At 32.1% G+C, this 67,518-nt stretch overlaps 6 protein-coding genes across 15 annotated transcripts in view; 2 read left to right on the forward strand and 4 right to left on the reverse strand.

Moving 5' to 3' along the window:
- LOC112707810 (uncharacterized) overlaps nucleotides 1-5,696 on the reverse strand; it is a 6,005-nt gene extending 309 nt beyond the window's left edge. Inside the window, exons 1-10 of one of the 6 annotated variants that reach the window (XM_025759781.3) lie at nucleotides 5,360-5,696; nucleotides 4,562-4,833; nucleotides 3,705-4,365; nucleotides 3,287-3,486; nucleotides 2,943-3,187; nucleotides 1,789-2,660; nucleotides 1,530-1,587; nucleotides 1,064-1,303; nucleotides 881-952; nucleotides 1-215 (exon numbers count right to left, since the gene is read on the reverse strand). The exon at nucleotides 1-215 is cut by the window's left edge and continues 309 nt beyond it. In XM_025759781.3, coding sequence (XP_025615566.1) covers nucleotides 1,966-2,660; nucleotides 2,943-3,187; nucleotides 3,287-3,486; nucleotides 3,705-4,365; nucleotides 4,562-4,833 — 2,073 coding nt within the window. In that variant the 5' untranslated portion in view covers nucleotides 5,360-5,696 and the 3' untranslated portion in view covers nucleotides 1-215; nucleotides 881-952; nucleotides 1,064-1,303; nucleotides 1,530-1,587; nucleotides 1,789-1,965. Of the gene's footprint in view, nucleotides 216-880; nucleotides 953-1,063; nucleotides 1,304-1,529; nucleotides 2,661-2,942; nucleotides 3,188-3,286; nucleotides 3,487-3,704; nucleotides 4,366-4,561; nucleotides 4,834-5,359 lie in introns of all 6 variants that reach the window. The other 5 variants (XM_072201500.1, XM_072201501.1, XM_025759782.3 and 2 more) reach the window with 5 other exon arrangements.
- A 6,239-nt stretch (nucleotides 5,697-11,935) lies between these two features.
- On the forward strand, nucleotides 11,936-14,443 carry LOC112707811 (molybdate transporter 1). The gene is made up of 2 exons (XM_025759785.3): nucleotides 11,936-13,018; nucleotides 13,439-14,443. Exons 1-2 carry the CDS (start codon nucleotides 12,043-12,045, stop codon nucleotides 13,981-13,983), a joined length of 1,521 nt encoding a protein of 506 aa, XP_025615570.1. The 5' UTR covers nucleotides 11,936-12,042; the 3' UTR covers nucleotides 13,984-14,443.
- A 9,695-nt stretch (nucleotides 14,444-24,138) lies between these two features.
- On the reverse strand, nucleotides 24,139-29,725 carry LOC112707813 (uncharacterized). 4 transcript variants are annotated; one of them, XR_003156142.3, is made up of 14 exons: nucleotides 29,606-29,725; nucleotides 29,292-29,416; nucleotides 29,105-29,166; nucleotides 28,443-28,530; nucleotides 28,304-28,365; nucleotides 28,033-28,126; nucleotides 27,292-27,693; nucleotides 26,541-27,119; nucleotides 26,052-26,207; nucleotides 25,847-25,914; nucleotides 25,584-25,670; nucleotides 25,051-25,198; nucleotides 24,924-24,963; nucleotides 24,139-24,485 (listed from the first exon to the last, which is right to left on the reverse strand). XR_003156142.3 is itself a non-coding variant. In XM_025759788.3 (14 exons), exons 2-14 carry the CDS (start codon nucleotides 29,388-29,390, stop codon nucleotides 24,341-24,343), a joined length of 2,079 nt encoding a protein of 692 aa, XP_025615573.1. In that variant the 5' UTR covers nucleotides 29,391-29,416; nucleotides 29,606-29,725; the 3' UTR covers nucleotides 24,139-24,340. The 4 variants fall into 4 exon arrangements, 3 of the variants coding, with proteins under 3 accessions (XP_025615573.1, XP_072057603.1, XP_025615574.1); XM_025759788.3 differs by having other exon boundaries at nucleotides 25,847-25,963; XM_072201502.1 differs by having other exon boundaries at nucleotides 25,847-25,963; nucleotides 26,541-26,839; nucleotides 27,669-27,693; nucleotides 29,606-29,720.
- Nucleotides 29,726-31,056: 1,331 nt separating this feature from the next.
- On the reverse strand, nucleotides 31,057-37,730 carry LOC112707812 (uncharacterized). Its single transcript, XM_025759786.3, has 5 exons — nucleotides 37,451-37,730; nucleotides 34,862-37,294; nucleotides 32,906-34,666; nucleotides 32,153-32,408; nucleotides 31,057-32,068 (listed from the first exon to the last, which is right to left on the reverse strand). Exons 2-5 carry the CDS (start codon nucleotides 37,217-37,219, stop codon nucleotides 31,503-31,505), a joined length of 4,941 nt encoding a protein of 1,646 aa, XP_025615571.1. The 5' UTR covers nucleotides 37,220-37,294; nucleotides 37,451-37,730; the 3' UTR covers nucleotides 31,057-31,502.
- A 14,164-nt stretch (nucleotides 37,731-51,894) lies between these two features.
- LOC112707814 (syntaxin-32) lies at nucleotides 51,895-56,543 on the forward strand. The gene is made up of 5 exons (XM_025759790.3): nucleotides 51,895-52,476; nucleotides 52,624-52,874; nucleotides 53,231-53,406; nucleotides 54,601-54,798; nucleotides 56,082-56,543. The coding sequence occupies exons 1-5, from the start codon at nucleotides 52,233-52,235 to the stop codon at nucleotides 56,239-56,241; spliced, it is 1,029 nt and encodes a 342-aa protein (XP_025615575.1). The 5' UTR covers nucleotides 51,895-52,232; the 3' UTR covers nucleotides 56,242-56,543.
- Nucleotides 56,544-56,711: 168 nt separating this feature from the next.
- LOC112707815 (psbP domain-containing protein 5, chloroplastic) lies at nucleotides 56,712-60,661 on the reverse strand. Of its 2 annotated transcripts, XM_025759791.3 has the most exons (10): nucleotides 60,318-60,661; nucleotides 60,124-60,232; nucleotides 59,601-59,650; nucleotides 59,091-59,158; nucleotides 58,911-59,009; nucleotides 58,547-58,606; nucleotides 57,990-58,049; nucleotides 57,847-57,901; nucleotides 57,615-57,664; nucleotides 56,712-56,947 (listed from the first exon to the last, which is right to left on the reverse strand). In XM_025759791.3, the coding sequence occupies exons 1-10, from the start codon at nucleotides 60,544-60,546 to the stop codon at nucleotides 56,849-56,851; spliced, it is 879 nt and encodes a 292-aa protein (XP_025615576.1). In that variant the 5' UTR covers nucleotides 60,547-60,661; the 3' UTR covers nucleotides 56,712-56,848. The 2 variants fall into 2 exon arrangements, with proteins under 2 accessions (XP_025615576.1, XP_072057604.1); XM_072201503.1 differs by lacking the exon at nucleotides 57,615-57,664 and having other exon boundaries at nucleotides 56,712-56,981; nucleotides 57,822-57,901; nucleotides 60,318-60,655.
- Between the last annotated feature and the right edge of the window lie 6,857 nt (nucleotides 60,662-67,518).

Genomic DNA, 67,518 nt, shown 5'->3' on the forward strand with positions numbered 1-67,518 from the left:
AATTACATGATATGATTGTATGAATGTCCTTATTGTTGAAAAGGTTAGATCAAAGTAGTGACCAATGAAAAAATGGAGCAGTGCTCTTAACATATTATTTTACTAGTATCCTGGCCAGTGATCACTGAGTCTTGACATTGTTGATATTATTTTCCATGCTATTTCTTGTTTCTGGAAGACCACTCCCCATGCCAAACATTCCCCATCTAAATTTCCTAAAATTAATCAATGTGGTAAGTATTTTGGTCATTTCGTGAGAATAGGAAAATCATTTGTGAAACATTCAACTATATATACATATAAAGACAAAAAAAAATTTCGTGAGAATAGGAAAATCATTTGTGAAACATTCAACTATCTATACATATATAGACAAAAAAAAAAAAAATATCTATATATATTATGAAAGGAAGCCATAAGCCATGCGTACAAGCATCTTGGTTCACGGCTTAAAGTAGGATCTGGAGAAGGGTCACATTCAAAGGATGTAATGTAGGTAGCCTAATCTGATAATTGTTGCTCTAAAGTTCCTTTTTTATATATTCTAAGAACAATTATTGTTTTGGATAACTTTTGTACCTGTAAAGGCGTTAGTATATATAAACATGTGATAAAACCAGAAATAGTTTGCAGGGGGATTCAAATGAAAATGCCACAACAGTTAGTTCGCATCAGCTTAGTGCATTCGCCCCATGCACGCTAGAATAATAGACAAGAAAACCTAGTAGATTTTCATGCAAAAATTCAAGCTTTCCAACAAAAATTGTAGTAAAAAAAAGAAAGCATGTAATGAAAGATTATCTAGGAAGCCATGTAATCAGCTATGAATTTGAGAAGAAGAAACGAAAAGAAAAGAGTAAACAACAGAAAATCTTGTTACCTGATGCAATATGGTGATATAGAAAATAATGGATCAAAATCCCAATCACTACCGCCAGAGCCCAAGGGAACACTGGGAAGGAAAGATTCACCAAATAATTGTAAATACTGTGAATATAAAGCAAACTAACAAAGCTTTGAGATGAATATAAAGCAAATTAACTGCATGGAGGGTTGATCTTACCAAAGACAAAATGAAAGTCTCAATGCATTTCGTGCCTCTGGACCCTTTTGTTCCTTCCCCTCTCATTTATCTTGGCAACCTAGAGTTCTTTCGCTTAAGGATGTGTTCGTGTGTGCGACGGGAAGGAAATGAAGGGTTTGACGAGTGAAAAGGACTCCTAGTTACTCTTGAAACCCCTTGTTTTCCTCCAAAATCACAACTCACAAACACAACCTTAACCATAGGTTATCTCCACATACCCTGTATTTGAAAAGTCATGAACGTTTCAGGTTTCTTGAAATAGTTCATGCAGAGATAGCTTCTGAAATGAATTTAATCTTCAAGACCCCCCCCCCCCCCTCTTCTCTCTTTTCAAATAATAATAACAGCCCACCTAACCCCCTCCATAGAACAAAATTGGGTAAAATAAAAGAAACAAAATCAGCATATAAGTATAACAGTAGAAGTTGCACTTCAAGAAAATTACTTCTGCAGTTGTTGAACCTCAGCAGGGAATATATATTCTTTTCTGCTCTAGCAAATGACTGCTCAAGGATCATGAAGTAAGATTGATTAAAGAGAATTTCTTTGGTGAAGAGTAGAATTGGATGAAGGGTAAAGATTTTTACTAAATTTATAAAGAACATGTGCATTGCGCATGATAATTTTTTTGTGTGGTCTTTTTCTTTATTAAAAAAAGTTATCTTCACTCTTCATCAAAACTTCACTCCTCACCATAGTATTACCCTTGATTAAAGAAGCATGAGAATGAGCTTTAACCCAAACACAATCAATCTTCTTTCAAAACATGCCAATCAGTGCAGCTACTGCAAAGTGGGAGGACTTGTAGCCATTTGATAAATTAAATCAACAGCTTTGGCTGGAGTAAATCCAGTTATCATTCCATTCAAAAACACCGGCAATCAATGTTGATGCTGAAAAAGGAGAGGATTTACGGCCATTTGAGAACTTAAATCGGAGGCTAAAGGCTGGAGCAATCCACTATTTGACAATTCTTCCAAGGCTTTAATGTCTTGTTGCAAACGAGCCACATGTAGAACGGTATGATCAAGGACTAAAGGATCATCTGGTGGATTATGGAGAAGGGTGAGCAAAGCCTGTTTATAAACTTGAGCAGACAACAACGGCCTTGTAACCTGCCGACTTCTACAGAAAGTTGCCACCTTGATTACATGTTTACAAAGGTTTCCCAGCCTAGACCAAGAACAATCACAAAGTGAAAATTCTGAGCCAGGATTCCAAACTGTATACACCAAGTTTCTGTCAGTCTGAGAAAGAACTTTTGCATGACGGAGATTTTGCTCATCCAGTATCACATCAACATCTGGAATATTGAGAGCGTGATACCAAGCATTGGCAGATAAAGATTTGTCTTGTAGATTCGCAAAATAGCCAGTATCTAAACTGTATTGGTCTAGCCAATACAAGGAGAGAAATCCAGTAGTTAAAGTGTGGATTAACCAGTCAAGTCTTGGCCAGAAATTAGCATTATTCTCTTTCAAAAGTGTGGATTTCAATTTTATGTGATATGATTCTATTGCAGCAAGTGACTCGGGCATTGTCAACGGTAGTGACTTTATGCCATTAATCCACATATCTGCATGAGAAAGCACGGAAATACTATTATATCAAGAAGTGCTATTCATTTTAAAGATGTTCGAATGAATGGATACGCTGGTAGTTATAATGACAAAAGTTAGCCAATTGAAGATATGGTTGTGAATGTTGCTCAGCAAAAACGGAACTGAAATGAATGAATTTGATCAAAATCTGGACCACGTAAAGGCCAGATTGGGAATGATTACGATGCAGGCTACAATGCAAGTGTTGATATTTCCTCAATGAATACGAAAGAAACCATCCATCACTTGCAAATTACCTATACTTGGTAGCCACTTGCTCTTGAAATACTCCATGAAAGAACATTGATCAACAAAAATTTGCATAAACTCTTCAAGTGCATCCATAGCATTTGGTCCACATCTTGTACAGTAAAGAATCCATCCAAGGTGCCGTAACATCTCCCTTTGCACCTCAAAGTTGCAACATGTCTTAAAAAGCTTTTTGATCCAAGAACGGCGAACATGCCAGGCACATAACAAGATGCGACACTGGAATGCCTCTCTACAACAAGCAAGATCTCATAACATTTGATATTAAGTGGTTATTGCACCAAAACAAGATTTCCAAATGAAATTAAAAGAAATGCAATAATGTTTTTACCTTATGCTATTATAGTCAAAAGATGGATCATCCAGTATAACAGCACTAGGCCTCCATCTAGGATCCTTGGCTCGTATCTTTTCAGATAGCAATGCAATCCATTTATGTATGTCTTTTCCGACAAAGGATGAGGTGATTATCCAAGCAACGGGAATTGCATTTTGAGATGAACCAAAAACAAGTAACGAACACACTGGATACTGTCAGGGACGAGAAAGGAAATAAGACATTATACAATCCTGCAGCATGAAATAATTAAATTTCAAGTTTCTAAACTCACTACATCTGTTTCTTGTAAGCATGAATTTTATTCTCGACCGAAATTAGGGGTAATTAAGCTAAACATATAATTAAACAACAGATTGTAAACAACTAGCTTCCTTCTTGAAAAGGTACATACAAAAACAACATGCAATACCTTAAGCTTCTTCAAGCCAAATGTTGAATGAAAAGAAATGAAACTCTTATTTCCATAACGAATCATCTGTTGCAGCTGCCAATCTGTCTGTATGCCCAAAACAAATGATTGTGAACCTGAGTTATCTTGGTAATAGAAAACATGCTTCTGATGGCGTTGGACCCATATCTTTACACTGCATTCATCGTTTTCCTGCAATTCATGTGAAGAATTACGGATACTCCGTTCCATGTTGCGCACATCATTTCGAGTGAGAAAATCATCACGGTTTTGGGGTCCACCTTGCTTCTGCATAACCTCTACATGGTGCTGTATTATGTTATCAAGAGATATCCCAACATAAAGCATAGACATCACTTTCTGGCGTAACTCATCGGAAATGCGTGGAGCATACATAGCTCTTGTTCCTATTGCATCCCTATCAAGTATTCCATGACACGGTGCCCCTGTTTTGTCTACATGCCTTCTTTGGTTGTATATTATTAGAGCAAGAAGAGGGCGTGTATATAATCTTTTAACAGTGAAATGGCAAAGGCAACCTCTCATCATATGACGCCTCCCTGGTCTGCTTCCCTTCCCTGAAGCAGGCTTGGTACTTTTGCTATCTCCTATGCACGAGTCACCTTCTCGATAGTCCTCAGGACCATAAGAACACCAGTACCTGAATCAATATATGATTTTGTATTGTTAATTAAAGGAATCTTTTCATACTTAAAGACAATTTTTTATAACTTGAGAATAACAATATATATCACTTTGATACACATATTTTTTCTCTCTTAATGTGAACTGCAAACCATATAACTTTAATATTATAAGTGTATAACAGTATAAAAATCAATTAAAAGATAACATACAAGGTATATTCAAGATAGCCGTCAACCCTTGGTTTAGTGACACTCCCCTCAGGTCTCTTCCTCCTTGATTCTACACGGAAGCTAGCAGGACATTCTGGATTTGAAGACTCCCCTTTCACAAAACCATCCACTCTGACAAAAGGAATCAGAGCAATATCATCACCCCCTTGGCGACCACCCTCTAATTTCACCCAATTTATGTGAGCAGCAGAGAACTCAGCACATGGGGGATCTTGAACTGGAAGGTTTAGAATGTCTTCCATTCTCGGCATCTACAATTCCAAACAGAAAGTGTCAGCTATATTAAAAACTATATGTGCATTGTATGGACTTCTGAAAGAAGCTATGATCAGTATGAATTTTCATCTCAGCTCTCACCAAAGAAAAGAAAAGATGCAAATGCAACCTCTTTGCCTTCCGAACAAGGCATGAGAAAGTGTATGCTAGAAACTAACTACTACCATTCATATCTCAGTTCTTTCAGCATATACTTTCTTCAAAAGATTATAGGGACATCTCTCCCATATATTCCAACATAGATAAATTTTAGAGTATTGTCAAATTTTCCTAAAAATCCTCCTAATCTAAAATCCTAATCACAATGGCATGAGTTCTAACTTCAAATTGAAGTCAAATTCTGAATCAGAAGGAATATCAGGCACACCACCTAGAAAGATTTAGCATTTTCAAATAAATTATCAAGAGTCAAAAGCACAATAATCATAAAAACGAAAGAATTTTTTTTTAATTTGTCTTCAGATATCTCTCCAAAACCTTTGAACATGATATGAAACTAACCTTATCTCAAGATATTGGAGCTATTCCTCCGACAAGCTTATATCACAATTCGAGTTTGGCGCTTAGAAATTTTTAGGTATCAGAATAGAATAGAAATTAAGCATGAAGCACTGAGTAAATTGGAAGTGTGATAGTGGTTATTAGCCAATTAACCAGTGTAAATGCAAAGTTGTAAACTCAATTCATTATTCGTCTACACTGAGAAATTCATCATTGGTAACACTAACAGTCATCGCAGAGAGAGAGAGAGAGAGAGAGATATATGATCAGATGAATATTTTTTTGTTTTTTGTTTTTTGTTTTTATCTTTTGTTTTGTTTATTCGGAATATCGTCGTGGATAATAAACCAAAAACTGAATGCTAAAAAACAAAAACTACTGCTTTAATTTTGGGTTGGGCTTTGTACCCATTTATGTGGCCAATTACAGAGCTTGGGTTTCTAAATTCATATTTTGTTATTTCTGAAGTATATGTATGTCTGATTTCGCCAAAATTAAATCACTGTTTGACCCAACAAAAAACAAATTTGTTTGGTGGCTGACTGGGTATCAAAAGAAATAGTTTATTAATCCTGGAAAAAAAAAAAGAAATGGTTTATTGAATACAGAAAGAAATTGTTCCATAATACCAAAAAACAGAAAGAAATTGTTTCGATCGAAGTCTTAAAAAGTTAAAAGTGTTCTTGAGAGTTTATTTAGAAGGTTTGGAATTAAAATTTATTCAAAACTGATTTTTTTTCTTGCTTTAAAACAACTTATTTCTTTGAGAATTTTAATTTTAATTTTTTATTTGTAAATTAGACTAAAATAGATCTAATTTTCAAATCAATTCTTATACTCCTCAAATTTAATATCACAAATGTCAAAAATATCTTTATTTATAAATTATAATTAATAAAATAATTTTATTAAAGATAAAATAGTAAAAAAATTAATTTATATAAAAATTATTTTAAATTAAAGAATTAAATTACATTCTATTAATATATTAAAATGATTTCAAATCATAAAATTAAATTTTAAATAAAAATATTTTTTTAAAAATAATAGAATTTTTTTATATTAAATAATAGTAATGTTAGAAAGCCAACATATTTTATGATTTATAGTCATTAATTAATTATTATTAGTATTTTTAATAGTATAAAATTATATCTAATAATGTAAAATTATGCATATTTTTTTATGATTAAATACTGACTAAATTATAATAAAAATATTGATCCTAAAATTTTCTCATTAAATAATTTTTAAACAAGTTATGAGAATTAAGATTGGTTTTATAGACTAAAATCGTCTCTCAATTTACTAAAGTGACATTCTTAAAATTTTTTGGTATTTTTCATTAATAACGTGCTAATAGGACAAAATGATGAGAGTGGATTTTTTTTTCAGTTATTTAGTAAAATATAATTTTTTATTATTTAATATCTTTTCTTATATATTTTTTTGTCTCATTTAAAGAATATAAAATAAAAAATTATACTTTATTAAAGAATTAAAAAAAATTGAGAGATAGATCCTCCAAAATAACATGGATAATTAGCATTGCATATTATTATTATATGATAAGATTTGCCTATTTGCCTATTATCTAAAAATTTTTAATTATTATTTTTATATAAAAATAATTATACGTAAATTTTTTTTAATTTGTTAATTAACTAACAACAATTTAATTAATAATAAATCAATTTGTATTTTTAAATTTTATTTTATATTAATTAATTGTTGTTAATTAATAATTATTTAAATTTTATTTTTAAAAAATATAAAATTCATTCTTCTTAATTATAATTGTTTAAAATTGACTAATTAAAAATTGTTTATTTATATATTTTTTTTCTCTATTATTGTCAACAAATTTTGGGTATGCTAAGAACTTATCACGTACTATATATGTATGAGGTCTTTGATATCCAAACTAAAAGTCTAAAACTTAAGTATAAAAATAAATTTAATTTAAATACAATATTAGTATAAAATAGTGTTATACATTTAATTAATTTCGTAATATTATTTTAATAAAAATAACTATTTTTTATATTGTTTGTATGAATAATTATTTAAAAAATAGATATAATTACATGACTGTATAAAATATGTTACACTCTCAATACATTAAAATTAAGCAGTATGAAAATTTGTATAGATACGTCAGTTATCATTAAGGTTTTGCTGCAAACTATAGCGTGTATGAACCCGAGTAGTTTAAGATACTCCAATTACTAATAGATAAATTATATGATGATGATATAAGTTTATAAATTTTTTTTTATAGGATGAAAGAGATATTGAATTAGAATCTATATTTTGAACATTAATAAAATAATAAAGAATAACGGTAAAAAAAATTTATATTTTCTCTATACAACTTCAATCTATATAGTACCTTACTAATATTATGCTTAAGACTGACACTATAGTAGATAATAGTTTTACCAAGAAGATAAAAATTAATGGTATAAATATAAGAAATTTGAATTGTAATACTCGTTCTGAAATTTATTGAATGTCTTTAGATTCTCTTCTCTAACTCTATTTGTATTTTTCTCTTTTAGTTAGTTCATCCTTTTCTATCTTAAGTATATTCCAATATAAATACTATACTTCACAACTCGAGCCACATCTCTCAACATTCAAGTCCATTATCCATGTAGTAACAATATGTCTATATACAGTTATACACTCTGCTTTAGAAAGATTTTTTTTTTTAATAAAATAAAAGATCAGAAAACATTACCATCATTATATATCATTGTGAAGCTTAAGTAGTATTTTATATGGTGGGGGCAACGAGGAAGATGAGAATATATTCAAGTTAATATTGGATGTAGAGCATTATTCGGACAATAGCACATTAATGGTGACAAAGAAACTAAGGTGCTTTGATGGGACATTAATGGTATTTGTGTGCAGAAAACAGAGGAGGGTGACATTATATTTTTACATGTAATGCTGATCCTCAACATTATATTAGACAATCGTGAGTGGTAGGGTTAGTTGGTGACGTCAATTTTTCAACATTGCCTTTTAGGATCAGTCCATAATGGTTTAGGTATTTCAAGTACTTTAACATCATTATTTTAGGATAATTATTTTAAGAGTAAAGTATATTTTTTATTCTTAAAATTTAACAAAAATTTTAAAAATATCTTAAGTTTTATTTTGTTTTAATTTTGTCCTAAAAATTTTTTATTTGGATCAAATATATCCCTGACGGCTAATTTTTCAAAAAATTTAAGACCAATTTAACAATAATTTCATAAAAACAATTCTCAATACAAGTAAATCAAGCATAATTTTCATGCATTATTGTTAGTTTGGTCTTAAATTTTTTGAAAATTTAGCCGTCGAGGATATATTTGATGCAAATCGAAAACTTTTGGGACAAAATTGAAACAAAATAAAAAAAACTTAGAAGTATTTTTAAAACTTTTAAGATCTTATTTAATAGACATATATTTATGTAAAAAAAATTTTATTTTGTGTTTTATGTGGAATCAGAAGAAGTATTTATATACACACATGCATGTTATATTCGAGTTAAAATATTTACAATTTTGTTGTCTAAAATTAAAATTGTAATGCCCCACATGTCCTAATACTTAATTTTTCTCCCTTTGGTTATTGATGATATGCGACTTTACTTACAAGATAGTTCAGTTACTTTGTATTCAAACATTTGTAAAATTATTTTTCGTCTTTTCTCGCTACAGTCATGAAAAAAAAGTGTTATTACTGATTTTAAAATGTACTGCATTACTTATTGCATTAGTCGGATATAATGGAGGATGAAAAATTAGTGCTGGAACATTAACATTGCATTTGGAGTTGGTTGGAATCTATTGCATCCCTACTGTAGTGTTCATCTTTGTGATTTTGGTCATCAAGAATTATATTTGGAGTCTCAATATTGGATATAATGCACAATCATGTACTTATGAAGATGGTTATAATAATTTGTCTTAAGAGTATGAAAACTGCAGGAATAAGTACTGTACTTCCATGTAATATGGTTTATCATTATATCAAGGCCATTAATCCATTATGGCTCTATAAATGTACATAAATAATTAAATGTACACAAATAAAATAAGATGTATGTCCCTTAGATTATTAATTTCTGATGGATGGTAGTTTCAAATATTTAGATTTGTTACTTAAAAATAAAATGACCGAATAAAAATTAGGCAGAGTATTAAAAAGTATTGTGGAGATGCAAGACATTAGAGCTAATCAATTTCAGCTATTGAATATATAGTTATTAAAAGTATACTATATATCGTGTACTATATTGTTTGAAATTTGATTTATACATTTGATATAATTATTATGCAACATGAGAAGTTTATAAAAAAGTTAGCAGAAGTTCAGATCTAACATACCGAAACTCAAGCATATAGAATGGAGCTATCACCAATTGATGAATACTTGATTTGGGAGGAAGTGTGTGGTGGGTAAAAGAAGAATCGAGTTTACCGAAAAAGGGTCATTCTTTTCTAGCTCTATCAAGTTTGGAACCACTTCTATCAATTCTGTATTTGGAAGAACACCTAGAAATCAAAATTCTGTTCCTGATTTGCAAGAACAGATTCATAATATCAATGAAGAGCTTTTTCAGCGTGTTACTCAACAAATAGATGAGCGTATTAATAAGTTGTTAGATACACGCTTGGCTCCCTTGAAAAAGACTCAAAAGAAGTTAGAAAAGTTGGAACGGGCAATTGGAAAGGCCAAGAACGAAAAGCTGAAACAGAAGAGATGGAATGAGGTTTATGTTAGCTATTATGAGAAGGTTAGAGCGTCAAGTAGTTCTAGTGCAATTCCACTACCATCGCCACCGCTGCCACCCTCAATGTCTTCGGATGAGGACTATGATGATGATGAGGATGAAGATGACACTGAAGATTATAACTGATAGTTTTAGCATGGTTGAACAATATACTAGGAATTATAGTTGATGATCAATACACTTTGTTTATGTTTTGAATTATATTGACTTGCTTGTTTATAGTACTTTTCTTTTAATTTGATAATACGATAAATTTGTTTATTTTTTAAAATATTATAAATATTTGAATACAAATTAGATAAAAATTTGTATTAAATTTATATTTATTTTGTATGAAAACAAGTTTATTTTGTAATTGAAAAAATTAAAAAAATTCTATTTTACCTTACTGACGGATTTACAGACGGATTTTCTGCTTGTAATCAAAGTGGGAGATAATTTTTCAAGGTTCAAATTACAGACGAAAAATCTGTCAAAAAATTTGTCTGTAATTACAGACAAAAAATCTGTTAGAAAATCTTCTGTAATTACAGACGGAAAATTCGTCTGAAAATTCATCTGTAATTACAGACGAAAAATTCGTCAGAAAATTCGTCTGTAATTACAGACGAAAAATTCGTCGACTTCAGGAAATGGATGGAGAATTTACAGAGGAAAAATCCGTCGGTAACTGGTAAAAATCCGTCGATAATTTTCCGACGAAAAAAATCTGTCGGTAAATAATTTCCGACGAAACTTTTACAGAGGGACAAAATCCGTCGGTAACCAAAAATCCGTCTGTAATAAAGACTAAATCTGTCTATATTAATCCATTTTCTAATTGTGGATAATAATAACGACGATAACGATAACGACAATACGTGTAAGAAGAAAAAGACTATGATTATAACGATAATGATCATGATGATGAAGATGGTAGAGGAGAAGGAGAAAAAGAAAAGAGGAGAATAAATTTCAATGATGATGATGATGATGATGATGATGATGATGATGATGATGATGAGGAGGAGGAGGAGGAGGAGGAGTTAGTAACGAACTAACGATGATAACAAAAGAGAAAAATAACAAAGAAGAAGAATGTGTATAGCAGGAGCACAAAGAAACGTATGCGCGTGAGTATAAATGATTTGTTAAACTTATTTGATTAATTAACTTGTATGTAAAAATTTATTCTTTTGGTGTTACCTCATTAATAATATATATAAGATTATATACTCATATGAGACTTTTTATTTAAAAATATACAAACTAAAAATATAAATATATAATTTTTTTATTTACAAAATTAAGATGTTTAAATATTTATATTTTTAAAAAATATAAGCACCCCTCTAATAAACTTTATCAAATTAAACCTACCCTAAATGACTAAATCTATCTAAGTTTTGATGCTATAAAAAGAATGACTAAACTATCAAATATTTTTAATGATTGAGTTTCGAACAAAAATAACTTAAAAGATTAAATAACAAAAAAATATAATAAAAAACTTAAAAACATGACAAAAACGTCTCGATATGAAGTAAATAGTTTTGTCATTTTTTTTTTTTTTTACTTTTGTAAGCGTATTTTTGTTCTTTCTAGTTTTTTAATTATTTTTATGAAAGATTAAAATTTTTAGTGACATTCTTTTCTTCCCTAATTTGTAGAATCTAACCCAACAAAATTTAACGGGATTCACGAAATTCCAAAATTCCTTTTGTAGTTATTAAAAAAAAAAAAAAAACACGTCCTACTCAATATTGACTTAGAGAATCTATATAAAGAAAAGATTACCATTTCCCATTCTACACTTACAAGTTACAAACCCTACTACTTCTTCAACTAACTACTATCACTCCCACCAGATTCTCATAATTCCCTTATTCCCAAAATAATTTCTTCTTCCATGGCATTACCAATCCCTCCTAATCCAATCTCAACTATAGACCCTGAAGCACCCCGGATCGCAAATGCAACCCCAATCTCAAACACTAACAACCCTTCATCTTCAGGGCCAGCTTTCATCGCCATGCAAAAAGTCAAAACTAACCTTGTCCTACGTTCTAAATGGGCTGAGCTTAACGGCGCCATGGGCGACCTTGGCACCTACATCCCCATCGTCCTCGCCCTCACCTTGTCTCGAAACCTTAACCTCGGCACCACCCTCATCTTCACCGGAATCTACAACATCGTCACCGGTGCAATCTACGGTGTCCCTATGCCCGTCCAGCCCATGAAGTCCATTGCCGCCGTTGCCCTCGCGGATCCCACCTTCTCCGTCCCGGAGATCATGGCCTCCGGGATCCTAACCGGAGCCGTGTTGCTTGTACTAGGCCTGACCGGCCTCATGCAGCTGGCCTACACCCTCATTCCGCTCAGCGTCGTGAGGGGTATCCAGCTGGCACAAGGACTTTCCTTCGCTTTGACAGCTGTCAAATACGTGAGGAAAGTTCAAGATTTGCCAAAATCGAAATCTTTAGAGGAAAGAAACTGGCTTGGTTTTGATGGATTGGTTTTGGCCATTGCTTGTGTTTGTTTCATTGTTGTTGTCAACGGCGCCGGTGACAAAGATCGTAGTTGCGGTGGCGGTGTTGGTGGTGGTGATGTTGAAAGTGAACGTAATAGTAATAGTAATTTTGATAGCAATGCTAGCGTAATTGTTGTTGTTGGTGATGATAGTGACGAAGGAAGAACGAGCAGAATTGGGAGAAGAGTGAAGAACGTTGTGTTTTCTTTGCCTTCTGCGTTTATTGTGTTTGTTTTGGGTGTGATTTTAGCCTTTGTGAGAAGACCCCAAGTTGTTCGCGAGATTAAGTTAGGACCTTCTTCAATTGAAGTTGTCAAGTTCACTAAGCATGTTTGGAAGGAAGGTTTTGTAAAAGGTACAACTAATTTATATTCATGTTTAATTTGCATCAAATATTGTTATCGTTTGTTAACTAATTTGAGTTAATTGAGTGATCAATTTAATAGTTCACTTAAATATTGAGAATTGGAATCTCATATTGTATGCATAACAATTTATTAACAAACAATAGATTTCTTAAATAAAGTTTAAATCTATAACAGATTAGTCTATTGAACTGAGACACAATTCTATCATGTCTATGAGTTTGTTATTTAAATTTTGTTTAACTTATTTTTTTAATAATTTTTAATTTTTTAAAAATTATTTATTTTTATATCTTTTAAATTAAATATTAATTTTTAACCAAATAGACATCACATCATAGACATTCACCATTATTTTAATTACTATCTTAAATTTCTCAAATATCCGTACTTTGTGCAATAATTTACAGGTACGATTCCTCAGCTTCCCTTGTCAATTCTAAACTCAGTGATCGCGGTTTGCAAGCTGACTTCGGACTTGTTCCCGGGAAAAGACTTCTCGGCGACGTCGCTGTCGGTGACGGTGGGGCTCATGAACCTAGCCGGAGGGTGGTTTGGTGCCATGCCATGTTGCCACGGCGCTGGTGGCTTAGCAGGGCAATACAAATTTGGAGGGAGGAGTGGAGGGTGTGTGGCAATTCTTGGAGCAGCAAAATTGGTTTTGGGTTTTGTTTTGGGAAGTTCATTGGCCCATATATTCAATCAATTCCCAGTGGGAATCTTGGGAGTTTTGCTTTTATTTGCAGGGATTGAACTTGCTATGGCTTCAAGGGATATGAAGAACAAACAAGATTCCTTTGTGATGCTTATTTGCACAGCTGTTTCACTTGTTGGATCAAGTGCTGCTCTTGGATTCCTTTCTGGAATGCTTGTTTTTCTTATTCTTAGGCTTAGAGATTGGACAAAGGGTAAACCACTTTCTAGTTTTTGGTTGCGTGGAAGCCCTCGCCTTTGAACATTAATTTAACTAATTAAGCCACAGATTATGATCTAGTGCTTAATTAATTAACCATATGTTCAAAGGACAAAACGTCTCTTTACAATTCAAAAATTTTAAATTAATCCCAACTATTTAAATGATTGGTCTAAACGGTGTCCTACTGATATTTCAGGAACCGCTTTAGCGTTATAGTTGGATACGGTTTAAAAATTTTTAAATTGTTAAAAAATACTTTATCTTTTCGAAAATAGTATTTACTACTAATTATAAGTGTAATTACTTATTTATAGTTTTTTCTTTATGTTTTTTAGTTTTGTATTTGTACGATGTATCTGTAAAAGGTGATTTGTATGAACTTCAATTGTTGTTGGCTTTTGTTTCCGTACTGTGGCTTGAGTACATGATTCCATGTTAAAGTGATATGTACAATGTAGTGTTTGTTACTATATTATTTAATAAAAAAAAGTTTGGGTTATTTACGCATCAAAATTAAGAGATTTTAGAGATACATAAATCACATCAGAATTGAAAGGTGATAAAGTAAAAAGAATGTTTATCTAATAAAAGCTTTATTAAAAAAATTGATGGGGTTTAATTATTTCACAAAGCCTTAATAAATATTGACTTAATTGGGTGTATTGTTCATGATGTCTGTGGTTGGAATATTGCTTTTATACATGACATTAAAGAAGCAAAAATTATAAAAGAAAATGCTAGTTTCTCATTCTGATGAGTGAATCATGAGATCAGAACAAATTCTACTTTTGGAGGAATTGATGCTTGAACGAATGATAGTTTGAGTTTGACAAGGGTTAGCTAGTCCACAAACTAATGGCTACAGAGATCTGAATGCTACAGAAAGGACAAAGGAGAATGTAAAAGAATTTTATTGCTTATAAGGCAGGACAATACATTAAGATAGCTAATCCTCAAGAATCTGCATTTTCTAAGTATACTTGATGTCATATAAGCAATTCATTGATTGGAGGGTTTTTTGTGTGTGTATTCTTCTCTGTTTTTCCTTGTGTGAAAGCACTACTATCTATTAGGAGTTGGTGTAATGAAATAGAAGATCGAATCAGTTTTTTTTTTCTTTCTTTTCCTTTTTTATTGACAACCATGAAGTAGAATTTATTGCTTTCGATCAGTATTTTTAGTCACCAGTTTAATTTGTTTACTCTAATAACTCAATAATATACTTTTAATCTATATTTTTAAATTGATAATTAATTACTGACAAAAAAATAATAAATTTTATTGATCCTTTAATATTTATCTTTCAGTAATTATATATGTATTACTTTTATATATCTTCAATTTTTAATATTAAAATTGATTGATAACAAGTAATAGAGGATAATAAATTTGTTTTTATATAATAAAAAATGTATAAAAGAAAATAGTTAAAAAATTATTTCTCTAAATCTTTTTATATATTGGCAGACTAATTAACTACCCAAATATATATTTCAAGAAAGTAATGTTGCCGCTCTAAAAAATTTCTTAATAAAATTCTAAAAAAATAATTTCTTAAAAAATTCTAAAAAACAACAAAAATTTAATAAATATAGCACAATATAATCTAACTTAAAAGATAATTATTTAACACAACATAAACTTAAAATACAATATAAAAATCCATCCATATTATTTCAGGATCAAACTATTTTAACATATAAAATTATTCCTGCTGTATTGTCTATGACTATCACACTTCTATAACATTGCCTAGATCTCATTAATAAAACCAATAATAATTAAAATTTTAATTTTAAGTTCTTATATAAATTGAATAGATTATTATATTATAATTTTGAAAAAAAATTTCTCTCTTCTCAGAAATGTTAAAATAACACTCTTATCTCTTTTATTTATAAAATATACACTCCACTCCCTTATAACTTTTAAAAAACTTTATTTTTAATTTATTTTAAATTTTTTATGTTAACTAACGTTAATTTATCTAGTTTTTTAAAAAAATAAATTATTTTTTACAAAAATACCCTTTAACAAAAATTTTATTTTTTTGAGATTAAATTTTATTTTTGGAATACCCTTTAACAAATTATTTTTCTATTAATTAAATTGTATTTATACCAAAATATTTTAAAAAAATTAAGAAAATCTAAAAAGAAAACTATAAGGAGAAGCATGAATCCTCCAAGAACAACCTCACTGTTATTTGTGTTTTTGAAAAAAATAATTTGATCATTAAAAAAATGATTTGTTATCTTATGAAAAAATAATTTAATTATTAAAAAATATTTTAGTAAAAATACAATTTAATTAATAAAAAAATAATTTATTAAAAAATATTTTGATAAACAAAATTTAATCACAAAAGAAAATAAAATTTTGCTAAAAGATATTTTTATAATTTTTTTTGAAAAATAGATAAAGTTAACGTTAATCAACACAAAAAGTTTAAAATAGATTAAAAAGAAATTTTTTTAAAAATTATAAAAAAAAATGTATATTTTATAAATAGAAGAGAGAGAAATATTATTTTAAAGTTTAGGATGGAGACCTCTTTCCTAACCTCTGTCTCCATTTATTCATGGCTGCAAGTCTCCATTTTTGTGGGAGATTGGCAGATCTCATTTTGATCTATGCGGTGAATAATTTTCACTGATACCTATTTTAAATATATTGTATTAAAAAAAATTAGATGAACAAATATTTTTGTAATAAATTCACATAAAGTTGTCTTTTTAATATTAACCCAATAAAAAAGTTCTTAAAGCTAACACAAAACAACACAGAAATTATAAGGAAAATAACATAAAAAATTTCTTAAAACTAACACAAGTTTGTTTGAAAAATTCATAATAATTATATAAAGCAATACAAAGTTTTGTATAAATATCGCAAAGAATATGAATAAGGGAAGAAAAAAAAATTAAAACGTATATATTGAGATAAGAGAAAAAGGAGAGCAAGAAAAAGAAAAAGGCAAAAAAAAAAAAAGCAAAAAAAAAAGAGAAGAGGCTAGAAAAAAGAAGACAAAGCAAACATACAAAAGGAAATAAAAGAAAAAAGAACATAAGAAATTTAAATTGAATCGATAAATATATAGAATTCAGATGCAATCGGTAAAACTAAAGTATACACAATTTAGTGATAAGTTTTAATTATTTTGTGACGGTTTCAAAATGCCACTAAACAATTCTGCAATATTTGATGAATCGTTGATTTGTGGCGATTTTTAGTAGTTACTGGTATAACCACCGTTAAAATCAAATATTGTGGTAACCGCTAGTATAATAGCTGTTAAAATTTTCCATGTGATTATATTATTATTATTATTATTATTATTATTATTTCTTAAGATTGGTAATCTTTTGTGACCCTTGAGTATTCTCTTATCGTAGACAATATATCATCCAAAATCATTCATAATTTATATAATATTTGAATGATTTTGTGGTAAATGAAATATATTTTTGAAGGGCAACTTAGCATTTCGATCTTTAGTATTAAATCTACACCCTTCTAGGCCATTCTTACCTCTAAAAGAAATAAAATGGATGTGTCATGGTGACATGGATGTTCATGAGAATCCCAATTTCAGGACACTATAGTAGTGTAGTGGAACAAACTTAGGAAGTAAGTGGTGACTTAAAAACTAAAGTTACATAGGTAAGTAGTTTAGGAGATTGTGGTAAAGAGAATATGCCCTTGTTAGGACTATAGGAGATAGCTAGCTAGTAGCACCTTTTTTTTTTTTAATTTTAATGGAAATTAAATGATTATATTATTGATAATTTGACTAATCTGATGATCCAACACAAAAGTTTGAGGATACAAATTTTGCAATAATTTTTTTTTTATTTTCGAAATTTGAATTTAAAACTTCTAATTAAAAGAGTAGCCCAGTTTGGATTGGCTTTTGAAAAAAGTATTTATTTTTTTCATCTTTTAAAAAAATATTTTTTTAACAGACAAAAATTATTTTATATTTAAATAGACTTTTTAAAAAAAATTAAGTATTAAAAACGTCTTTTGTTTTTATTTTTTTAAAGTAAGATATTGTTAGTTTTTTTAAAAAATGAATAATTTATTTTCTAATAAAAATATTTTTTTAAAAGACATATCCAAATAGTTTTAAATTAAATAAAAATACTTTATTTAAAAAAAAATATTTTTTAACTAAAAAAACCAATCCAAACTAGCACTAAAACTTTAAAATAGTAACACATTTGAAATTTGATGGTATAGCTTTCACTTTATGCTTAATACTTTCCAAGTGCTTTTAACCCCTTTCAACCCTTTTTGCCTCTTGGGTAAGAGAAAGAGTGAGGGCCCTTGAATTTAAAAAAATAAAATAAACATAAAAAGGAAAAACAATTCTAGCATTGGGCAGTAGAAATTAAATGAATCTAGCATGAAGAACGATCCATGTTTTACTTGTTGGTAGTGTAGGTAGGTCATACTCTTACAAGCATTTCTCTAAATCAATTGAATATTTTGTTTCTTGTTGATCAATTATATTGCACAAACTTTATAGGAACTGTTTTCTTCTTCTTTTTCTCTTTCCTTTTTGATATTGTGTTCTATCTTGTTATTATTTTTATGTTTTTTTAATCTTCCCAACATTGCAAATAAAGTGGGATAAACAGAGACTCTAAGATGTGGTAGCTAATTAAGTGGGAGATAAATAGAATTTTTTTAAAGATGGGTATGAGCATGTTATGTGGTTAATCTTCATTTAGTCCATATCTAATATTAGAGCATATGATAAGGTTTTAATCCTTATTATTATTCTTATTCTTTACCATCATCACAAGTTAACCTTGCTAGAGGTAGAGGCCATTATTTGGTGAGAGAATGGTGAAAGCAAAAAAGGGTTATTCTTTGCCATTGACATCCAATAATTATCTTTGCCAAGTAATTACGATATTATATTTAATTTCCATGCGCAAAAATATTAAAATACTCTTACTTTGCCATTCAATAAAAAATACAAAAATATTGTCAAATTGTTATAAATAAATAATGCCACTATATATCACAACCATTTATCATAATCTTTTTTATCTTCTAATTTTTTATTGGATAATATTATAAAATTATTTTTTTATTGTAAGTACACAAAAAAAAACAGCTTAATTATTGGTCTTATATTAATTCTACTAAATATTCAATTAGATACTTATAATTTTAAAGTCTGTTATTGAATTTGTATTATAAATAAAAATTTTCAATTATGTTATTGCTAAGCTTTCTATTAAAAAGAATACAAATTTTTTTTTGAAATATTCATCATTGTATTTGATATATATATATATATATATATATATATATATATATATATATATATATATATATATATATATATAGAGGAAGAGTTCTAAAAAATATTCTGTAAATAAGTATTTTAGAATTATTTATTTTATAACTAATAAATTTAAGTAAAGACCTAATTAAAATTTTTATTTAATATAAAAATTCAATTAAAAAAATTAAAAATATAAAAATCTAATTAAAATTTAGTAAAACTATAAGATAATTAAAAAATATTCTCATGAAACAAACAATATTTGAAAAATTAGAGGAAAAGGAATTATTAGCACTCTTGGTGGCAAAATTTGTTAATTTTTTGTTGGGGAATCCCCAATGTTGGAAATTGGAATGGCGTCATGTCATCATTTCTTTGGATAAAAACTTGTGTAGGCATGTTAAGGACTGGCCCTTGTTGTCAAAAACTATAATCATTCAAGCATCATATCTTTGTCAAAACCAAAATATAAAGCATCATATCTTCAAATTTTATTCAAAAAGCTAATGTTACATATATTAATCAGGTCAAAATGGTTCATTATTTTCTTTTGCAATTGTTCTTTAATTTACTTCCGTCTAATAATTTACTCTTCAGAAATTAATCATGTCAATGATATAAATGAACATATACACAAAAAGTCAAATCAGTGAACAGCCTAAACATTTTTTTAGTTTATCCAAAATAATTAGCTGAATTTAATATAGATATGTTTATCAAAGTTGGCACATATCTTTAAACTCAATAAATGCTAATAAAAATACTTATAATTTGATTATTATCTAACTATTTAATTTCCAGCAATATTAAATTTGTAAAATAATAATAAATTGAGATAAAATAAAAACAATTATTGCTAAATAAAATAAAGTAGGAGAGAACGTTTAAGAAATTATAATTTCTTAATCTATTTACGAGCAATATATATAATTGATCATAATCATATTAACAATTTCATATTATATAATTTATATGACTGATGTCATTTACTGTTATAAATGTTTAGAGGAAGCAAAGCGGGTCAACTTGTCCTACCCCGTCAAAGCCCGTCATAAAATAGGATGGGACGTCCCGTTTCGCTAAAGTGATGTGGGCCAAATTTGCTACCCCGCTCCACCAGATGGCGGAGTAATGGGTTGGCGGGCTGGTCCACATTCTCTCTCTTTTTTTAATTTTTTAAAATAATCTATATTAAATATAACAAGTACAGCATTCAAAATCAAAACAGTAATTTAGAGGACAAACAAAATGAAAAAACAATGAACTAAAATGGAATCATAAGAATTAGGGAATAGGGATAAGCAAAAAATTAGGGACAAATTAGCACCTATAATAGAATCAAACGTTCCACAATAGAACTAATTTGGTAACATTTTAACAATAAGATAAAAAAAAATTCAACCAGATGAATATGAAAAAACTGCTTAAGTGGAGGGTTGGCTGGCTGGGGGAGTGGTGCCGCGGTTAGGCCGTGATTGATGGCTGAGTTGAGACACAAAGGTTGCTGGTGCACGTTGACAGCGGAGGAGAGAGACAATTGGATGGAGGGGGATCGCCGCCGCTGGTATTTGCTAGACTGAGAGAGAGAGAGAGCCTTTGGCTTCGCGCCGGTGACTTGTGAGGGAGAGAGAGAGGCGAGGTCGCGACGGAGAGAGACGCAAAGACGCTGGTGAGCTTCGAGACAAAGAACTAAGTCGTCATTGCCGCGGTGACTCTGGTGCATTCTGGGTCCGGATAACTTTAATCCGAGAGAGAGAGAGGGGGGAAGGTCGTCGGTGTTCTGAGCTGTTGCGGCTCTGTAGAGAGAGAGAGAGAGAGAGAGAGAGAGAGAGAGAGAGAGGTCGTCGACTCGCTAGTGTGAGACTGAAAAGGGCAAGAGGAGGGAGGCTCTACCTCTGCCTCTGCATGTGTTGTCCGTGTGAAAGTGGTGTAAAGAGAAACCTTAATCCTATAATGTGATATTTATATGAATGAACAAAAGTTCAAAATATCCTAAAAAAAAAAGTTGGCAGCCCGCCGGCCAGTCCGCCTTACCCCGCCAAAGCCCGCCAGTTTGGCGATGCGGGTTTGGTGGATTCAAAATTTCGTTCCGACCTGCTTTTTTGGGTGGTTTTGGCGGTTTGACTCGGCGAATTCGGCTCGTTTTGCTACCGTTACAAATGCTAATGGAATAAGTCATTATTACTTTTGATTTAGGATTAAATGAGAATAAAATCAGATATTATTTTTATTTAGGATTTAGATACTATTTTTATTTGGATTTTAAGGTTTAATGGGTGCCATGCTCAAATAAAAAAGAGTGATTTCAGAGTTTTGGTCCCTAACACATCAAAGCCGCCTCCGTAGCTCTCTTTCCATCAAAGAATTGCGATTTAGCCCTATTATAAATACAGAAAATTTTGATTAAAAAAAAATCAAAGAATCAAATTCTTTTTATCATACTCATAAGTATAGATACGCTTCTACACTATAATATATATTTTTGATGATTTAATATAGATTATCTGAATTAATAAAAACTATTTATTCTAACAGGGACACGATACAAAAGTCTTCTTAAAAATTAGAAGTATAATCCTTCAAATAAAATTTATTTATTATATGAAAAATAGATATAATAAGAATAAAAATTAATTAAAAGTGTAAGGCAAAGTATTTATAAAGGTAGAATTGGATATATTTTTCTTTGAGTTAACTATTAAAATAGCACTCGAAAATTTACATAGCTGACAAAAATAATTTCAAAAGATATGAACAATAAATAAATTCTCAAAAAGATTTAAAAATACGACAAAAAAACTTAGATATTAAATATATATTTTAAATTAGATTTTAGAGATCAGATTTGATGTAAATTTTTGCAATTATTATTAAAAATGAGATTTTTTATTCTTAAAATTTGATAATTTTATATCAAGTGAGATTTTAAAAAAAAATTAGTGTGAATGATCATATTTTTTTTGAAAAATAAAAAGCAAAATCTAGAGATCAAATTTGCTTCGAAATTTTTTTAAAATCTTTTAAATATTTATTCAAATATTATCACAAAAATTTAGATTTAATGAATAATATGTTTGTTAATTATAAATTTTTTTGTCACTTATATAAAATATAATATTTATTAATTATTTTTATCGCAATTTTAAATAATTTAAATATTATTTTATTAATAACATCTTTCAAAAACCTTTTTATCAACAACTAAATTTTTTGAGTATCGAATTGGTACTTAACCTTTTTTTCTATGCTGTCTATCCATTTAATAGATTCTTTTGTAAAATAATGTCAACCGACCTAAGATTTATTCCCATTAATAAGTGGCTAAGTGCAATATATTGATCTAAGTCAAATTAACTAGTTCAGTTATTATAGCATTGCTTCTTGATATGTATATGATTTTATACACATTCAAGAGATGGTAAAGACAAAGTAGTTAGAGGTTGAAAGAGCCAAACAATGCACCTCTTGTTAGCCTTATTTCATGAAATTATTTTATGCTTTTGATCGAACATCTATCTTTCATTCAATTAATCCACTCAATATCTTAGTTTCAATATATGATTTCTATATAATTTCTAACATTTACAAATTTTAAAGTGTAAAAACCAAATTGTAATTTTATTGAAAATGTAGGGATTAATTATGTAATTTAACTTATAGTTTATAATATATAATTACTATTATATTATAACTATAATTCAAGGAGTATTATAATTTATTGTTGCTATTCGACATAGAAATTTAAGATATTGTCATACTCATAACGTTTACATTTAAACAAATAAAAATCATTAAAAGATCACTAATATTCCCAATTACAAATGGTGATTTGCAAGGATGACAATATCTTTCGGAGTAAGTTACCTATGGATTCTAATTTCTATATGAAATTCAAGTCCATTGATTGCTTTTAGTAGAATTATATATATGTACAGGGGTATTGTTTCAAAAATCTATTAAGATTTATAAAATAAATTTTGCTACTTTTTCTATCACTTAAAAGTTTGAACCTTAACAAAATTCAAAAATCCATACTAATATTTACTTAATCAATTAATTTTATATATCAATAAAACTTTTTCAACTAATAATCCACACGTTAGAAAGCGCAAATTAACAGATAAACTATAAGAGAATCCAAATTTTCCCACACGTATAAGCTACATGCCCATACACCTTCTTTATACCATGCTTGCATGTGGTCTTTCCGCCCGTATGCTACGTAGCCCTAGGTAAAAAATTTGAGGTGTCACAATAAAAAAAATATCATGTGTCTAAAATTAATTGTCACCTTGGTTTTCTTTTTAATATAAAACTATTCTACCTATACATTAAAATCAGTTATTAATATAATATATATATATATTAAAATATAAAATATATACAAAAATAAATGAAATAATTTATATATTTATACATAAATATATAATAATTAATTTTAATGACTAATTTTAGTGTATATTGTTTTTTTTTTTGGTTTAATATATGATATGATTCATGATAAATAGAAGATTATATTGAAGGAGATAATTTCCATAGCATATTAAATGAATTAGAGCTCATTTCCATGTAGGAAGAAGTGTGCAGTTACAGCAAATACAGGTCCTTCTTTAAAAATAAATAAATAAATAAAGTGTACCAAACTGGGGGCGTTAGTTCGTTTTGCAATTCCGTCATGATTTTTGTTTTCTAGTGTAAGATTTTCTTCGTGTACTAGAAAAGATGCCACTGGTTTTTGCATTTGTGAAGAGACTAACCCAACCCAACCCATATTTAGTTCAATGACCTTGAACCAGGATCATAGTCATCCCTCCAACAGGACACAAAAGAAGGTGACAGTTTGCCAAATCTATTTAACCTTATTTGATAGCTGTCTTGAGACATAAATAATATAAAAAACACTCAGAAATATAAATTTATTTATAAATGATACAAATTCATATACAAAAACAAAGAAAATGTCTTTGTTGTACAACAAAATTTGCCCAATTTTTGTTTATTAGAAAACTTACTATAATTGGGGTAAGGATAGTTTGTTTTGTCTCTGTCTTTATCTCTGTATTTTCTATTCTAAAACACTTACTAAACGTAGCATTATATATCTCCAAATGGATTTCTTCCCTTCTTTGAAAATGGATTTGGAGTGGTTTGTGTCATGTACTCACCACTTGAAAGCTTCATGGTGCTTAGGGATCCAAAAACACTTTCATCATCACTTGTACTAGCAGCTCTTTCAAATCTACAAGAACCATTTCAAAATTTAGCCTTAGAGCAAGAACCATGTCAAAATCTAAGTTATTAGATGAGTTTCTACACGATGTACAAAAGAAGATAGATAGTAAAAAAATATTTCATTTTTAGAACAACATTAGGTGTATATATGAGGCGTTAGATCTCATGTCGACTGACATCCCTTTGTAGATCCCTCTTAGATTGAGTTTAAACTCCATTCAATGATGAATCGGCTGTAAGTTGGCATGAAAATCATACAATAAATAACACAACTCAAGGTTTCATGCTGCCTATTTTCATCACATTATCCACATTTCCACTTCTCTAGTACCTCTTCAAGTACATGGAAGATGATTAGTACAATGTTTTAAGAATAATAAGAAACCAGCCTGTTACATTGTATCATAGTTGTATTCAACATAATATCTAAAGGAATAAGATTTACCTAGGAGGTTGCATGTTATTAACTTGGCCAAAGTATGCACCTGAAAGGATAGAGTTAGAAATAACTGTAACTAAATTAAACTAAGAAAACATTTCATTAGAAAATGAAAGATGAAAAAGGGCAATACTATTGGGAAATCCAGATGCAGATTGTGGATGAACAAGAGGAGATCCAAAACTTGTGGACTGAGGAACCATTCCCAAAGACCCATAACTTGAAGCATGCATTAATCCTGCTCCGGGAGATATAGGTAGGGTACATGACATATTGGGAAGCTGCAGACAAACAATGTTTATTGTCTTAATACAAATATGTGAATTCAAAATTCAGAGAAAAGCGTTATCATGTGCCAACTTGATAATTATTTCTTTACTACTTAGTTTCAAAATAACGGTCAATTTGAACTAAGTGATGCATTGTCTAACTAATAAATATATTGATTTTATGTTCAATATACCACCACAATGTCCCAATTGACAGTTATTTTGATATGAATGGAATAACTATTTACTATTGCCACAGAAGTTTCATGTCTAGTTGAAGAAAAGGTAAAATAAGTAAATCTATCTAAGAAAGCAGACAAATTTTGAAGCAGAAATATACAGAAAGGCTATCAGATTCACTGTAATAAGTCAAAACAGTTCTAATGTTTGCACATACGGATAAGGTGTGGGCTAAAGGTTTGTCCTCAGTTACTGCAAATGGATTTGATGAGGATCTTGCTGCAATAGGGAATGCTGAGGGGGACTGCAAATGAAAAAAATCAACAAAATCATAATACACACAGAAACCAAAAGAAAAAAGAATATTGTTGGATTAAGCATTTACCGCTAGGCCAGAAATCTATTGGTAGCTTTTGGCATAGTGATAATTGCTCGTTCCAACAAAAAGATAAATGAAATGATGATCTGCATAGGATATACCGGTGCATTAGGATAATACTGCAAGCCATATCCCATTCCATGGTGTTGAGGTTGATCATTTTGCCAACCTGAAAGTGGTGTAGGAGGGCCAGATAAGTAGCTTGAAGAGAAAAGGTCCTGCAGAGAATTCATTCATGCCTTAAGGTTCTCTGAGTTCTTAAGGGAAATAAAATTATACAATACAAGGTTGCAGCTCATCTATTACCTCTGGAAGTTCCATTCTTCCAGTAGACCTGTTTTCTACTGTTGAAGATTTTGAGCCAACATCAGATTTGGTTTCTCGAGTTGGTTTTGAGTTGGTCTGAGGAGAGAGTTCAGTGAAAGCACTGGAGGGATCATGTGAATTTAGAACATCTGATTGCTGCATATAAACAAATTCAGAAACTTGAGTAACTTTGCAAGCAACAAACAATAACAACAACTAAGTCTTATCCCACTAGATGGAATCAGCTAGATATAGGTCAACATTTCCATAATACCCAGAGAAATATCATATTTATATCTTTAGCTGCCTAACTATTTGCTATCTGATCTACTCTCTAAACTAGAGCCTCCGTGCCTTCTCCAAACATTTCTGTAATTGACAGTACCCAAACTCTACTACTCTCTTTACTTTATGTCCATAAATGTTAACATCAAGGTCTAAAATTAAGGCTATCAAATAGCCAGACATAGTTGACATTTAGTTTCTCACCATATCATTTGGAGCTATAGGTGTGATTGGTGTACTTGTTGGTTGTGCTGTAGAGCTACTACCTTCTGATACTGCAGGAGAGAATTGCATGCTTGGTGATGTCTGCCAATCTAAGACTTTGTTGGACTCTTCTCTATGATTTATCTCATCATTTGAAGGCAAAGCATTAGAAGGTTGTTCCATCTCATTGGTTTGGATCGGTATAATAGACCAAGCATCACTATCGGTTGGTGAAGCAGTTGCCTCGGATATTGGAAAAGGTGGCAAGTGCTGCAAATCCCCATGTGTGCTCGAATTTTCTACAGGCACAATTGTTAGATCATTGTTAAAAGTTGAGACCTTAGACATGTCCCCAGTTGTTGCAACCAATGGACCTGACAATTCAGAAAGTAAGAAATCTAAGGAATTTGTATGTGTTGCTTGAGGTGTTGTCATTGTTACAGAAGATGTGAATATATTTGTGTGTGAGATTTTGTTTTCGGCAGGATTAGCAACTGGAAAATCTTCAAATATAGCCCAGTTTTCTTCAATTGGTTGTGATATAGGCTGCATTTCTGGTACAGAAGCAGCGTTAGAGGCCTGCAATTTAGTACCCAAATCATGAAGCTTTCAGGAGGAACAATTTCTTGTTCAGATGGATTTTTCTCAAAAAAAAAAATGCCACTTTGATGCATGACATTTGGAAACTAAAATTCCTCCAAGATATAGTTCAAATGAGATTTTATAATGTAATGACAACCATACCACTTACTTTAAGAGATGGACCATTCTCTCCTGATACTTCTCCCAAAGGGCGAACGACAGGTGATTGAGATTCGTCTACAGTCTTCTGCCTTGCTGGTTGAAGCTGTTTTAGCTTTGTGTCTAAATCTGTAACCTTGCTGTTTCTTGATTCACCGTCTCGGAACCTGTTGTCAACAACCTCAATTTGTATAGGCTTTCTAGCAAAGCTGCCATGCCTGGCCAAATTTTGGGCATATCTTGGGCTTCTTCTTTCATCAACGTAAAATCTAACATTGTTATTGTCATCACTTCTTATATCAGGAGATCTTGCACTAGAACTTCTCTGAACTCTAGCTTCATAAGATGAACTTTTTGGCTCAATACGAAATAAATTAATCTTCTTACTTTGGTATGGTTCCTCCTTTCCTTCCTGTGCAAGTAAAGTAAACAAAATTTTTAACAAAAAGAGAACACAGCACAAGGAACTCATCTTTTCAGTTATGTCTTAGTTTTAACTAATGATAATAAATCAAAGAACAATGTTAAACAATGAGAAACAAAAATTTTAGTAATTTTCTACCGAAACAACAATGATCTTTAGATGAATAAAGTAGTATTCCCTACTTACTGATCTAAGGATTGATACACATACCATACTGCATTGTTCTGGTAAACAGATTCTGACCAAAAAATCTATCTAGCTAGTATCTTTTTTCTATAATCCAAAAGATAACAAAAGAACCTACCACTAGATAACAAAAGAACTTACTTCTCTAATCCTCGGAAGATCCACATGATGTTCACCGGTAAATTTTCTTTCCACATACACATTCTTGATGAACTCGCGGAGTCTCTGCATGTTGCTGGATGCAAAGATGTGAATTAGAAGAGGTGATGAATATACTAATTAGAATCTACAAAAACATCTCCAATGCTCAAACAAGATTACCTCCTGTAGGAGGATACCTGTGATTGCAACTGAAAATAAAAAATTAAGAAAGAATCTAAAGAAACCCGCGAGAGATGAGATGCAAAGTTACTTGGATTCAGGGTAAGAATGTCGTTGAGGGTCCCAGCATTTAAAATAAATTTCTTTGGCTCTCTGTTCATGGATTGATGTCAGATTTGTTTTTATTACCAAATAAATAGATTTGTTTAGCATGATCAATTTGCTCATACCTCGTTACCACCTGCTTGAATAGCTTCAACTTCTTCTAAAGTAAATTTAGCCATGGATACTGATTTTACTCGATGTGTAAATTCTCGACTGTTTTATACATAGAAACATATGGTAAGTAAAGAAAAAACATGTTATATATCTGCACTAAATTGATTTCTTTTCTTCTTCACACCCCCCCCCCCCCCACACCCCTTTATGTGAGTTCGAAATCAATTAGACTCCAACTAATCAAGCTCGAGTCGAATTGGTTCAATATAGGAGTATTGTTCTTGCCATGATAGTTCTTTCCCATACACAAGATGCTAACTTAGATTACTCCCTGAGTTCCCTTTTATTTGTCACTATCCCAATTTTGTACTCAAAATATGTTGATGGATGTACCAAAATGTGATAGTAACAGATAAAACGAAACATGTTAGAGACCAACTGTTGAACCACTCAAAATAACTAAGTGTTGGTTTCTCTACTCAACTGATATGAAAATATAAAGCTTGGACCATCTCAATATAGGAGTTGTTACGTAACATGATGAAACCACGTTGTTAAAGTAAAAGAGGATTATCCAAAACCCTAAAACTGATAACAATTTGAAATACAAAAGCAGCTAAAAGAAACATAAAATAGATTAATCAATAGAAAGCACGGATTTTGTAATGCTTACTGTATTCCACTGCAATTTGTGCAGACAAATGTGCAGAAAGTTGTACACACATATTGTGGTCCCTGAATCATCATTAGAAAAATCATGTAATAAACCATCTCTTTCTTTTTATAAATTCTTTTCTTTTTTGTAGGTTACAATACTTTCAAGTTTCAACATTGATTAATTCAATAATTTCATAGCGTACCAAGAGGTTGCAATTGATGCATCTTCGATTTTCAGGAAGTTTCAAAAGACCACGAATTATTTTTTCAATCTTTGCTTCATCTTTTTTCGAATTTCCCATTGTCTCTCAAATGATCAATACCTTAACTAACAACCACAACCACAACCAAAACAATGGATTAAAAATAATTAATTAAACAAATAAAAAGTTAAAAAGCTATCCAGCTCACAAGATGTTTCTAATCATTTAAATCATGTCAATTAAAACTTCTGAAGCGTGACGTCACAATGTGACATAAAACAGAGAAAAAACGGAAGGGTTTCTAGAAAATGAACCTGGTGTATGAAGAGGGAAATAGAAGACGAATGCGTGAACAAAGAGAGAAAGCGAAAAGACGTTAAGTTAGGTTAGGGAGGGAAAGAAGGAATATCAGAACAAAGGGAATGAAACTTACCGGTAATACCGGTTCCCAAACGCGGGATTTTGTATATTTTATTTGGGCTTAAATTAGAAGTTCAACATTTTCATTTCTCAATTGGGGGGTTAACTCTAAAGAAGAGAATGGTCGTTATTCATAGAAATACGAAGTTGGATAGTGGATGAAGTGAAAATGTAGAGAGAAGTGAATTATTTCTGGTTAAAAGGCATATCAACTAAAAAAATAAAAAGTGATCAAATTTAATCATTAACACATATTCACATATGTGACATATCTGAACTCAAATTAGATACCAAAATTAGCGAACCTAAATCCACAATTTGGAGTTGCAAAAACTACTATTATAAGTGCATGAAAATTTATATCAATATCAGAAACAATAATCGAACACGCCCCTATTTAATATAACTATCAAGAAATTAAAAATTTTGTGGCTTCAACGGATACATTTGCCTCTGAATCTCTGATTGTCGTCGTATCATATTTAAAATATATAATATTATACCAATTATCGCACAATCTTTCGCGTATAACTTAATTGATAAGAGGATATACTAAACAATTGCGTTAAGATACAAAAGGAGATTTATCCGTCTCGAAAAGTAGCTACGCAAATTGATTAGATATTAGATATTCTATAACATTGTCACATTAGTTTGTTCTAGAAATTAATATATCTTATTTTTCTTCCAGTCCTTCTATGAAGCCACATAATGTTTTATTATTTCTCCTCCATCAACCATCAACTTTATCTTCCGTCCAAACTCCGCCTCGCTATCCTGCCGTTTATATTAGTGCTATGCAATTATGCATAATATTCAAAACTATACAAATGCTAAAATGACAAATGAATTAAATCGAGTGATCCAGTCATTAATGGTTTAACACTGTTATTATCAAACAAGGTGTTTTTATAGAACAAATAGCTGACAAAAAATTGGGCTGAAGTGCTGAACTTATTCAAGTTTGCCCTGATTTGACCAATCTTTATGTAAATTGTTACCTTTTCCCATACCATCTTTAATATGCAAACAATAAAGAACTAATATTACTATATGAGGCATTCTAATTCCAGATGGTACATTTACATAACATTAGAACGTTAAACAATTTCATCAATTCTCTTCCATTCTAATTCCATAATACCCCATTCCATGCCTTTAATCAACAATCAGCATAACCCGTAAATCACAATCTTTCCCTCCCACCCGAAGCTATGTTAAATTGAATAATCTCTTTGTTGGTCCGTACTATATTTACAAAGAAAAGGATGAAATTGCCTTCAGCGGGTGAACCGGTGAAGCTAATACCATAGAAACCAGTAGTTAGCAGTTAATTTGCGAATCATTTTTGTAAATTCTATAACAGAAATAGAACTGTGATTTCCATTCAAGGTGTGGTATTATTTGCCGATTTCTATTTTCATATTTAACATTGGGAACCTGAGGATATGGGAAGAGAGAAGGGGGGAAAAAAAGAAAAAAAAATCTGCACAAAATTCCTTAGACCCATACTAGGAAGATCAACTGCAACAATTACCCTGAACTAAGTAGAACCCTCAAACTGAATAAGGTGCTACTCAACAGTGCAAGAGAGTTGCACAAAAAATTCTTCCCCTCAATGATTTCCCCTCATTATTTGGAGCTCAGTATGGAGTCCATGGATAACGAGAGGAGGCCAAAGCACTTCCGAACCCGTGTCGCATCTAGCCGACATCACTGCTGAGCCTCCTCACCTCTAATGCAGCTCAGTGGCACACTGAAGAGATCCATGAAGCTGTAATAGTACGCAATCTACCCATCACCATTTGAGTCCTCCGAAGCTTTTATCGCTTCAGCAGTCATGAGAGCAGCAACGGCCCGGTGAATTGCTAGATCTGCTCTGTAAAGCAGTCTTTGAGCCCTCTCTCTCTTTAATCTGGCCATGTTATGTGCATGCCGAGCAGCACCTGAGGCATCACGCAATTTAAACTCATCAAGATCTGAACCATCTAATTGTTCAAAGTCATGCCCTTGAGGGCCATCCATTGGGTACTTCCTGTGACCCATCATGTCATAATAGCCCATGTTCCATTGATTAACCCCATTTCTCTTCCCTGACCCCGATAATCTCGGACTATCAGAAATCATGTGTGAATCATTATGATACATATTCCTTGGCTTGTTCCGGTGATGTTTAGGTGTATATTTCCTGTCAAACCCACCATTGTTCATAAAATAATATCTCACGCTGCCAGCATCACGTGGTGAGAATCCCCTCAGTGAGCTCTGAGGCAATGGGGAATCATCCAAAGAATCATAATTGTGGCCTGGATAAGAAATCCTTTCATCACCAAATGCAAATCCATTCAATCTCCTTCCTGTGTTTTACAACAATCAGATGTAAGGAGGAGCTCATAATTTGTTCAAACTGTACTTACACAGCTAGTAAATCAAATACTCACCAGGAGTGTGGAAACCGTCATGTTCATACATAATACTGTTTGCATGCCCTGACACTGAAATTCTCTTTTGTGAACGTTGTTTTGATCCCTTGTTCGGTACTTCCAAACCCCTTGGTTTCAAACAGAAAGCAAACATGGGAGGCTTCTCCAAAGGTGCAAACTTGTCCAGGCATCCATTAGAATGAGGGATGTTATTCTTGCTCATGGCTACTTCCCACTCTCTCAATTGTTGATGGTATCTTTCCCATTGAGGTGGCTGAACAGAATTAAAGTTCAGATATAAAGTTTCAACCAAATCATAACCAAGCACACACATTACACATATCATGTGCCTAGGAGAAAACAGATAATCTTGAGAAAACAAAATGTTAATTACACACCACCAAATTTTAAGCCAGTCAATTTTGAAATTAAACCCATAATCTTTCAAATAAACAGGACCACTTCAAAATTAGCAATGTTGCATCATGCAGCCATATCTCAAGGTCAGTTATAAAAATGGCAAACTTAGAAACACTTGGCTGGATGCAAAGCCAGATATACATTTATGAATTAATAAAACCCAAAAAGTATGCAGGAATATAGATCAATGCCATAGTTATTCACCACCATAAATGCATTGACTTGGTAATGGCTCACTTTGCAATTGCAGTATTAACCTCGCTTCCTCTTCCCTTCCCTTCCCTTCCCCCACTCTCGTTTTATATTAAGTCACAAAAACAGTTCAGTAAAGATAGGTAATTTTTACAATACCTGAAAATGCCGTATCAAAGCCATTCCTCTCTTCTGCCTTTTCTGCTGCCAATATTCATAAATGGTTTTGGCTATAGGCATCGTTGCAACATCAACCATGAGTTCTTCTATTTCAATAGGTGTAAACTGGTCTTGCTTCTGAGCATATGCAGCCTTTTCAAACCTGTCTATTGTCTTCTCAAATATTTCCTCCGAGATCCCATCCATGCTATAATTGTCTTTTTCAGAATTTTGCAAAGTCAAAATCCACTGCTCATCCTCACTGTCCATATCATACAGGACATTTGATGAATTCAGGGCCATATCAACATCTGTTTCAACTTGGCGAAAATATTTAGAACTCCGAACAAAACTAGCTTCAGATTCATGACCATCATTTTCTTCAATCAAGATAACACCTGGAATAGGTATATTTTTAACTGAAGCCGCACGGATGTTACGGTTGTAACATTCCTCATGCATCTCTTTGAAAAGAGCCCACTGACTCCTATCAGGAAATTCTAAGACCCAATCTTTCCCTCCTTTCCACATCATAGCATGCGTATAGCGATTAGTTGATCCAGTTTGCAGAAACTGATGTGCTTTGTATGAGTACCTAGTAACTCCTGCAAGTTTTACAGAAAGTTTCCACTCATTATGGTCAAACAGCTCTAAAACAACCTGGGCACCATATTCTCTCCACCCTTTATCCCCAAGGGTAATCAAGACATTTGCATCACAAGATAAGGACTCCAAATTCTTTTCAGGACCTCTAGCAACATCTGATGGCTTCTTGTCATTAGCTTTCCTAATCCTCTTGTGCGGTAGCCCTTTCTGATGACCCCTATGCCTCGAGCCAAAATCATACCCAGCAAAAGGAACTGAATAAGATACTTGTGTCCGTGGCTTCTTTGGTCCATTACTAAAGCCATTTTGAAGAGAATCAACCTTCCCATCGGACCATCCATGTGACTTGAATCCCAATGTGGAATTAGTTTTGTTTTGATGCCAAGAACTTCGGGGAGCAGTTGGATTGGGGCTTTGAATGACACCTCCATTTATATTCCAAGAAAAATCAGAAGAGTGCTGAGCATAATGTAAATCACCATCGACAGATTTCTCAAAATGATCAACTGAAGGAATTTTAACACTGAGATTACCGCGAAATGAATGAGAACCATCATTAGCTTTAACATCAGCAGTTAAAGAAGTAGGAGACAGTGAGCAGCCATCATCAGCTTTAACCTCATCAGGTAAAGAACTTGAAGGCAAAGTGCACACATCAGAATGATCGGATTGCCACCTTGGTAACTGAATAGCAGCTGGCCTCTCTGGAACATTACAACCAGAAGTTCTATCATCACTAAGACCGATATTCTGTTGGTTTTGAGAAAGAATTCCACCACTGCAATCAGATGCACAAATTATCGGATTGGACTTGGCACAAACCAATCCATCACACACAACATCCTTTGATGAAGTCATCATAACTTTGTCTAAATTAAACTCTTCCCTCCTTTCAGAGCAACCATCTGTCTTCAGACCAGAGTCTTCCTGAGCATCTACCAAGGCTTTATCACAAAAGCTTATATGAGCTACTGACTGCTCCATCAGCAACTTAAGATGCAAACTGAGAAAAAATGTGGGTGCCGCAGCAAAAGAAAGAGAAAAAGGAAAAACCTTCCTCTTTCCGGCATCAGAAGACTGATGGGTGTCAACCCGAGTGAACTCTCTAGAAACACCCATAATATTAATCCCCGGTCTAGTCCTCTTTCGCATGATCTGTTCTCATAAAGTCACAATTTATCCAAGGAAAATAAATAAATAAATAAATAAATAAATAATCAACATAATAGACTTTGCAGTGCCTGACAAGCTTTGAGACAAGACATAAATTAAATGTAGCTAGGAATAGGTTAAATGATGTGAACAAAATAGAACTACCGATCAAGAAACTAGAAAACCAGAAGAAAGTACCTTTACTGTGGATGGCTGCCCACTGATGGCTGTAACAGGATGCCCACTTGTTCCATTTTGAAGTGCCTGGATGTTATCATACGTGCATTCAGAGAGATGGAGCTGCTTACTGAGTAAGCAATGTTTCTTAAGCTTTGAATCCAAGTACATCCACTTTGAATTCTCCACTCTTGAGAAATTGTAAAAAGCAAATACAAGTGGCTTTTTAATGACATGAACACTTGAAAACCTGAATCTGATCGATGTAACTGGCAACTCCAAGTCAATATATTCCCCCTGATCGACAGGTTGGTTAAACACCCTGAGGACCCAAAAGACAAATGCCGCAGCCATCTTTGAGCATCCTTCGAACAACAGGAACCTAAGCCCAAACACATTATCAACAAAAAGCATCTCCAAATGAACTCTTGGCCACATGGTTATAACTGTTCCATAACGAAGCAGCAGAACAGCACGGACCAGCCACAAATTGTCAGATCTAAACGAGTCATTCAGCACCGAGCGTATTGGAAAATTGAAGTCGAATTTGAATGCTGCTGACCCTGTGTCCAACCAAAGTTTAGTTACTCCTTCTGAATATGTCAACCGCAATGGACCCTTAGTCTCAACACTCCTGTCAAATGGTTCTCTGACAATGGAACAAGAAGCATTCATATTAGCATGCATCTCTTTAGGGACAAGAGGGGATTTTGATGTTGGCCTACGCCTTGTCCTAACATAGACAATAGGCTGTTTGCCATCTTTGTGGCAATTGGCACTTTGCAATGAGGACTTCTTCCCAAGATTGTCACCTAATTTATCATGTGAAACAGAACCACTGGAGATACTACCTTTACCCTCTCTCAAGTAACTCTTGGTTGAGCATCCCTGTACTTTTACGGGTTCATCATAAAAGGATGAGGCTGTACCTGGAAGAGGACCAGAGGACCTATGTTTTTTAATACCATGCAAAGCAGAAGATTTAACCCGATGAGAAGATCGAGCCAACCATGAGATTATAGGCTCTGTGTCCATACAGTTTTCTCCACAGCTATCATCCTCTGTAATATCATCTCTTACTTGCCTTTCTTTTCTGGACTTGCTCCCTTTTTGTGCATCAGAATCCATACTTTTCTTTACTGTTCTTTTTTCCCCTGCTTCTCTTCGAACTTCACTAGGAAATAAAAGGAGTTTGAACCTCTCAGTTTGAAGGTTAACCCATTCTTGGTCCCGATCATCATATTTGATATGGTGAAGCTTACTTTCTTTGTCATAGCCATCAACAAGGCCATAGTACCAACTCTGGTCCAACGGCCAAAAAACCTTAATTCTCTGGTTCAATACCCAGTCCGGATCCAAATCACCTAACAAAATTTCATAGAAGTGACGCCTCTTCCTGGAACTACCCTTCTCTTTGTCCAGTTTCCTTGGTCTCAAGACTCTATTGGCAGTATCAACTGACGCTGATTCTGAACCTGGAGACTTTGATCCATGACTACTAATATTTCTACTAGAAGGCAGCAAAAAGGACAGACCAGTACAGTTTGGATCAAACCGTGAAGATAGCATCCTTGCTGCATTCTCCTCAAGATTTGCCTCATCATCCTCCCGCAAATGATCAGATATTTTACTGCTATCTATTAGAGGCTCAGCCTCCTTGGCAACCCTAATTCTATCTGAAGCCAAAGCCTTCCGCTTCCTATCCTTCCTCCGTGGCCTCTTTAAAGAGGAATCACCACTATTTACAGCAGAATGACAGGCACTCTCCTCCTTACCCTTGAAATGCTGCACAGAATTTGAATCACAACTCCTACTTTCCTTAATCTCATCAACATCCTTCTGTTTAGTCTTTGAAGACTCAACCCCCCTGTCCAAATCATCAATGCTTAACTTAGGCAACTGATCACCATTGCAACTTCTACCACTTGGCTGACCTGCCGGGCTCGGTGCTTGACGAACTTCAAATTTCTTCCGCCCCACAAAATCCCTCTTTCGCTTTGGAATACATACAGGACCATCACTGAGAATTAGTGAATGTCTATTAATCCCACTACTGCTACTCAATCCCTGCTTGGCCTCCAATTTATGTTCACACAAATCCTGCCTACTGGAGCCAGGCCCTTTGTGAGATTCTTCATCAACAACCTTCTTGATGCAACCATCAGCATTTTCTAGGCTGCTTAGAGGCAGTTCCTTTCTACTCCTCTTTTTCTTGCTCCTCTTCTCATCGCCACCCCCACCATGATTACTCCCTTTCCTCTTTAGGTTCTTCTCAGGGGCCTCGTTTGTAACTTTTGATTTATACAAACTCTTCAGATCCAAAGATCTCGATTTTTTGGGAATTGCAGCGCCATGTGAGTTCCCTTCTCTATCTTCCATGAACAATCGGCAGTACAGTACCAAATTCCCAAATTTTCACATTCCATCATACATATCGGAACGCTTTTTCCAGATCTGAGCCACCAAAAAAGGAAAAGAAAAATCACAACTAATCCCTACACCATTTTCAAAGTACTAAGATCACGAGAATTCTACGCATGCATTGGAATAATCGCATTAAACAACACCGAACATATTAAAAACAAATTCGTAACAAATTCATACACGTACCTCAACCGACACACCGCAGAGCAGTTGATTCCGCCCCCAAATCGCGAGGATCACCACCACGGATCATGAGTTAGGGTTTGAATCTCACCTCTTCGAACAAAAACCCTAATCTAATTGTGAATTTGGGATTGAAATTCACCGATAAATTTCGATTTCAATTTTGCTTTTTTTGTTTTTTTCAAAAACCGCGAGAGACGGACGAGAGCTAGGGTTTCTTTTCAGTTTCGCGAGAAAGGGTTTTTAGATCGAAAAATATCAAAATATTGAAGTAGTTGAAATGGAAAATAGCTCGAAAAACACAGATTGTTTTTAATGACACGTGGCACTGTAGGGTCCGCTGGATCGGAAATTATCGGTGCTGTCTACAATCGTCTATTTCGTGGTCTACGATAAGCAGGACTTTATGAAAGGTTCATGAGCATACGATTGAAATATGAACAGCTCGATCGGATTTTTGGCATGAGACGAGCACGAAGATTCCGTAATGTTCTCGCGGTTGCACGAGACATAGGCGATAAGATTTATGCGCACTGTTTTCTGACGAGAAAATGGAAAGTGAAATCAATTTCCACTGAGTGGTTTGGTAATGGGGCCCTCGTCTTTGGTAAAATTCGAAAATGCCATTGAGCTTTTAAGGATCCGTTGGAAATGTATTTTCAGTTTCTATTCTATTCAATATTTTTTTTTCAATCTTAAGAAAAATACTCCTCATAGGAAAGGAATTTTTAATTTAAATTAATAAAATATAATATTTATTGAAATATGTAAACGGTAAAATATTCAATATACATTATGTGATACATCATTGTACACTAAAATATTTTAAAATCACATCTTAAATACGTAATTACTAAAAAATATACAAACTAACTGTTACATATCTCGAATTCGAATACATCCGAAATATACCATAAATATTAAAAATAAGTACTGAATACCCGAGATATGTGACTAATGAATTTTGAGTCTTAGTACATGATATATGTTCAGCTCAACTATATATAGTTAAGATGTTTATTCATTTAAGGAGTTTTTGTTAGTTTTAGAAAGTTTGAAAAGTATATATGGCTCACAAGGATGTGGTGCCAAATATCATGTGGCACCCAAACTTATGCACCTTTTTACACAAGTAACATTAAATTTCATCTCTTAATATATAACATAATCAACATTTATTTGTTAATTTTATAAAATGCAAAAGATAACATTTATCAGTAGTTTAAATTCTGTCGAAGTGCTATAGAAAACTTCATTGACACCCAGCAGAGAATTTAGAATTGCTTGCATCAACAATAGTATTTCAGTCTATCCAATTCTAAAACTCTATATTTAGCATTTCTTCAAATACTATAGTTCTTTACTTCCATGAGAACAGCATCTCTATTCTTAAATCTATGGTCGACCCGAAATTTCACACCGATATCCATGTTGTAGTCTTTCTCTTTGCTACAGTTGAAAGGATCATCTAGTTAAGAGTGTGATAGTGGTTTTGAACTTATAATTGTGAAATAGCCAAAAGGGAAGGAAAAAGAAATCGAGCACCCCATCTGCTGAAGTCTCCGGCACATACTTGTCGGATGAATCACTCTTGTTAAACGACCCGATTTCGACAACACAATCCGAATCAGACTTACTCTCATCTTCTTCAACAATATCGTGAGGTACGACAAAGTGAATCGGTGTTGCCTCTACCGGGATTGCTTGCGGGATCAAAGAGGACATCCCACAACCACCACCTCCATCACGAATCGCTGCATACCACTCCATCACATGTTGCGATATTAACCTAGCATATACATCAAATATTACCCTCACATGATAATCAGTTTTTACCCAAAATGTCATGTTAATAAGTCTTTCACTCGGCAGCGTGGAGAGAAATCTATATGCAACTCTCCAAACCTCCTTAGAACATACTGCACTTATGTTGCTCAATATGACATTTTTCACTGCGTCTGGAGAATCATGATGGCAAGTCCGCAACATCATAGGTGAATTGCACTCAAAGACTTACTAATAGTCGAGTGTATGAAGAATAAGGAGGAGAATAGAGAATAATGGAATTAGTATATTGTGATGAGCTTGAGTTAAGAACCTTCTTATATAGGAATTTTTTTTATGTAGTTATTTAAAGTACTGAGAACGTAGATAAATATGCACACATCCCAGGTACATTGACCCAGATTTCTATATAAACATATCCTAAGTACTCAGCATTAGTTTATGTACAATTATGCAGTTGTATCATATCACAAGTGTAATCGTATATTTTTTTTAAGTGTATCATATTCTAGGTACACAGTACCTAGTTTACGTTATTAATTTTTTTTTGTCTGTGTACGTGGAATGTGTAATGCATATCGTCAAAAAACTAGTCTCAATCCAAATACTTCAAGGACAGAAGATAATGCCACTTAGCCAATAAAAAAGGAATGTTACGTGCTCATCGTAAAAAATTAGGTCTTCTTATTTACCTTTATTGTTATAGAAGAAATTTTGGTAGGTAGTGAAAGAAAGGTTAATGGGATAATTGATCTCGTTCTTGATTTAGTGGTAACTTGTTATGACCCAACTAAGATTGGGCCACTTAATTAGTTGGTTAGAACATTAGAGTTTGTTAGGAATATAAATAAGAGTATCGAGTCATTATATTGAGTATGAAAAAATTAATGAATTTGTCAATTCTTTAGAATTCTTTGAAAATTAGTAACTCATCTCAAATAGAATTGCAAAATTTGTGTTTTATTGAGAGTCTTCCATGGCAAAAAAAAAACTCAATTCCATCACGAATTTCCAATGTTCGATGATATCAGATACGGTTACCATTGGCTGATTCTCACAAAACAATTTTAGAATTCTCAAGGAATTAAAGAATTGAATATTGAACTTTGTTCAATTTGGGGTTTCTCTTCTTAACTCGAAGAGGGAGTACTTATATTGATTTAGAGAATACTAACGTTGGAAGAGATTAGTAACTCGTCTCGAATAGAATTGCAACATAACTAGTATTTTTCCTAAGGGAGGTAGGCCAATTATGGCAACGACATATAATAGAAATAGAATAATATTGCATGTGGAGTGTAGAAGGTATGAGTGGATTTATCTGGAAAATACAATTCACTTACTATTAACCACAGATTGATGGTATATGTCTCTCTACTAATATGGATAATGCTATGTTCTTTTGACTTCTGGTATCCAATAACACTTACTTTCAAGTATAATTGTATATGAGATTCAAAGTACCTTATGGTGATAGAGCCTTTAAAGACCATGGGTCCTTTTTTTTTGGTTTTTCATGGTATCCCTTAGCCTGACAGGCTAAAAACTAATCTGTCGCAGTACTGAGCTCTATCTAAGGGTTTGTCGCTGCCCAATAGATTGCTGTATGCACAAGACGAGATACGAACCTCCGACACTTACTTAAGCAGGCTAGTGAGCTAGACCAACACAATTTGGTTTTTATGAGTCGTTGTTGAGGACAATGATAAAAAAAAATGCTTCATCTTATATGCAGTATGAGAAGAGATAAGTAGATCAACAAATACTAAGTTTGTGCTACCAATGATAAAGGGAAGTAGTACTTGGATATCCTAGATATCCATTTTTTCAATCTCTAGTTTAGCAATTAGAACTTGATCACCTTTGACAATAGATGTGTTAGTGTAGCCATTTCGGGTAAGCAGAAGAATTAGTCAACAAGTCATCGATAAAAGAAAACCATGAGAGCTTAAACATGTTAATTTGGATGAGTAATTGTAAGTGACAAGTCGCTCAATATAGACAAATAAAAAAGAAGAGTCCAATCATACTAACAAATCGCAAAGCAGTACAATATAAAAAAGGATGCATTAAAAAAATATAAAAATAAATATAGAAAAACATATATTTGAGTCATGATTGTTGCTAATAAAATATAGATCAACATTGTAGTTCATTTGACAAATTTTACATGGTGGACTTTGTGGTTGAATTCACCAAGAAAACTAAGTTAGTTTAGGATTTTTTATTTTTTCTGCCTGATCTCTTAACTAAAAGTGACTTTACTTTCTTTCTGACATCCACCAAGCCATTAGGCCAATGTAGAACATAGGATGTTGTATAAAGTGCTTCCAGATGAGATCTTTTTAGATTGAATGCTAAAGAATTTTTCCTCTCCAAGAAAAACCATTACGATCTTCTATTAGAGAAATGACTGCAACAAGGGAAATCAACTAGGAATGCAATATCTTTTTGTAAAATGATCGACCCTCAATATAGATGAAGTCGCTTATTTTTGTATGATAATGCATAAAAAAATAGGGTAATGGATATTTTTTGTCCCAAAAATTTTTGATTTGCAACAAACGTACTTCTGACAAATAATTTTCAAGAAACTCAGGACCAATTCAGTAACAACTTCACAAGGATACCATTTAACATGTAAGAACCCGATTTTTGATAAATAAATTTTTCTGGGTATTTTAAAATTTATCCTGCAAAATTTGAAACTTTGGCCCAATAAGAAATAGTGAGAAAGGTTCAAGGGTAAAAAAAACGAAAATTAAATAGAAAAAAGAAATTTATGAGGTCAAACTTTACTTTATGAGGGTAATTAATCCCTCTAAGTTAAATTTGACTAGTTGGTATTAATATTAGCTTACCATTGGCTTATTTTTCTCACTAGAGATTTTTTGAATGGGGAAACACTTTTAGTGACGGTTTTGCGCACGCCGAGAAAAATTATAGTAACCAAAAATCTCGGAACCAGTGGTAAAAATAATTTCTACCTAAGTAAATGTGTCTCAAGATTTATATTAGTCATCCACTCATGATTTAATTCTTTAAAAATAAATATTAGCCATTAATTATTTTACCGCACGATAAAAGTTACCCGAACCGAATTTCTGACTAGTATTCTGCAAATGACTCCTAGAGATCCCAAATCCTCTTACTTGCAACCCAAGTAACTCATCTCCCTCTCTTAGCCTCTGGAACGATATTATCTCAGTCTCTTTTCCCTCTTTGCTATGTTTTTAACTATGAGTAATTAACTGCGTTAATTGCGGATAAACACGTCATTATGAAGCTGACTGTGTTTTCTCGGAATCATGCTCTTTCTCTCTTATTCTCAACCCATTCTTCTCTAATTTTTATTTTTCCAGCACTCTTTTACTATATTAATTAAGTTAGACTTCAACATTTTGTTTAAGATAATTATCAAGTAAAAATTTAACAATATTTTACCACAAAGAGAGATATAAAAATCGTGAGTGAAAGAGGAGAAAAAGTGGAACTTCTGCACCTATTACATGCGTTTTCACCCCTTTTTCTCACTGTTCTTACATTGTTCTTCAAGGACTCAAGCCATACAAATACAAATCCTTGTCTGTTTTCGCTAATTCTTGTGTCTATATTGAAATTTTGGTAAGATAAGCTATTGTTCCTTGTCCTTCCTTTTCTGTTTTTTTCAATAGTGGTCATGATAAATTCTTTCTCTCTCTCATGTATAGAAAACTCCTCTTGAAGCCCATTTGAATCACGCCTAATGAGCTAGAGAAATTCGAGCTCAAAGTAGTTGAATTTCACCGTTTTTGTGACACTTTTTCCCCAAAAATGAAACTGCAATACCACAGTCGTGTCTTTACCTTTGTGTGCATGTTTTCTAGTATGTGAAAGGTCTAAGAAGTGAATTAAATAAGAGCTAAGGGTTAACATTAGTTAGAATATTTCTGTGCTTATTTTCAGTGTTCATATGAGCCACTTTGTGGTGAATTTGTGCTTGTTTTGAAAATCTAAAAATTCTGTAAGTTACCACTATTTTGACTTGATAAATATGTGTAATATGTAGTATAATTACCTCTAGATTTTGTGTGGTAACAGCAAAAAACATGGAAGCACTTGGAGTTTAAATTACAAGCCTTAAACGTCACTAAAAGTAGGGAAAAATATAAAACTACACCTCTGAAAAATTCAGCCACTGAGAGCATGAAAATTATGGTGAAAAAGAGTTAAAAAAAAGTGAAAAAAATAGTTTTAATCCCCTAGAACAAGTAAAAATTAAAACGGGTGTTCTAATCATTTCGGATAGAAAAAGGGTAAAAATATAATATAAATAAGATATAAGTAAAATTATGAATTTAATAGGTTTAAGGATAAAATAATAATTATATAAATTATTTGGGTCAAAATTATATTTAAAATAAAGTTTTAGGCTTAAATAAAATTTTAGTAAAAGTTAAAAGTAAAACGGTAAAAAAACAGTAGTTAGAGCAAGTAAATAAATTAATAAAGGGTATATTAGTTTCTTGGTCTCTAGTGGTAAAAATTAGCATTTAATAAAATATTAAGAGTAATTTGGTCACAGAAAACTATTAGGATTAATTCAGTAAAATTTTGACACTAAACAAGGTTAAACGGTAAAACTAGAGTACTTAGGTGCAAAAATAAAATTTTTAGGCATAAAGCACAAAATTAAAAATAATTAATTAACTTAATGAAGATTAAAAGGTCTTGTAAGAAAAATATGTGGGTATAATAGTAAAATAATAACATTAGTAGAAAAAGTGTCATTAAAAACCGAAAGAAAATGGTCAAAAGAGAAGTTAAGTAAAAAATGCTGGTAAAATGTGACAAGGTTGAGATATTTAAAAAAAAAAGACCGGGCACAAATTTTTATAAAATAAGGGCAGAGAAGTCCATTAAAGATAAAGTTTTGTTGAGATATGCCACGAAAAAAGAAAACTGTAAACCTCAAGGTGCTCGAGGTACCTGGCAGAGCGGACTTCCATCCCGCCTGACTAGAGACTATATGAACATGGGGACGCCCGCCATATGGATTGTTACTCACTGGGAGCACCTTGTATTTTTGGGCCACTATTTTATTAGTGCCGCGATTGTATTTCGGGAATCTGTGCGCGACTGACCCAGTGGAGTAGCCATATCCGGACTTGGGTTGGGTAACATCGGGTTGCAGATACTCAACCGATGCATGAGCTCATGACCTGCGTAAGACCATACATGCAACATACTTGATTGCTGCATTTCTCTACTTGTGACTATTTACTTGTATATATGATTGTTATACTGTTATATACTTGTGATTGCATTTGTTTGTATGATTGATTACTGTTGTGACCTTGTAAACGATTAGACTTAGGTTGCAGACTCTTTAGGTTTTTCATATAGTACCCTGTTGGAAACCTTAGGTTCTCACCAATTTTTCCCAACATCCACAGATGCGGACCGACATGATCTTCTTTGAGTGCCTGGCGTACGGCAACTACGTGGACCTCGCGACGGGGAGCGCGGTGTTTTGGAGTAGTCTACGTACATGCACTTACTTTCTTCCCAACCGTCATTTCTCTCACCCTCTGCTCAGCCAGGAGTTTGACTCTGACATGCCCTGTGACACACTGTTATCCAAGCTTCACCCTGGCAGAGACCAGTATCCTTTTTTGCCTTACCCTTTGAACGTGGCAGAGCCGATACCGGAGTCCCCGATCGTTGGTATACCCGAGTACCCACCATGGTTCAACCCTGATGAGGATCAAGTGGTCCTCGATATACCTATGACCAATGCTCTACCACCACCCCCTGCAGCTGAGCCAGGGTTCCATGGGCCAGGAGTTCCCGAGAGCTCTAGGTCCGCACCTTCATCATAGTATAGCTTAGAGGCATGGAGGGATCAGATGACGACGGACCTGTATTCTAGTTCTTTCGAGACTGGAGAGGAGGACTCCACGAAGGATGCAAGCAGCAGCAACATCATAGGCATGTCAAAGTGATTCTCTCATTTCAGCAAAATGTGTCAGCAGCTTCTGGATATCCAGTATCAGCAACAGCAGTAGTAGTAGTAGTAATAGTAGTCATAATAGTAGTGGTCCTTTCTCTCACTTTGGATAGATTTTTTAAAGGGCTAATTTTTTTATATATATATATTTAATAAGTAGAACGGGTCCCAAATTATAGTGGCTCTTGTGAATCGGGACCTGTAAGTATAAATAACGTAGTATGTACATATAATGATAAGCAGTTAAGTATGAACTTGGGTTATGTAATAAACTAAGCTTATGTGCGTTTCATGTATGATGTGATTATGTTTTGCTATGCTTATTTGTTCCTTGTATTATCTGTTTAGCTTACAATTATTTTAACATGCTCGACTAGATACGTGATTCTTGACTAGCACTACACGCTCATATGTATATACTTAATATATGGTCTAAAGTCCCTAAAGTCAACTAAATAGTAGCACCTAGCTGCTAGTCTTAGTCATGACAGGTTTGAAATTGGGTTGTTACATAACACAAGCAAGTCAGATACAAAATTCTGTCACTAACTCCTAGTTGTCAAGCATTATAGCTGGATTGATCCTAAGCTTCTTAAAAATTTAGTTACGAGGGATACAATCTATACAAATCAATTTTTTTTGGATAAAATTAAAACAAAATAAAATTTATAGGTATTTTGAAATGTTTAACAAAATTTAAAAACAAAAAATACACTTTATCTATAAAAAAATACAGAATGATTCGAATCTTCACAAATTATTTAGTGAATTTTTCTTAACTCTTTAATTAGTTTGAAAAAGCCAAATTGTTTGTTGTGGAAGAGAATCCTAACATTTTTTTCTTGGGCCCACAAATAAATACTCTTGTTTGAAGATTTTAGTTTATCTCTTCTCTACCTTTTTCTTTTGACAAAAAAGTTAATTTTATTCATAGGAGTCTCCAAATGACACTTACAGGTAACAACAAATACATTAGTTCTACAACTAAAAAATAAGACAAATATTTTTTATGTTAAACTATAATCCGAGATGAGGCACAATATTTGACTGCAAATAATTTTAACAATAAAAAGTAAAGACAGAATTAAGTCTTCGTTATTTCTAAATTTACATAGATATGCTCCAACATAATAGGACACTTTTCTTTCTCCTCCAAGGAGTACATTTGAGCACTTTCCTGATCTGTAAAAATTTTTATGAACAAAAAATTTTTCTCCTGACAATTTTCTTCCAGATTTAAAACACCTACATAGCCAAATCCAAAACATTCATAAAAGAGAACTATGACACCATAAAAAGATATATTACACTACAAAAGGAAAAAATCCACGAGAGAATTATTGAGATTTAAATCCTGAAAAGAATTTGAAAAAAAAAGAAAAAAAATAGAAACTAATGCAAAAATAGGTGCAAGGAAAGAAAGAATAGAAAATGTAGAATAAACTAAGAGAGTAGGGAATAAGAGAAAAGGAGAAAAAAAAACTGGTGAAAACTAAGGAAAACCAACGAAGGAAGAGTAGAGAAAAGAAAGAAAAAAATAGGAAAGGTTTGTAAAAGAGCAGAAATAAGGGAAATGGATCTTAAAGAGGAGGGAGGAAGGGATGACCACCTTTGCCAAGATTGAGGCAACGACCCTTAAACCGCTTTACTTGTTTGTTTTGCTCATCTCTAGAGGGAGAGAGAGAGAGTGTGCACCGCTTTATGTTGGATTGAATATATTTCAATTTTAGACTTAATTGGTGAGGATTCTTTTTTTCTTTTTTTTTTATAGAAAAAAAACTTTCATTCAAGGAAATAACCGACTAGCACTTATAAATTAAAAAAAACACATAAAATCTAAAACTAAGATAGAAAATAGATAAGCTCTATATTGAACTATGGTCTGAAAGGAGGCACGATGTTCGATTATAAAAAATCTTATAAGATAGAAAAAAAGATAGATTACAATCTCTATTGTTTCTAAAACTACACAGGAAATGCTACAACACAGAAAAATATCATATTTTCTTCTCCAAAAGATCCAAAAGCTTTCTGAACCTGAAAATATTTCCATGGACGAGAAGTTTCCTTTGTTGTATCTTCATCTGATACTTATGGTTGTGTTTGTTTTTTGAGATATGGACACTAATTGTTAGACACGGTGGTACATATCCACCATTTGTTTGTTGAGACACAGATTTGAATGGATAAAGTAGTACACAGATACACACAAAATACATGTATTTAGGTTCCTCCTTAAAACTGAGACATAGAGACACAATGTCTAAGATACCAAATTTGACCTTTTTATTCCTAATTATTTTTTAAATTACAAATTTTTATCATTGACTGATTGTGGCAATGATGAAGTTTATTAAAGAGGATAAAATTGACATTTAGTTTATACATGTGTGATTGAACATTATTACCAAACACATTACAAAATTTGTGTATCTTTATGTCTATGTATTTTTGTGTATTTGTGTATGCGTCTATGTGTCTTAAAGACACTAACCAAACGCATCATATGATACCATTTCCAAAACACCATAAAAGGGAACCAATTGTCCAATGCACCACAAACGAAAGAGAACAACTACAAAAAATTATTATAGATCTAGATCTGGATCTCAGATCTAGATCTTTGAAAGAAAAAACAAAAAAAAAATAGGAACAAAAACCACAATAAAAAAAGGGGGCGCGCGGGATAAGAGAAATGGGCAGCGGTGAAGGTGTGAATGACGGGAGAATAACGGTGGTAAGGTGATGTGATCAGAGTGGTATGATAGTTTCAGAGCCCATTTTGAAGAGGGCTACATGATCTCCATTCAGCCTACTGCTGACGACAAGCCGACGCAGGAGTGTTGGGTCTGGTACCAGCAGGCCTACCGGGTCAGACATCTATCCGGGGAGGATCTGTTTGATGACCCCATACTTTCGACCCTTCCTGATGACGTACAACCCACACCTAATCAGCCCAGGGATGTCCTCCACCTTCTACAAAATGTACCCGATCGCCGTAGGCGTGCCAGGGAGGTGTGACTAGATACTCGTTAGACCTGTCCAGAGGGAGAGGGGTGGGAGGGACCCTGGAGGAGGTGCAGTGCCTCGATGAGAGCATGTCAGACTCCGCAGGGAGAGGCTGGACATTGAGTCTGAGAAGGAGGCAGAGTATACCCGGCAGGAGGATGTCGGCAACATACCTGAGGATGCGGACGACTCCCCTCACCAACACTAGCACCAGCACCACCATTGGGGCCACCACCATCTGCACCACCAATAGCACCACCGTTGGACCCCATATTTGAATACAGAATTTTCTCCTGCATCGCATCCAAATCGACTAAATCCCTATTTTGGTCCCTCATATTCACGCGATTACTCATTTTGGTCCCCAAAATTCAAAATTACCTATACTGATCCTCCAGATTCAAGTTTAGGCACCAATATGGTCCCTCAACTCTTTCCGGTGATGATTAAACAAATGGAGTGCTGAGATGACATCCTTCCTGTCACGTTAGACGGTGTAATGACTAGTTGATGTGACAAGGATTGTATTTGTATCCAATTTAGTCCCCTTTATTAAAACTTTGTTATTATAACTCAGATAGATAATAAGATAATTAGGGTTTCAGGGACTAAATTGGATACAAATATAACCCTTGCCACATCAACTAGCCGTTACATCGTCCAACGTGACAGGAAGGGTGTCATCTCAGCATTCTATTTGCTTAATCATCACCGGAAAGAGTTGAGGGACCATATTGGTGCCAAAACTTAAATCTGGAGGACCAGTATAGGTAATTTTGAATTTCGGGGACCAAAATGAGTAATCGCGTGAATCTAAGGGACCAAAATGGGGATTTAGTCCATCCAAATCCAATGCATGGTAGTGGCTGGGTATAGATGATAACTCTAGAATTAGATGCAAATAAGGCAAAAGGTATCGAACTGATCCACCAACAGGAGTCTCAAGTATGAACTCATCGTCATCATCATCGTGAGAGGACCACTTTCATGGCTATCGGCAATGTACTCTTCGTCGGATTTCTCATCCTCGACGTCCATGTCCTACACTGGACTAGCACAGTGTAACGGTGGTGGTGCGAGCAGAGGGTCATTCGGTATAAAATTTGAGCTACTAGCACCACCACCATCAACATCACAAACCTCCACAGAAAGCTCCATCACTTGTTCAACCATAATTTTGCCGTGCACGTCAAACATTAGGCACACATGCTCATCGTCATTGAACAAGAATAGACGAACCCGAAATACACCATTCTCCATCGGTGCTAGCATCCTATTCCCAACTCTACCAACCTCTTTTCTCTCACCACCGCTGACGTGCGTCAATATCATACTCTTTAACTCGGACAACGAATTTGCTCTTCGAGTTCGAAATAGTGCAAGACTCTCACACTCAAATATAACTCCGCAATCACTGTTTATCTAACAGTTGGGATACACTATCGCAACAAAGAAACCACTGACACTAAACATTTTGCTAAGTTTTTCAAAGAAAAACGAAAGAGAAAGAATAATTGAGAGAATTTTGAAGAATACCAACAGTTTTATGATCCTTTTATACGGGGTTATACTGTGTATACATTTTTTACTCTCACGTATCTCGTTTACAATGTAAATGAGATATGACTAAACAACTATTTCTTACGTACCACATTTGTAAACATAATACGTTGCCACGTGTTCGTACCTTATCTCGTTTACATTATAAATGAAATATGGCCAAACTTATTTCTTTTAACTATAAACGAGATAAGTCACTTACCCTAAATCCGTAATACCCTGAAATTAACATATATTCATAATTACAATATTTATTTTAGAACAATTTACCAAAATAAATATATAGGATTCCAATTTTACCAGATTACACATTTTGCAAAATGGATACCAAAATTTATTTTTTTCATAAACTATGTAATCTGCGACAGGGACCCACGGTTTACAAATGAACATAAACCGCTACAGGGGTCTCGCGGATTACGCTCAAAGCCCAAATGCACATAATCCGCAATAGGAGTATCGCGGTTTGTGTATGAGTTGAGAATATGCATAAACCGCGACCTTTTTCGCTTCTACATCTCCATCTTCTTGCTCTTCATCACCATGCATCACTATACCTTGGCATTAGTCCCACTACATTACTTGATTCTCCCATCATGCTCCACAATTCTCAAGTTCGCTTTCTCTTATATATATATATATATATATATATATATTGTTGATTTTTTCAACGACATTTTGATTATTTTGTTTCAATTTTATCAAAAGATTAGTTTTTTTGGGGCATGAGATGTTGTGTTTATTTATTTATTTTTGTTTTTATTTTTTGTTCAAACTATGCCTTCTCTAACTATTGACTCATTTCATTGGCTAAATTCTCCGCCATTTGATCAAAGGAATCTCAATGATGCTCCTGATTCTTCCTTCAAGTTTAAGAATAATTTATTTTTATATAATATTAAATATGAAATAAATTACAATCTTAAAATAATTAATTGCATTTATATAGATCACCCATTAAAAAATAAGACTAGTAAGTTAATCTATTATTCACCATAACTCTTTTAATTCTGGTAGTACGTATTCAATACTAAATAAAAAAAATTTAACAAATATACTTGATCAATCCTAAATTTTGGAACTAAATTGACTATAAATTCAACAAATGTATCTCATGTTTGATATTATATAAAAATAAATTGTTAACTTAATAAAAAATTAAATAACTCAAAGTGTACATTTAATAAAAATATAATTTTATATTTTAAAATATTAATAAATACATTTTAAAAATAGACCAGCTAAACATATTTTATTATTTTCAACATTTAGAAATAAGGTATCTTTAAAAAAAATTAATGTAAAAAATTGAAAATAAAAATTATTTTTAAAAAATATCTTAAACCTGTTCTTAATAACCTCTTCTCTTTTTTTTTTTGTGAAACATCCAAGCTTATTATTGTTTAAATAGGAAGATTCAATATGATCATTCCTTCTCCATCCTAATATTTTAATAGAAGTCATTTCGTCTGCGACAGTAGAAAAATAGCCGTTGTTCTATTTTGTAGCCGTCCCATTTTGCAGGTGTCAATGGATAGATATAAAAAAATAATTTCAATCTCTAATTTGCAGGCACCATGACTAAAATAATGTGCAATCACATTTCGTATTTAAAGAAATAATCATTTTATCTTATTTATTTATATAAAAAGTACAAACCACACCTTGTCGTCGAGCCTCAGGGCAATGAGATGTTAGATATGGGTGAAGTACTGGAGTTGAAGCTGGTGAAAACTATGATAAAGTTGAAGGTTCAGGTTGAAAAAATATTCAATTGAGCGAATTTTAGCCATTTTACATATCAACATAACCCGCTGTAAAGGTGTAGCAGTTTATGTTCATTTGTAAATCATAAGTTTCTATCGCAGTTTACATAATTTATGCAAAAAATGCATTTTGGTATTTATTTTACAAAATGTGTATTCTGATAATATTACAAGCTATTTTATTTATTTTGATAAATTACCCTTTATTTTATTTATATAAAAAAATCTAATAATCAGAATTTATTTTTTTTAATATTTATTTATTATATAATATATTAAATAAAGTAAAAAATAATAAATTTTGACAAATTTTAGTTAATATTTTACCAAATATTCCTGTAAATCGAAATATGACTCCAAAATAAATGGATTATTATCGAGCTCTTACAAAGAGACCCTTAAATGTGGATTCATAAATCCACCAGTGATGGATAAGTTGAGATTTTATTTGCTGAAAGCGGGTTCATCAATGTTCAATAATCAACTGTAATAACATGCAATTATTCCCAATTTCGCATTTCGTTACGACATAGCTAGCTTTTTCTCCTACCTTCAATTCCAATTCATCTCTTCACAGCAGCAATTCCAATTCCGATTCCCAATTCAGTAACGAAATTAGATCTAGGGTTTTCTTGATCTATTTTTCTCCCCTCGCATTCCACAGATCTCGAAGAAGATGCACGCGCACTCGTCGATTCGGGATCGCACGCACGAATTCCATACCATCGCCGAGAGGTTGAAGAAATCTTCTTCCTCAAACGGACCCACAACCACTTCCTCTTCATCTGCTGCTTCTTCTTCTTCCAGATCGGATGAACAGCGATCCGCAATCGCAATTCAGTCCGAGTTCAATCGAAGGGCTTCCAAGATTGGCTATGGGATCCACCAAACCTCTCAGAAGCTCGCCAAGCTCGCCAAGTGTAAGCAATTTCCGTAACAATCTCGATTATTGGTTCCTCAATTTTCTCTGCATTCTGTCTTTTTTTTTATGCAATTGTTAGTTTAGAGCTTAAGAGGTTAGAGATTAGAGATTTGTGTTCTTTTGTTTATTTTTTAAAATTTTGTAGTGGCGAAGAGGACTTCGGTTTTTGATGACCCTACAATGGAAATCCAAGAGCTTACGAGTGTAATCAAGCAAGACATTACTGCGTTGAACTCTGCAGTTGTGGATCTTCAGTTGCTATGCAACTCGAGGAATGAGAGCGGGAACGTTTCTGCCGACACTACCAGCCATTCAACTACGGTTGTAGATGACCTCAAGACCCGTTTGATGAGCACCACCAAGGAGTTCAAAGAAGTTCTCACCATGAGAACCGAGGTACTGTATTGCAGCTTTACTATATTGATGTGATTCTGTCAGTTTATGTGGTAAGTTACACTTACCACGTCAGATGGTATTATAATTGCACACGAAAGCTACGCCATTTTCAAAATATATACACTAGCTACCTGTAAGATCTAGGCAATGCTACACTCCCAATACATTAAATTGTGATGCTGAGCATCACATGGAAACTCTAATGACACTCCTTACCCTTGAAACTTTAGCTTAGGCATGACAAATTGGAGAGTTGTCGTGTGTGATATCATCTAAGTTAAGGAAAAGTTGGTGTAATTTACTCTTGTTTATATTTTATGGCTGATGACTGAAGCTGTGTTTCTGTTTTCGTGAAGAACTTGAAAGTACATGAGAATAGGAGACAATTGTTTTCGGCCTCTGGTTCTAAGGATGCTGCTAATCCTTTTGTCCGTCAACGGCCATTAGCTACAAGGACGGCTGCTAGTGCTTCTAATGCCCCCGCACCTCCATGGGCTAGTGGGTCTTCATCTTCATCTGAGTTGTTTCCTAAGTAAGTTGTGCTCTACTTTACTTCTTCTATTGTTGGTTTTTAGATTATAATCAAACACGAGTTTGTTGTTTCTTGCTTTAATGATTTTTTTATTTTTAAATCCTAGTACAAATGGTTTGTAAGATAACTTCATTTGCTCTGTGTTCATTAATCATCACGTTATTTTCCACAATGTGCTTTATAATAGTATTAAGCGCATAACTTTTCTTCCAACAAAGTAGTGACTCTAAGTAAACTTAGTTTTTAAGCAGAATGGAGCATGCTTGTAGTTGTGTATCCTTCATTTATTTGGTTTACTTGAATTATTATTATTGAAGTGTAACCTAACTTTTGCTGCATTGTCTAGCAACCACTGTACCGAGGTTAATTTCAGATACTGAATTTAAGAACTCTGTCATTGTCCTTTTGCTGTGTTATTTAATTATTTTTTCCTCATTGCATATCTTTACCTGATTAGTCAATTCTCTTCATTTTTTCCTTTGTTACAACTTACAAGTAAGGCGTGTCAAGACAGTAGCCCTAAGACATTAACTTTTTGGACTGGACTGTTCCTGCCTGGTAAAATTGTGGTACTAGTTTACTACTTTAACTTGGCCTGTCCAGGAGAAATTGTTGAGTGAAAAAGATCAAATAAGAAAGCACTTAAAAAACTTGTTATGTCATTGAAATCATTTTCCTCTGTTGGGGATTGGCTGGTCTGACTAAGATGGAAATGCTTGATCAGGTCCATGAAACTTGCCTTACAAGACCCAAAGGGAAAGCTCTAGTTACGAGGGAAGATTTGGGTCCTTTTGTATTCAACAATGAAAACTTCTTATGCTTCAACTAGTGTATCAATAGGCACTAACGTTCCTATTGATTCACTCATTTATTTATTTATTAAATGTATATAAAAGTAATAAAAATGGGATTAGTTGAGATGGTGAATTGTTTATAACTTAATCAAAAGGTTTTGGATTCAAGTCTCTGATATAACAAATAAAAAGTATTTTTTATACGTTATATATAATGAAGGGTATTTTAGAGGAAAAAAAAAAGTCAAACACCAACCCTTCTCGTATTCCCATTATATATTATATATATAGATATAGATATAGATGTAGAGATGTTAAAGGTTTTTCTAGGTTTTGGTCAAATTATATCTTGAACTCTAGCCTCAAACCTTATTTTCTTTTGTGGCCTTTAAATCCACAGGAAGCAGGCAGATGGGGAGAGTCAGCCATTGCTACAGCAACAGCAACAACAACAGCAGCAGATGGTTCCATTGCAAGACAGTTACATGCAAAGCAGAGCTGAAGCTCTTCATAATGTTGAATCCACCATTCATGAACTCAGCAATATTTTTAATCAATTAGCAACTCTCGTTTCCCAACAAGGAGAGCTTGCTATCAGGTTCTATATGTCTCACTGGTGTACTATGTGCTTACATTCTTATGGCACTTTATTGCTAAAATTGATTGTGGATTGAGTTTTGTCTTTGCATCAATATAAACTTGTATTATGTGTAGCAATTTTTTGCATTGGCTTCTGGTTGTAGGCCTTATGTGCGCATCCTATTTTAATTTTTTGTTTTGCTGCTTACTGAGCAGAATAATTGGATAAGAACTTAGCTGCGGTAGTATGAACAATAGAACACTAGTGTGTTTGGTGTATGGAGGATATATGGTTCCTTGTATGATTGGGTTGTTTACTGCATGTTGTCATAAGGTTGTGGATGCCAAATGCTGTTAAAATTTATCATCTTTTTGCTTATAGTGTGGTGAAATTACTTGTTAGAATATAATCTCCCTATAGTGCAATAGTAAGTGTAAAGGGAAAACTGCTGATGAAAAAGTGAACATATGGTGTTATTGGTAAAATTATGAACAGCTATGGTGTCCTTGTATTGTACTTGAAAAGTTTCTGTTCCTATGCATTATGACACCAAGAGGAGTTGCATCACATGCACTAAACCCACACTTTGGCTTTTCTTGTTTTGCTTTAGTCACTTCACTGATCCTATTAGTTCCTTTAAATATGTAATAATATTCTTAGAGCAAAATTGTTTCCTCTTGGTTCTGGTATATGGTCAGTTGAAATTACTTAATAGTCTTTTGTTGAGTGGGGACAGGTTAAATAATATTAATGAAAGTTTTCATGCTAATGACTATTCTCCAATTCATTCCCCTCCCGCAATGACTATATGAAATTATTTTCATGGTTTCTTGAATTTTTTTAATTTTATTTTTGGGTATGCTTTGAGATATGCCGGAATTCAAATAAAAATTGGCTTAGGACATTGTGGATGAATCAATACTTTGCCATATGAGGATTGATTTGATGCTATTAGCTGGTTTAAGTGCTAATCCTGATTAATATATGTGTCATTAGCTATGAGTTAACGTTTGAGTTTTCATCATTAATTGAAGTTGAGTTTACATTGGCTTAGCCCTTAGCCCTGTCATTAGTTTCTTTTGAACTTTGTAGTTTGACACCCTTACAAACATTTCAAAATAGTAATTTGGCTGGAAACAGTTGCATCTCTTGGACCTTGATTGCTAACTAGTTGAATTAACTTGTCCTTATTTCCATTTTCGTTTTCATTTTGTGCAATTAAGACATTTGTTGGGTTGATAGAGGTACTCCTTTTGCTTTTTTTTTGGGGGGTGTAATGCTGTGTGTATTTCAATTTTCAGAATTGATGAGAACATGGACGATACATTGGCAAACGTAGAAGGTGCACAAGGGGCTCTGTTGAAGTATCTGAACAGCATATCTTCTAATAGGTGGCTGATGATCAAGATTTTCTTTGTATTAATATTTTTCCTCATGGTTTTCTTATTTTTTGTGGCATAGTCATTCCAATGACAGAGAAATGAAAACAAGGACACAAGTGACGGCCTTATTACTGGTGATGAGCCTTTTGTATCCCATTAATATTTCTTTCTTTGAATATATATATTCGTTCCTAAAGAGTTTAGCTCCCAACAAGTTTGTCAAATCTTGTATTTATTGTCATATTTTGGGAAGGTTAAGAACTATTGGGCATTGCATGTTATCCATTTACTATAATATCGTTGTGATTTGTGATGATTATTACGCAGTGGAGGCTTCTGTAAAGGTTTTCTTCTAATTCAAAATGTATTAGATTAATATCATTAATTGATCCCTGGTAACTGAGATTACAGCTTCCGAATATTTAAGGAGGAATTTATAGTATTGTAAATGTATGTTATTCTTTTGCCCAGCAATTCCATCCATCGTTAGTTTTTGTACAAATTCAATGTTACGAAAGGAATTGTTGCGTGATTACATACATAACTCCATTTTTGATAATTTCTGTTTCCTTTTTCAGCGAACCCAAAAGAATACAATATGCGATTTCAACTTTCTTGCATAAATTATATCCCAAAAGAATCAATACAAGAATACAACAAAATTGATCTCTTTTTTTTTCTTCTATTCACCAAAATCTCCAAGGATCTTTATAAGGAGGAACATAATTTTCGGTTGGCTTTAGAAGGCGGAACGAGCTCACTGATTTTTCAAGGAAAGGCCCCATCTACACCAAAAGTATTGTCAACATTAGTTAGAGCCTGCCCCTAAAAGGGATAGAAAACAAAAACAAAATAATAAGGAATATTTATTCCTAAAAGATAAAGCAAATATAATGGCACATCATCATATGGTAGCACTAAGATAAAATATTTTTGGTACATCAAAGAAAATATGGTTTCCACGTACGACCTTGTAACCAATGAGGAAATTTTTGGTACACCAGAAATACTATGTGCACATAAAAAAGCAACTACCAAATCAGTCACCATGCATTTGAATATATAAGTACATATTTTGTTTAATTCATTTTCAACGTGTATTTTAACATTTATTTTACACCTATAGCTAATTTAGTGGCTATTTTTGGTGTGCACGTAGCACGGTTGATTGCACACACATCTTCTAATCCTTTAATTCATTCATGAACTTTTTAGAGAAAATAGATAAATAAATAGAAGTTTAATTTGTATGCACTATCAGTATAAAGATGTTTATGAAATTATGTAACTTCATAATAGCAAAAGTAGCTACTTTCACACTTACTATTATTGTCATCCAAATCGGCTACAAGAATTTCCTTTGCTAACTAGGATTTAATTATATCATTCTAGAAGTGCTTAACTTCATTCATAATTGTTCAAATGTAAACACCATAAGAGAGAGTGGAGTACCTTTTCCCACTGTGGGCTAAGAGTTGAAGCACTGATAGAATAGAAATAACCTGCAATCATTCGCTTCGCAATATCAGAAGAGAATTGCTAAAATGAAATGATGAAAAGAAAATATAACTCGAGAATTTCTGAAGTATTAAACCATGACAGAACAGTCTCGTATCGAATCACAAGTAGAAATAATCTAACTAAGCAAGTTTAAAATACAAGTAGTAAAAATGAGAGGATATACCATCTCTTTCAGCTGTTGAAGCAAGATAATGGCGAAAGACACTTGAATCCGGTGTCTGCAATCACAATTTGCCAGGCAAAGGTAAGCCATTACAGACATCAGTACATCACATCATTCCTTGAGGGCCAAAACAAAATACTTACAACTTTTATTGGTGATTTGCGAACAAGGTATTCATAATACCAATAAGGCTCTCCATCAATCTGCAAAGAGAGTGTAGATATGCTCCACTATGAGTAAACTTGAACTTAAAAATGTAGATGTTGAGTACTATGTCTTATATTTAGAGTATTCATTGTCATTGACAAACAATTACATTTTGATATCTATTTATACAAATATAGGGAGAGCCGGAGAGCCATCGATATAGCCCTAAACAATCAAACACCGACAAATCAGTCCCTAAAAGATATTTTAATAGTTTATGGCAGTGTAATGGTGAATCTGTTATTTGAATGGGATTTGTCATTTTTTAATAAAAATGTTGCAGGGACTACTTTGTCAACACATTAGTTATTGGGGTACCTTGAAGACTTATAATATTCTTTTAGGGGCTAAATTGTCAACATTTTAAGCTTTTAGGGACCAATTTGATGGTTCTCCCATCATATACATTTGATATTACATCAGACTATGATTTCTTTAACACCCATCAAATATGAGAGAGACTTAAGAAATAAATATTATTCCTAAAACTTACTTCCCCGGAATGCGTATCAAGAACTGAACTCTCAGCTAAGCGCTGACTAGAGGTAACTCGCTGCAAATTGTTACAATCATATAGTTATAAATTTGACATATTTCAATATGGATGACAAGCAAAGCAATTTTGTAATTAACATAGTTAAATAAATGTTACTCATGCCTAGACAATAAAGTTTAAAAGGCCATGTTCAGTGCTCAAATCATCCATTAGAGAATTCATATTGGTTTCAACATATGAGACATGGTAAATATGACAATCCAAAAGCTATTGGTTTAAAATCATAGGATTCTTATTCATATTCAGTCAAATATGAATTAAGAATAAGGTAGACATAATTTATAAATGAGTGACATGTTACCAGTGCAGATTTGTCAGATAAAACCGAATCAGCAACCTCTCTTGCAGTCCATTTACTCTTATCCGTTGTTTTTATAATGCTCGAATTTGGGGGACCTATCTGATTTAATACAAAAAAGAAAAAAAAATCAATAGATAACTAATAATAGTCCATGTTCCAAATGTGAGGTTCGGAAAATACCGTGACAGAGATAATAAGATTATCAATAATATCAACACGTTCCGATACAATGCGCAGGCGAGCATCAGCTGTACAGAATTAGCAGAGCAATATTTTATCAGAAAAAGGAAATCATAAAGTAACCAAATGGTTTGGTTACTTTGATGCACAACAAGCTCAAGAAGCAAAACTCTTGGCGGCCAGCAATTTTTAGTATTTTTTGTCGTTATTTGACCGGCACAAACACTAAATTATCTTTAACAAATAAATTTTACTAATTCATATGTGCAAACTCTGAAAAAATCTGGGTGCAAATTATATTGATTCAATGTGTTCAAAACTCTGTAAATATAAGTGCAAACTATATATTTCTTGTGAGTAAAACCCCTCTAAATATGGATGCTAACCATGTAGTATTGCTCTGCTCAAGAACACACGAGATTTGAATGGAAACAAACCATGGCCTCAAATCTTAAGCTATTTGATAAGATAAACCTTTGCAATGATGCTAAGGGAAAGAATGGAACTTACGAGAAAGTGGCGCAGCTGAAGAGTATCGCTCGGGCTTTCGTGATTCTACCCTTTAAATAAATGAAAAGAGTTAGCTTCCTACAATTTGAAAATTCCTCTTAATAGTGGAGAAAAAATTTCCAGACAGGAATTGGATTTAGAGGAATTAAACTAATTATAGTTCTGTTAAATGCAGTAGCACAGCACCAAATGCTTAGTCCCATAGAGTCACTTTCACTAAATAATATATATAAAATGATTAGGATTTTTTTAATAAGATTGAAGATGAATCAATAAAACATTGAGTTATATACAGTTATAAACATATATTTAACTAACATCTATGCATAATTAACTAAATAGAGCAGTTAAGTATTAACACAAACTACATTTACTTTTGTTTGTACTATCCACTATCCAGTAACTACTATAAAAGACAAACAATTTTGTTATCACTTAATTTTAATTTATTATAAGCATTATGGATTGTGAGGCATATAAGTAATTAGTACAAATCAAATCAAATTTCATGAACAGTAACTACCATTTGAAGACAAATTTCTTAGATGGCAACTCAACCGGGTAGAGATAAGAATAGGCATTTAGTTCATCTTCAAAGGAAGCCATTTTCGGTTCTTCTTCAGCAAGTGTCACTGCAAAGTAAGAACAAGCGTCAGAGAGAGAGAGAGAGAGAGAGAGAGAGAGAGAGAGAGAGAGAGAGAGAGAGAGTGAGAGTACCAGAAAGTGGGGATGTTAGAGAGAGTGAAGTGAGACCAAAGAGAACAAAATCCCTTCTAAAGAAGGTATTATTTTGGGAAGTGGGTTTCAGAGCACAACATGACAAGTGTTTGCGTTTGTGTTTGTGTTGATTAAGGTTGTTGTTGAGGATAAGGTGGATGTTATTGTTGTTAGGACTGAGAACGGGGAAGAGAGAGAGTGAGAGTGAGAGAGAAGAGTGCAAAACCATTGCAATGGAAGTGTAGAAGGTCTCTAACTCTAAAGTGTTTCTTCATCCACTGACCATATCTTAACTTTCTCAAACTCGATTCAGTAATCTGATTCTGCTCATATGCCACGTTCTTGTCATGCTCCTATTTCTTGTTTTATTTCTTTTTTCCTTATTTTTAGAAAATAACTTTTTTTTTTCTGGGCAGGGTAAAGATGAGTCAATAATCATTCGTACACTCAGTGAAATGAATATTCGATATATCTATTATTTATATTGTTTAATATTTTTATTGTCTATATATATTTTTTCTTGAGTTAATTCATGAGTTATTATATTATCAATTTTTTTAACTTGAGAAAAAGAAACTCATACTAAATTATTAGCTAATGTAATTATTTTACTCGAATTTTATTATATGTTAAAAAAATATGGGTATTTTAATGTAATTTTTTTATATAAAAATTATTGTTGTCTTATTTTCGATTATGAATGAGTGGTGTGTTTTAATTTAATATGAAAATAATCACAACTCGAAAAGTAGGTTTTGTATTTTAAAAATTTTAAAAAATTAAAGTTCACAAATCGAAGGATAGGATTTGTGTTACTTCACAAATCGGAGGATAGGTTTTGTGTTACTTGACAAATCAAAAGGTTAGATTTGTAATCTCCATACAAAAAAAAAAACACACCAAATTTTCACATTATTGAAAGGTGATTGCTATGGTGCCTACAAATATTTGTGGGTTAAAAATTAATATTCAATTTTAAAAGTATAAAAATAAAAAATTATTAAATATTCAAAATTTACCATATCAAATAAATTAAACAAAAGTTAGGCACCATATCATAAGTATCATAGAATTCACCTTATTGAAAAACACTTCTATAAACCCAATATCAAAATTAAAAACTCCAATTGTAATGTCAATAGAAATTAAAAAGAATGAAATTAGCAAATAAAATAAAGAAATGTGAGGTATTATAGGTAAAATAAATTGTAGAAATTAAAACAAACAAAAATTAAAGAAAGGATGAAAAAGAAAAAATAAACATAAAAGAGAAAAATATATAAAAGTAGATAAATTTTATTAATAAAAACTGAAAAAAATACATTACAAGTGTTTAAACTTTGAATTTAGAGAAATTATTTAAAATTTTTAATTTTTATTCTGCGATGTCAATGGGCTAAAAGCGTTTTGGATTTCTAAATGCTCTCCTAAAGAGTAGAACTCCTTTACAATATTAGTCTAAGACTTATTTATAAATTTTTTATGTCAACTGACCATTACACTTCATACGTCATTTTCGGCCAATTTAAATTGTCTTTGTAACTATTTCTACACTCTTTTTTCAGTGTCAATTGAAAATTTTAGAAATAATTAAAATAACTAAACTATCAAATAATAAAGATCATATAATAAATATACGGAGACATCAACATATAATTAATTATTTCTTTATATAATAATATTTTTTATCTAATATATTGCATCCGAAATTTCTCACTTAAAAATATACCATAGTGAGAAAATTTTGTTGCCTTATAGTAACAAAGGCACTACATATATATTAGGAAAAAGGATAAATAGGTCCTAACTTTTTAAATTTTTGATAAATACATCTCTAACAAAATTTAAATACAAAAAAAGCTCTAACTTTAACAAACAAAGGATAATTTAATCATTCGGTCTACTTGCCTCTTATACACTAAATAGAACTGGCTGACGTGGTTGAAACGATGTCCAGATGTCTGTTACGGTGCCATACTAGAAAGGGAATACAGTTCGAATGACAAATAGGTCCTTGCTGATGAAAACGACGTCGTTTTGCAAATAAAGTTCGAAGGACAAATAGGACTTTGATATAACAAATTCTAATACACAAATAATGAACAAGTGAACAAATGCACTATTGATGCATAAATGAACTAACGCTAACTAATGCCACTGGTATGAGAAAACTGAACTAATGCAGTTTATCAAATTTTAATATAATACACGAATGCACTAATACAAACTTAATACATAAATGATGCACAAGTGAACTGGTGCACTCTTGATGCATAAATGAACTAATGCTAACTAATGCTATTGGTATGAGAAAACTGAACTAATGTAATTTAACAAATTCTAATATAATACACAAATGCACTAATGCTAACTTAATACATGAATGATGCACAAGTGAACTAATGCTAACTTGATGCATAAATGAACTCATGCTAACTAATGCCACTGGTATGATAAAAACTGAACTAATGCAATTTAATAAATTCTAATATAATACACAAATGCACTAATTCTAACTGATGCTAACTAATGTGAGAAAATTGAACTAATGCAATTTAAGAAAAAAAAAGTAGAAACAGAACAAGCCCAATTTCTGCAATTTTAATACAAATAATCTAAATTGCAAAATACAACAAGTTAACTAGATTTTAAAATGCAAGCATAATTTTATAAACTAAATTCACATAATAGAAGCATAATGAACTAAATTCTCAAGAACCTATTTGTCTTTCAAACTTTATTTGCAAAATGCCGTTGTTTTTATCAACAAGGACCTATTTATCATTCGAACTTTATTCCTTTTCCAGCGTGGCACCGTAACAGATACCTGGACACCGTTTTAACCACGTCAGCCAATTCTGTTTAGTGTATGAGAGACAAATAAATGAAAAGATTAAATTGTCCTCTATTTATTAAAGTCAGAGACTTTTTGTATTTAAAATTTATTAGGTGTATTTGTCAAACATTTAAAAAGACAGAAATCTATCTGTCATTTTCTTATATATTATTACTACTTTTTTTATTGTTATTACTTTTTTTTACTCATTAAATAGAAACCATATATTGAACCGTATAATATAAATTATTTTGGAATAAGAATGACTTTGTTTTTTTTTTAATTAGCTTTTTGTTTATTGACTAGACAAAGAGAACGAGTAGTCCAACATAGATTATAGTATAAAGATCATATTGAAGAAGACCATACTGAAAAAACTTATAAACAAAAATCTGCAAAAAAAAAAATGACATTTTAGTAATTGCACTATAAAAAAAATTGTTAAATATCGTCGGATTTAATGTCAGCTTGTACCGATGAATTTATCGTCTAATTTTCTGACGAAAAAGAGGAGAAATTCGTTGCTATAAAAGATTACCGTCGAAAAAAAATTTTCATCGCTAAAACTGATGGTAATTATTGGTGCGAAAATATAATTCACTGGTGCCAATATTACCGTCGAATTTTTCATCAGTATATTCCGTCGGTATCACGATTTAATGAAACGTGTCGTTTTGGTGATTTACCGTTGGAAAAAATTTGACGGTAAAATTAGGTTAAAATTTAAACGCGAAACCCTTTCCCCTTACTTGTGAGAATGATTTCTCTCTCTCTCTCCTGGTCTTCTCTCTCCCAAGTTGTCGAATTGTCACCGTCGTCACTATCGAGAGCTCGTCGTCGTCACCACCACTTGGAGCACCCGCTGGAGCTGTTACTATACGTCGTCGTCGATTCTGCTGCTACTGTTGTCCCCGCTGCATCTTCCGCCATTGTTGCCATTCACATTATCGTCATTTTCGCCTCTTTCACCACCACTTTAAAGAGACCTTGCAGTCGTTATCATCAGATTTATTATTAGCATGGTTATTTTATTTTTATATATTAATTTGTGACTTTAGCATTTGTTAGGAGTTTTGTTAAATCAGTGGTTAAATTTATTAAATAAAGTATGTGATTAAAATTTATTGTGTTAATTTAATAGATGTAAAAATTAAATGATGTTAGAGTAAGTTAAGTAAGATGAGATTAAGCGTGCGTGAGTTACTAAAAATTTTAGTTGAGTTTAGTGAATGAGATTTTTTTCAATTACATTAAACTTATGTCACTTATTTTTATCATGCCTCTTGTTAGTTTGATCAAATTAAATAAAAAAATACTTTATTTTCATATGTCTCTTAAAAATAATATTATCATCTCTCAAATTTATATAAATAATTTTCATATGTACTCATATAGCAAGTTTTATTATTTATTTTTTTAATCTAAAAATTAAATTTAAATAGACAATACTGAATATTACAAGTTTGGTAGTGATTTTTAAAATTTTGAAAGTTTTGTAATTTAAATTTTATTTATTTAAAAACTGAATTAATTTTTAAATTTTAAAAATTTTAAAATTTAAATTATATTTATTTATATTTTAGTGCGAATTAAATCGAAATTTTATCATCCGATCCACATTAATCCCCTTATTTGCATCTAATAAAGTTCTTATTTATTTAATAAATTCTCTTTTTTCACCTTAAATTGTCAAAGATAATATTTTAATTTATGTTTCATTAATTGGATTTTTAAATATTTCTACTTCTTCCCAGTTACCTTGTACTTATATATAAGAAAATTAGCTTCACGTAAACCGCTAGAATCTCCTATAGATTACGTATATCAACATTTTTTCATAAACCTTACATAAATTGCTACTGTCTATAACGGTTTTTGTATGTACCATTTTGAACATAAATTACGGCTACCAGTAACGATTTACGTTGATCTAGAAACCGCTAGTACTAGTAGCGGTTTACATAGATGTGTAAATGTTGCAATTGTTTTTTTAGTTTGAAAAGGTTGTAATATGATATTATAGATTTGTAACTATTTTATTTGAGTAACTTGCCTTAAATATTATTTTGGTCTTTATATTTATTTATTTTAAAACAAAAGATTACACTTATCTTTTTAAAAATATTTATTAAAATGTATTTATGTGTATATATACTAATGAGGTAAATATCAAATTGGTATTCAAAAGATTCTAGCACTAACAAAATAGTACCTAATTTTTTTATTGACAAAATAGTCCCTGAATAATTTTAAAAGTTGACAAGCGTATCCCTAAACTTACAGACCAGATCTCTGATAGTCTGATGAATCAATAGTCCCTGAATAATGGTGGATTATAATTTGTTATTTCATCTTTATCTGATTTTCATTCTCTTAGAGAATCAATTTATCTTTCTCTATTTATCATTTTCATTCTGATTTTTAAATGAATGTTGTGGTTTTGATATTAAAATTGATTACTTGATTAAATTTAGATTTGTATATGAATTTTGATATTGTTATTTTGTTTTTGTCATTATGGTTCTGAAAGAGTGCGTTGAGGAGGGAGATTTGGAAAAATTAGAGTAAACTTAATGCGTTAGAAAGAGAGATCCTTCGTCGGATTAGGGTTTAGGGGGGATTTTCTAGGTTTGGGAGAACTCATAGTCGAGAGAGTGCGTTGAGGGATGGAATTAGGGTTCAGAAGCGGGTTGTTTGGTGTTTTGATTTTTTCAAGTTGGATTGAGTTGTTTAATTAATAATTCTAACTAGGTATGTACATTAACAAGGTTGCCATTTGAGTAAAATACGATGACTAGTTCAACATCATTCTCATCGAAGATGTGTTCTAACGAATTTAATGGTACTCTTATCAAATTTTAAAATTATTTAGACACTATCTTATTAATAAGAAAAATCAGGTATTATTTTGTCAATGTCAAAATCTTTTCGAATACCAATTTAGTATTTACTTTAATGTATTCTATATTTATAAATTTATCAATACTATTTTTTATAATATTTTTTATTTTTATTTAATAAAATCTAATATTTCATAAAACGAGGCACATCCAATGCGAACAAAATGGTTGGGCTTATTTAGATAAACGCTAATGTTAGAGTTATTTTGCCCTAAATATATATTTTAGAATTCATTTTGTCAAAAAAAAAAATTATAATCTATTTTATTAAAATTAGAATATTTCGAATGCTAAAATAATTATTTATTCTAGTATTTTTTTCTTTTTTGAAAACAAAATAAAATCAAATTTAATAGTTAATACTAATTGATATTAATATCCAAAAAAGTCAGAAGCCAATAATTTTATTTATGTAATATTCATAGTTAGATATTTATTATATTTAATATTATTTAATTATTTTATCAATAATTAAAAAATTCCAAATACAATACGTCCGGACTGTTATATAGATTTTTTATTTTATTTTTTATTTTTTTATCAAAATCAATAAATTATATTTGGCTGGATTTAAAATATGAATTTAATTTTAATATATTATCAGTGTAAAATAATTTAATATGTACATTTAATTACATAACGTCAGTACAAATAATTATCGTTTAAATTTTTATTATTTATCTTTTTAATCTATATTTTCATTTTTTTTTAAATATTTATTACATATAATTTAGAGAAAATATTAATGTTGTGATTAAAAGTTAAAATCAAAATTCAATTCTTTTAAAAAAATAAATTTGAATTAATTTTATAATTATCAATATAAATTTCTTTTATGCTAATATTTAATTATATTTTTATATATAAAAAATATTATTTTTAAATAGCAAGTATAACAATTAATTATTTCTATTTGTACAAAGCAAATCTTAATACCTAATCAAATATAAAAATATACATGTTAATTTTTTTTCAAATTTTAGATAACAAATGTTAAAATTAATTATTATTAAAAAATTAAACTCATTTATACGAAAATAATAATTAAAAATTTTATTATTTATTTTTTTATCCACAGAGACCATGATCTTCTTAGCCGTCGTAGACTTTTGCCACTCACGACCTTCTCGTAAAAGTAGTTTAATACCATAAATTTTTTGTACCATAATCTATAAGGTCAGGATCGACGTAATTTTAAAAGATTTATGTTCTCATTATGTTATTAGGGTAAAAATACTAGTATGAATTTAATTTTGATACATTATCAGTATAAAATATTTGTATTCAATTACGTAATATTGTATCAGAATAAATAACTACCTTTTATATTAAATGCGTGAATAGTCATCTAAAAAATCTAAAAATAGATATAATTGGAGTCTATGATGAGAAATTTTCTTTGGAAGGGACAAGTTGATGGAAGAGGATTGAATCTTGTTAGTTGGAAGGTACTGGTTACTCCAAA

This window comes from Arachis hypogaea, chromosome 8, assembly GCF_003086295.3.
Source record: "Arachis hypogaea cultivar Tifrunner chromosome 8, arahy.Tifrunner.gnm2.J5K5, whole genome shotgun sequence".
Classification (NCBI taxonomy): Eukaryota; Viridiplantae; Streptophyta; class Magnoliopsida; order Fabales; family Fabaceae; genus Arachis; species Arachis hypogaea.

Excerpts from the sequence above, each read along its gene's own strand:
- LOC112707811 (XM_025759785.3), top strand. The coding sequence starts at position 12,043 with ATGGCATTACCAATCCCTCCTAATCCAATCTCAACTATAGACCCTGAA. Across the intron at positions 13,019-13,438 it reads GAAGGAAGGTTTTGTAAAAG|GTACGATTCCTCAGCTTCCC; the intron begins GTACAACTAATT and ends AATAATTTACAG.
- LOC112707813 (XM_025759788.3), bottom strand. The coding sequence starts at position 29,390 with ATGGGAAATTCGAAAAAAGATGAAGCAAAGATTGAAAAAATAATTCGT. Across the intron at positions 28,531-29,104 it reads ACAAATTGCAGTGGAATACA|TCGAGAATTTACACATCGAG; the intron begins GTAAGCATTACA and ends TGTATAAAACAG. Across the intron at positions 24,486-24,923 it reads AATAACATGCAACCTCCTAG|ATTTGAAAGAGCTGCTAGTA; the intron begins GTAAATCTTATT and ends TGGTTCTTGTAG.
- LOC112707812 (XM_025759786.3), bottom strand. The coding sequence starts at position 37,219 with ATGGAAGATAGAGAAGGGAACTCACATGGCGCTGCAATTCCCAAAAAA. Across the intron at positions 32,409-32,905 it reads CTTTGATACGGCATTTTCAG|CCACCTCAATGGGAAAGATA; the intron begins GTATTGTAAAAA and ends AATTCTGTTCAG. Across the intron at positions 32,069-32,152 it reads TGACGGTTTCCACACTCCTG|GAAGGAGATTGAATGGATTT; the intron begins GTGAGTATTTGA and ends TGTAAAACACAG.
- LOC112707814 (XM_025759790.3), top strand. The coding sequence starts at position 52,233 with ATGCACGCGCACTCGTCGATTCGGGATCGCACGCACGAATTCCATACC. Across the intron at positions 52,477-52,623 it reads GCTCGCCAAGCTCGCCAAGT|TGGCGAAGAGGACTTCGGTT; the intron begins GTAAGCAATTTC and ends AAAATTTTGTAG. Across the intron at positions 53,407-54,600 it reads TCATCTGAGTTGTTTCCTAA|GAAGCAGGCAGATGGGGAGA; the intron begins GTAAGTTGTGCT and ends TTAAATCCACAG.
- LOC112707815 (XM_025759791.3), bottom strand. The coding sequence starts at position 60,546 with ATGGTTTTGCACTCTTCTCTCTCACTCTCACTCTCTCTCTTCCCCGTT. Across the intron at positions 60,233-60,317 it reads TCTAACATCCCCACTTTCTG|TGACACTTGCTGAAGAAGAA; the intron begins GTACTCTCACTC and ends CTTACTTTGCAG. Across the intron at positions 56,948-57,614 it reads TTAGCCCACAGTGGGAAAAG|ATGGGGCCTTTCCTTGAAAA; the intron begins GTACTCCACTCT and ends CTTTTGGTGTAG.